This window comes from Lepisma saccharinum, chromosome 18, assembly GCF_977018435.1.
Source record: "Lepisma saccharinum chromosome 18, izLepSacc3.1, whole genome shotgun sequence".
NCBI lineage: Eukaryota > Metazoa > Arthropoda > Insecta > Zygentoma > Lepismatidae > Lepisma > Lepisma saccharinum.
In genome coordinates, this window is record NC_139246.1 from 6,979,795 (window position 1) to 7,051,883 (window position 72,089).

Consider the following 72,089-nt stretch of genomic DNA (forward strand, 5'->3'; position numbering starts at 1 on the left):
CCGCTTCGAATCCTCCCGCCTGGTAGTATGCTGCGTCCGTTTTGGATAATTTCAATGTTCCCACTGCCGTCGACGTGATGCCTGGATAGTCTATTCTGTCGATGACGGTGTTGTGTTTTCTCACCTCCACCTGCGAGAACAGGTGAGGCACGAAGTTGTCCACGAGTTTCAAATTTGCATTGGGTGGAAACGCGTCTCCGCTTTCCTTCTTCACCACGTCGAATTGAAGGTAGAGGTCTGCTCTGTGAGGATGAACAAACCCGTCCCCTATGTCCACGTCGTATTCGATCTCCCTGTTCGCTTCGTTGAGATTGGCAAACGTGCGACGGTTCGGAGGGAAAGATTGCAATTCGTAACTTTCGATTTGTTCCATTTTCACTATGCGTGTTATTTATTATATGTTGATCTCCACGATGGCCGTTGTAGTGGCACCTGCGAAATCCACCACCTCTCCTTTCTCGTTCGTCACCACCAACTCTATGTCGTCTATGCGGTTGCGACATACTGGAAAATAGATCGGCGAAGAGGGCGTGTAGATGATCGGTTCCATGAATTCGGAACTTGGTTTGAACGTGGCGATGATTCCCGTCTGCTTGTGACTTCCCAGCAACTCCCTGTCCGAAGATTTAGTGATCATTCCTTCCGCCACGTTACAGTGAACGTTCAGAGTCTCTATGGCCAGAAATTTAGGAATGTTTGCTGCCGTGTGCTTGATGCCAGCTTCGAGTTTTGTGTTGTTCTCGAAACCTAAAAGTTCACCCATGGTACCCAGGTCCACGGTCTCCGTCGCCGACACGATTTCCACTCTGTGCGTGACCGAATTTTGAGAAAAGTACGTGCCTTTGGGTAACTGAGCTTGCAAAGTGGAAAGATTGTATTGGCCTGGCGTGACGACGATGTGTTCGCTTCCGACGCTAATTTTGTTGTTGTGCTGCGTGACGTTAGGTATGAGGTACATGCTGTAGAATGCACGCAGAGCTACGGATTTAGGATAGACGATGTCGTCGTGCAGCGTGAGTTTCAAGATTGAAGATTCGCTCGTGAGATGGAACACACCCATCGTATTTAAGATTCCACAATGCTTTCTGAAAATGTTCCACCGACGGGTTATTTATTTTAGACATGTATGCGAGAACGGAAAGGCATAGGTGGCCGCAGTTAACATCGGTGAAACCCTGGATGCGTTTGTCATTGTAGTAGAGGTTGGCAACACTGAGATACTTCACCAACCTGGCAGGTGGTATACCACCGAACGAATCGAAAACAAATGCATTGTTATCGTCAATTTTGAGGTAGCATATCCAATGTGTACCAGGATTTTTGTAACTGTCCAGGTTGACCACGCCATACTCTTTTTTCTTCACAGCAGGGGGTAGAGAATCGGACATGAAAACACCCCTGAAGTTTCTTATTCCCAACAGTTCGATTAGAGATTCAATATCGAAGTTGGACAGGGCTTCTTCTTTTTTTATATTTCTTCAAAGCATCGAGGTTGCTTTTTTGTTTTTTGGTCATACCTTTCCCCTTCTTCTCCATAGCCAGGTTGTGACGTTTCTGTTCTTCCAATTCTGCCTTGTTCTTCTTCGAGTCGATGACGGTTTTCGCGATGGCGGCGCTTCCGCCAGCTAAACTTCCAACGGCCCCCAATGCCGCAAGGATGGCCGGGATGCTGAATATGAAACCTCCGATTTTTTGCTGTTTCCGCGAACGCTGCAAGCGTCTCAATTGAGGTGTGCTGAGAAGTAATTTCATTCCGTGTCCTTTGGACAAGCAAGAACGTTTCTTCTCGCGTTGTTTCTTGGTGAGTAACCCATCGAGGGCACCTAGATTTTTTAGATTGGAGTATGGTATCTGGTACACGACACCTTTGGGCTTCATGTTGATGCTCTATATGTTATCTTCACGGTATGTTATTTATATATATGTTCTGAGATTTTTTTTTGTTTTGTGTAATTTTTTTTCGGTATGTTATTTATATATAAATGTTCTGAGATTTTTTTGTTCCGTGTAATTTTTTTTCAAGGATATACTCCGCGCAGAGCCGTTACACAAATTCTATTACGTGCTTTGTTTTCTTACCAAGAAGTTCCTTTGTACCCTTGTACACGATTCGAGTTTTGTTCTCGATTAAAATAGCTAGCTTCTCGTCGGATAACATGTTAGCGTATCGATCTGGTAAAAATAGACTGTATTGTGCGTTGAGCAACATACGCGCCTTGGGACCATACTGGGTAGAAACAATTGAACCGGAAGTTATCGTGTAAGGTTTGTCCACTTCCAATTCCTGAATTTTTACATATTCGACTGATGAATTTAGCATTTGTTTTAATGCTTGGGCGTCTAGTGATTGTTTACTCATTTTTTATAAGATGACAAACACAACTGGAGTTTTTTTTTTACGTAGTGTTATTTATATACCGAAGAAATTTTTTTCACGGTTCGAGAAATTTTTTTATTTCTACACACCCCATCCAAATTTTTGTTTCGTGTTCATGGCGATGGTGGTGCCCAGTGCTGCAACTCTTTCTCCCAGCGAAGCGTCTCTGCTAACGAATCTTTCGAAAGCTGCGTGCTCTAACTTTCTGTCTGCTTCGTGACGTGCATCCAGATCGGTGCGAGTGGTGTTGTAGGCGATGTCGTGATCTTTGCATGCGGCGTCCAACGGATTCACACCCTTGTCTCCTCTCTCCAATCTTTTCTCGAGTTTGGTACCCGGTCCGCAGTACTGGTAGCCGGGTAAATGCATCTCGAAAGGTAACTTGTTGATGATGTCGTTCACGAGTCCTTTTCCTTCGGCCACGTTCCAGAATCTCGGAGGCAGCGTGTTGATAATTTTAATGAGGTAACCTATGCCCTTGTCGTCGTTCACGATGAAGTTGGAAAGTTTTGTGCTGATCATGTCCACAATTCCTACCTTCTCGTTGTAGAAATTACGATTGCCTGCATTCTCCTCTCCTGCAATAACCAACAATCGGTCTATGAGCTTGCGCACGTCGTCCACCCACACAAACTCTTTGGGCAGGGTGTTGTAGAGTTTGACGCCGCTGCCTGTTTTCACCTGGTTCCAAATCGGTTTGATGAGATTTCTGTACTTCTCGCCGCTGCTCGATTTGACCCTATTCTGCGAGGCGTCGTTGTTCTGGTATAAGGCATCCGTCATGATCAAAATTTCCTTGTAACTCTGGTAATCTTCGTCGGTGTAATCTTTCGGCTGCTTTTTGGCAACGAGTTCCCACAGTCCCACCGTACCCAAATACCTATTCCAACTATCCTTCTCGCCTAAATTAACTTTAATGTCGTTGCCTTCGAAGCTCACCTTCGATTTTCCAATCTTCCAAACCACACCGCCGCCTTCGTTGCTCTCCATGCTCGGATACAATCCGAACACTTCATCCTTGTCGAATTTCCCCGTGCTCAGGTAGTCTCGTGCCAAAGGTCCCAACTCGATCTTATCCAAAGACGACGGCGTGCTACCTATGGCTCGACGTCGTGCCGGTACGTCCTTCAGTTCGAACGGCGTCGAAGGAATGCTCGAAATGGGCGTGGGTACGGTGTAACTTTTAGCTGCAAGTGGTACGAGTTCATTGATCAAATTTTTATTTTGTTCCGTGACGCCTTTAATTTCTTTACCTAGATCGCTGATGGCGTCGATCACAGGTTGATCTTGACGTTTCTTCTCTTCGTAGAATCCGCGATTCTCGGATTTCCAACCTTTGAAACGTTTCGCGAGGTAATCGCGAAGCTTGAGATTTTCGTCTTCGATTTTTCGTTTCGTCATAGCGTTATTTATACACGTCGTTTCTCACAACGTTGCAACGTTTAGAAAGTCGTTGATTTTGTTTCTGTATTTTCCGTCGTTGGGTTTCCTCGTCATGTCGATCGTCGCGAATCCGAAATCGTCACTGTTCCAACAGTGGGAGCAGCAGCGTTCCGAAAATTGATTGTAGTTCATGTCTCCGCCTACGTAGTCATCGTACGCGTGCTTGAGGTTGGTGTAATCTTGACGAAACAAACATATGAAATTAGCGTTGTCGCGTACTAACTGTTTTGGAATTTTGGAAAACGTTTGAGCTAGGAAGAAGCAATCTATTCCTTTGTGACGACCTTGCGTGAAAAAATTGCGAATTTCATTTTGATTTTCCAGGATGACATCGTCGAACACAACGACTGAATTTTCACGACAATCGTCGAGTGGTTTTATTTCCGAAGAGAACGTTGCAATGTCCAGACCATCGTACAGTTTCATTAGTTGCTGGTATTTGGATTGCTCCAAACTTTTCGAGAACACGTACAGGTGCCTGTTTTTCCAATCTAACCAATTCGGTGCGAGGAGAAAATTGTCCACGAGCAGTGTTGTTTTCCCACACTCTGAAGGACCTACGATCAGACAGCGGATGCTGTCGGGAAGCAACTCGCCGTTCCTTTTCGTCTTTCGATTTTCCGAATCAGGTAGACGTTTCACGACATTCCATGCACTCATAGAATCACTTCGTTTGAATCGATCCAACTCGTGTCCGGAAGTCCCAGCCATTTCACCAAAAGTTTGTCGCCTCTCTTACGCAAAACTTTTTCGATAAGGTACGTGTCGGGGTATTTAGTTTTAGAGAGTTCCTCCTCGTAGAAGCGCCCCAATAAAATTTCACCGCCACTGTCCTTTATTATATACGTGTGACGGTTTCCGGGTAGAACTCGAACCACGGTAAAAAGTTCCGTGCTCCAGTTTCGTGTAAAACCCCTGTCGAACGTTCGCTTCAATTTACTGACCCTCACCTGGTCTCCAATTTTGTATTTTGATTTCTTGGTAGTCGTGGGAGTGTACTTTGGACAGTAAACTGTAGAAATTAAACGCCGCTCGTCGGACTTGGTAACGTCAGCTGGCTTCATGCCTATCGTTCTGTGTACCGTATTATTATAGGTATCGACAAGTTCCGGCAGAATGTCGACCCATTTGTAATTTCCCCGAAGCGTGAATCGTTTCCACATGTGTGTTTTCAAGGTTCGATTAAATCTTTCCACAATGCTGGCTTTGATGTGACTGAAAGTCGAATAATGTCGAATGTCATGTTTTTGAATAAACTTTTGGAATACGGCGTTGTAAAATTCTTTACCGTTGTCTGTTTGCAAAAACCGTGGTTGTCTGCCGCCGCTTTCACGAAAAATTGTCTTGAATGTTTCCGTGACGCATGTTCCCGTTTTGGCTTTCAAAGGTAGAGCCCATGCGAATTTCGAAAACGTGTCTATGACGGTGAGGAGGTACTTGTTGCCCTTGTTCAATTTATGTACGTTTTTTAGATTGCCACTACTCATCTCCACGAGGTCACTTTGCCAGAGGTCATCGATGCCCTTGGTCACCACCGCCAAACGTTCGTAGTTGCGGCGTGCAGGTTTATGCAATTCTTGGACGATGGCTTGCCTAGACATTTTTTTAGAGATTACGTTTGAAGAGAAGCACGAGCGTGATGGGATTCAAAGAGGGTGGCACCTCACCTGTGTTTTGAATGATCAGCTTATCGCCGGCACTCACGTCGAAAACGGTAAGATCTTCGTCTTCGTGTATTTCATATACGTTGCGCGTTTCGTTCCAACGTGCCAGAGGAATGTTTCCTGCTTTCTGGACACCACGATTCGATATCAAGGTCATGGTAGGAACGCTAGCTTTTCTGCCGTGAGACCAGTACGAAAATTCGTTTATCTGAATCGTACCATCGAGGAGAAACTTGTAGTACGGATGATAAGGATGTAACATGTACAGTTTGTTACCTTCGACGAACGTGGAGATTCTCTGTTGATTGGGTACGCTGTTGATTTCGATGGCTTGCAGAGAATGCAGTTTGGCGAATTTAGTATCGATGCTAACGAGGTTGCTGTGAAGCTGTCCCAGTGTATTTTGTACGGGCAACAAATGTTCGACTATGGTATCCGTTACTGTAGAAAATGACGGTTTGATTTTCACTTCCACGTTCAACTGCTTGTAGTTTTCGTTGAGTTCTTGCAACTTTGCACCGAAAGAGGCCAGCGTCGATTCCTGCGTGGATTCCAGCACTCCAACTTGATCCCTGATGTTGACGACAATACTCTGAAGGTTCTCGACTTGATTTAATTTCGAGCTCTTTTCGGTGAGATCGTTCACGATGCTTCGCATCTCTGTAAACTGCGTGTGAAGATCGGCGACGCTCTGCGAAGTGGGCAGCGTCGACACCAGCGAAGCAAGTTCGTCTCGAATCTGTTCCACGTTTGCTGTTTCCGTTTCCAGTCGTTTCAGCATACGTGATATGTTCCTTTTCAAAGCGTGCAATTCTTTGGGGGTGGGGAGATTGGCCACCCTACTCTCGGGATCGCTCAACGAACTTTTGATGTCGCTCGAATCGGATAGTGCCGTTACCGCCGTTTTCAATTTTTCCAAATCTTCGCTCGAAGGCACGCTCGTCCGTAACGATTCCAAGTCACCCTGTATGTTGTCCAGCACGTGATGAAAATGAGCAAGATTGGATTCGACGTTCAAATTTTCTAAATATTCGATCTTCTGCTGAACCGTGCTTAACGTGTCTTGAATGCTCGTCAACGCGTTCGCTTCAGCGTGAATATTTTTAATTTCTTCGTTGATCAACTCCAGAGACGCCTGAAGCGTAGCGATAGTGGTTTGAATGTGTTCGAAATCTTGATAAGCCTCCAATTGAATTTTTATGTTCGCGACGCTTTTACCGATGACCTGCAGTTCGTCCGACGATGGTAGGTTCGTCATTGTATCTTCCAAAGTCTGTAACTTGGATTTAATTTCTTCCAACGTGCCGGTGAATTCTTCTTGTAATTTGGAAACGACGACATGCAAGCGTTCTACATCAATATCCTTCACGACGGTTTGAAGTTCAGAGAAATTCTTTTCGATTGCAGAAGTTCGTTCTTCGATTTCAAGTTTCAATTTTTCCAAATCTTCATTTTTCGATTGAAATTGCTGTAATTTGGCCAAATCATTTTGAAGCGAATCCACGCTCAACTGTATATTTTGAACGCTGTCGTAAGAAGGTACGTCGACATAATTTTTTATGAGCGTTTTCAGTTCGGAATCGATTTTCAGAATGGGGTCGAGACATTGCGTTTGGAGCGTAGCGATCTCGGACTCTAAACTTTTGTTTAAGGTCTCCTGCAAAGCGATCAAATCGCTCCTCAACTTTTTAATTCGGACGTCGAGCATGAGAATCTCTTCTGCGTGGTCTACACGCTTGGTGTTGCCGAAAATGTCGTTAGGCATTTTTGGTTAACGGTTATTTATAATAGGATAGACGATTCGTAATTCTACGAAGAGAGGAACGAGTTTGTCGTAATCTCCCAGGAGTTGAACGTAAAGATAATCTCCTGCGGAAACATCGTACGTAATGTTAGAAAGCATCTTGTCGTGCTTGATTCGAAAAATATTCTTGCCGGTAGATATTTTGATTTCGCCTACGTTTTCCGGATTCGTGGTGATTTGAAGTTTCCCACCGATCGGAATTTCGTAAAAATATAAATTGTTGTTGAAGACGTAAAAAGTTTTGCCGACGTCTTCATCCAATTTCGTCCAAATGCTGTTGAGGTGAATGATCAACAGACCGTTGAGTTTAGGTAACACGGAAGGTAAGACTTCATGATCTGGTATGGACGGTGCAGTTTCCATGATGGTCTGCTTTCTGTATCCGAACAAGTTCATAGGCATGGTTATTTTTTTATTTTTGTACGTGCAAGATTTTTTGTCATTTTCAAATTTTTGGTTTGATGTTAGGTTCACTTTTTTTTTCAAATTTTTGGTTTGATGTTTGGTTTACTTTCTTTTGTCATTTTCAATGTTTTTTTTTGTTTGATATTAGGTTCACTTTTTTTATGGACATTTGTTACATTTTTTTTCATCTCTCAAGCGATAGTGCCCCCACGGCAGTGTGTGGATTCCGCATTGGAGAACGCACCTCTTGTCGTCGTTGGGATCTAGGGCAATCTTCCTCACTTTGTTGGTGGTCAACACATGGTCGACGCTCTGGATGCGCTGTTCTGCTCTTAGAACCGACGACCTGGTCTTGAGGCAATCCACGAAGTCCTCGAATGTGAGATGCTCCCGAACCACCTGTCTGCCGACATCCTTGGTCTTCTTGGTAACGCTACCCTTGGCTTTGATGGTATAGGCCTTGGCGCGAAGACCTGCAAACTCAAGAATCACGTCTCCGTCCTTCTCATCTTTGAGTTTGCCAGGCACCTTCTTGTTGCGGGCCAGGATACCGTACTGGTTCGGCTGGGGATAGCCCGAGGTGTCGAAGAGGTTAACCAAAGATGGAATTGTGGCTATATCCCCGTATGCGTTGGCTGAGCGAACGTGGTACACCAAGCTGTCCGTGTCCGTGTAGAGAAGCGAGATGTTGTGGCCGTAGTGTGGACGTAATATGTCGTAGTACGTCTCGAACATGTGGAGCTTGCTCAGATCCAGAACCGTGGCTCCAACATAGATGGGCTTGGTGAGTTTCACCACACCTTGCTTCATGTGAATCAGAGCCAGCTGCTCGTTGTAGATTGTTCGAGACTTGAACAATGGACTCGCGACAAGCTGACGACATCGCTCTTTCCTCGTCACCAATTTTATGTCCACGCGATTCCGTACATTCTCCATGGTCTTGCCAAACACCGCATTATTCATGAGCTTGAAGAAATCCTTATCAAGCTCGGACGTGGCTGCGGTGCGGTATTCAGTGTTGATTTCAATATATGGACGCAACCATGGAGAATGCTCGAACTTGAGGATGTGGTGAACTGTGTGGACCGTGACCCCTTGTTTTATTAACCACCGGAGATTCTGGTAGTGTTGGATGTAATTTTTCTTGGGTTCGAAATCCATGACGAGCTTCTTCTGGTTGGAATCGGGTGGACACTTGAACTCGGGTGCAGGGGGAAGATCGCAGAACAAATCCTGCAGCTTCTCGGAGAACTCAAGGTCCACCTCGGCGAAGAACCCATGTTCCGAATCGTCGAAACCTTCAACGTCGAAGTTGGAAGGGTCAGCCCACTCGAACCCTCTAAAAGGGAGTGGCTGCATCATGGAGTGCCCGTACAAGTTATTCACGTCCGTGTGCATGATGTAGCTCGACGGTTGGGTGGAGTCGTAGCCAGTAGCCATGTGATGGTTGTTGGCGCGCGCGTGCCGTTGCGACACCTGGACCATTCCACCCCGCACGGCACGTTCTACAAACAGCATCATGTCCACGTCCGAAAGAAGCTCCAGCTCGATTTTCGTCACCAGAAACATGGCTGACCACGCCAGTCCGGGGAGACTATAGAAGTAGGCAGGATCCAGGTGGTAGATGTTCATTGCAGTCGCACGGAACGTCTGGAACACGTCGGCAAGAAGCATCACATCAAGTTTGAGGTAGGCGTCGTGGTAGTCTCCGAGAGTTCGACAACCCAGCTCGCACCACATGGACTGGGCGTGATGATATTCTTCGTCGGTGATGTTCGAGCCTCGTAGCTGACTGTAGAACTTCGCCTGGGGAGGTAGCGACGTCTCCGCAAACTTGGTAGGGTCTGTGATGTATTCGTAGGGGTAGACCCCCTTACGCCTGAAGAGACCGGCGTCCAAGTTTGGAAAATTCGCAGAGGTGATGCGCATTTGTTCGTTGCTCAGCTTCCCTGCGAGAGTATCGAGGCTGGCCGGGAGGAACCTCAGGGAGTCGAGGAAGCGAAGCTCGATGCTCCTGCTTTTTGAGTTGGGGATCGGCACCCACTTGCTGACGCTAATATAACGCTCCTCGTTTTGTGCCAGGACATTGATTCTTGCATTGTCGTACCCAAGATGCTTGATCAGGTGGTGAAAGTCGTATCCCGAGCCATTGTGAAAAAACACAGGGATGAAGCGCGGGTCCCAGGCCATACGGTTGCAATCGTTGCACCAAGGACCAACGTACCTACCATTAAATTGATCGTGGTGTCGGACTTTACAGTTTTTGGCGGTGTACTCCTCGGCGCAGACAGGGCAAGCGATGGCCTCGTCGTGTCTATGTTGATCGTCAGAAGACAGTGGGAGCATAGACTTGGGGGTCAACAGTACCTTCCCTATCTCGATGGCCTCGACAACCATCCTCTCGAGGAAGTGTTTGGCTGCGTCGGGACCACGGTACACATAGGGCTCGGGGGCGATGTGTTGGTCTCGTCGCACCACAACGTATGCAAAACTGGATGCCTCGTGGAGTTGGTAAGGGGTGGTGGAAGAAACTTCAGGATCGGGATCGCAAGTGGACAGGGGTTTGAGGAAGGCCTCGAAATCCGCGATGATGATAGCGGGGTGTTTTACCATGGCACCGTGCATGTGGAAACGCTCCACGGTGCCAGGTTCGGGCAAGTCTGCCACCCCAGGCTCGTTGGCATTGCAGTAGAGCTTGTGGTTAGCGAGCTTCTCGGCAGCGATGTTGGAACCTCTGATGCGCTGGTAATCCTGCTGTTCTCGATTACGAAATGTAGACAAGCACCTGCGACAAACTTCTATGTGGTGACTATCACTGCTCCGTTGGCTCGAAACAAGCCGAGAGAGCGAGCGAATGAGGGTGTAGTGATGGCGAGTTTCATCCTTGATGAGCAGAAGGTGAATTTCCTGCGCACCGTCGTCGTCTACGTCGCTCACCCGGATGGGGTACACCACATTTTCGTCAGTGAGGCCATAAACGTTGATGGCCAACCGAGGGTTGCGTGTACGGGCCTCGAACTTGCGAATATCCGGGACCTCCACCGGGTAGTCGATCCCACCAATAGCATCTTCCAGCTCTGGCTCGTAGGGTAGGTAGTGGTTAACTCGGTGTGGATGGTTTTTTGGCTCAACAGGGTGCAACGCTGCAAGCACCGACCAAACAAAGCACTTGGCGTCACTGTTCTGAATGTTCAGGACGGCCTTCTTTGCCGCAATAGCAGGTTGTAAGGGGACGTAGCTGGAGGCGGAGAGAGGCACAAACTTGCAAAGTTTGACGCGCAGTTCGTGAGGCTCACCACACAGCGAACCCCCCGAGCCCTTGGCTTGATGTTCTTCTTGCTTTGCCAGCAGCTCCTCGGCAAACTTGTTGTAGATGTCCTTGAGGTTGTCGACATCCGCCAGATGCAGCGTCTTCGCCTTGGTGTTGTGGCAGAAGCTGTAAATTTCACCAGACGGCTTCTTGTACCAGCAACAAAGCGATGCGTAGAATTTGGTGGAGTGCGTTGCAAGCGCATCGCCGAGGATGGAAATAATTTGGGCTCGTACGTTCTTCAAAAAGCTACGCACGTCGCATGAGCCCTCCGAAGGAAGGGGAAAGTCCTCTAACAAACGCTGGAAAGCAGACTGACTCGCTTTCGCCACATGCTTGACACGTTTGGCAGATGGTGGCGAGTCAGCTCCCGCTTTCCTTTTGGTCGAGCTGGTCGACGGTTGTGGAACAGGTGCTCCGACGACGACTTTGCATGATGTTATATGCCTTTTTAAATTATTAATGGTAATATGTTTGTCGCACCTGGGACATGGTTTTTTAGCGGTCACACGCTTACCAGGTGTGCAGGTACGACAGTGCCTTTGGAAATATTTAGTTGAAACACCAGTTTCACACGTAGGGCAAATTTGTACCGATTGCATCTTGTTGAAAAAAATAATATTTGTGGGGTATGTTATTTTATATATATAGTAGAGTGCCACAAAATAAATGCTGTGTAATAAAAAAACCTTGGGAGGCTAATTTGCGATGGTGCTGGGTTTGGTGTGTGCTATTTATGTATATGCTACTTCTTGCTTCTTAATGAATCCTGTAAATAATTGGAAAAAAAATAATTAAGCTTGTGTATAGAAAACACAAAAATATTATGTGTACATAATTCTACCAAACAATTTTTTTTTCTAATTCTCAGCCCTCTTGGCGTATGAAGTATAAATCATAATTTCAGAAAACAGAGTTATTTTAAGGTCGCCATTTTTTTAAAATTAAACCATAAGTTTTGTTTATGTTTATAGTATTCGACGAGCAATAGCAGAGAGAGCAAGAATCGTTTTCCTACAACCCATAGTTTATGAATTGCAAAACATCTTAGAAATTACATCTTGAAATTTTAATCCAAGATAACTCGAAAACAGCAGGCACTAGTCATCTTCCCTCCAATAGGTTGTAAAGTACTTCTAATTTTGTATCGAATGCTATTAAAATTTTCGAATTAGAGTAAAAACTAAGCCGGCAAATCAAGTTTCTCAAAAAATAAAAAATTGTCTGTATTTCCGAAACTTGAGGGGGTGGAATCGATTTTATTTGCTAGTCGAATAGTTCTTGTCGAATCCTATCCAACAAACCTAAAATCATCATCCTAGCTCAATTAGGAGCCGAGAAAATCAATATCTTGGAAAACATCTTAAGATTTTTGTCTTAAGAAAATTTTCTTGACAGACCGGAAGTAACATCTTGAGATACCGGAAGTCGACTTTCTTAAAGATTAAGATATTTGTCTTAAGACGTTTTCCAAGACGTTGATTTTCTCGGCTCCTATGGGGCCTAGAACCATGTAACTTTGATCTATGTATATACCAGTACTTGCCCAACCCTGTGGCCGAGTGGTTAGCACATCGCGCTGCGACGCCAAGAGTCCCGGGTTCGAATCCCAGTCGAGCATGGTTGTTTGTGAATATCTATTCATCCATTTCATCACTCATCCCCCAATCTTCGCAAATTAGCCAAAAGGTACAAAACGCGAAGTAAAATAAACTAAATCAATGAATCAATTAATATACCAGTACTTTTCCTACATGTTCACTCACCTTACAACCCACCCCGATCAAAAAATAAAATTTACCCCCTGCGCGCATGCGCACATGTATAAATTTAAATATAAGCTCGATATTGAAACAAAATATTATTTTTTCTTCTCCTCCTCTCTCTCTGGCCAAGATTGCAAATAATTGCAGGAATAATAATACCATGATATTTTAGACTGTAGGTCTAGGTCACCCGAACCGGACAACATTTGAGTTAGTGTTTTTTAAGTCCACTTTATGTGCAGTAAGACTAATCGGAGTTAGACCTAAAGAGTTTTAAAGTGTTATCCGAACCACTTGTGCCTCCAGCGAGTATCGAACCCTTGAATACAAAGCCACCTACCACTGAGCCATAGAGGAGGCCCCAGACGACATATTTGCACTACAACAAGTAAAAATAAATTCATATCTGTGCATATGGGAAGTCCAATACATAGTTGGTAATGTGTGATGTGATCAGCACCAAACATTTAATTTTTATGTATGTCCGTGTTTGCCCGACCCTGTGGCCGAGTGGTTAGCACATCGTGCTGCGACGCCAAGAGTCCCAGGTTCGAATCCCGGTCGGGCTTGGTTGTTTGCGAATATCTATTCATCCATTTCATCACTCATCTTCGCAAATTAGCCAAGAGGTACAAAACACGAAGTAAAATAAACTAAATCAATCAATCAATCAATCATTAAGTTCCGTGTGTTGCAATCATGAAATTAAATTTTAATTAACTTTTTTTTTCCTATCCATCTCTCTCTCAAATCTATATAGCCTGTTCATATTTGGCATGTCAGCCATTTTGTTTACGTAGCAAAAAAAAAATCTCAAGCCACTTTTTTTTTGCGAATGCTCGTTCTGTAGCCATAAGTATAATTGGATATAGTTGTCAGATTTTATTTAATTTGAGGTTTAATATCAATAAGCATGCATAAAAACTAAATATTTTAAATAAATAAGATTCGAATAACTATGTACTTCCACCAGCCTTTGCGATGGCACAGCAGTAGCATCGTTGCTTTGTAATCAAGGGTTCGATACCCGCACAAGTGGTTCTTGAAACTGTAGGTCCAGTCCCGATTAGCCTTACTATACATAAAATAAACTTAAAACATCAAATCAATCAGTATTTCCACTAGTTTTTGCGATGGTACAGCAATAGTCTTGTAATCAAAAATTCGATACCCGCACAAGTGGTTCTTGAAACTGTAGGTCCAGTCCCGATTAGCCTTACTGTGCATAAAGTGGACTTAAAACATCTAATCAGTCAGTACTTCCATCAGCTTCTGCGATGGCGCAGCGGTAGTATTGTAATCAAGAGTTCGATACCCGGTGGAGGTACAAATGGTTCTTAAAACTGTAGGTCCAGTCTCGATTAGCCTTACTGTGCATTAAGTGTACTTAAAACATCAAATCAATCAGTACTTCCACTAGATAACAAAAACACGCAACTCTCCTCCATTTTTTCTTGCCTTCCTCTAACAATTTAACACATTTATTTTTTGAAATATGCCCCGCACACATATTTCCTACCTACCAACAACGGCACACAGAAAAAAAAAATATTCCAGCTACCAAGATGCATGCTTCAAATATACTTATAAATCAAAACCAACTCATGCAAGCTAAGAAACAAAGTTACTTACTTTTGGAAAATACTGCGAAAATACTCTTCACTAACATTCAAAATGAAACAGAACTTTCTCCTATAGCGTTTTAAGTTTTATATGGTTTTCTAATGAGGTCAAAAATAAAAATGTTAGCCAACGCAACGTGGACCAATAGAAATCCGACTGGTATCTATGCTGCTAACTGACGTCACTATATATACTTCCGTCATCCCAAGGCCTACATATTGTTGAATTTGTGTTATTGCGTCAATGTTAATAGTACGGGAAATCCCTTTCGCATTACAGGTATTTTTATGTAATAAAAAAGCTTTAGAATTTCATTAGAGATAAGAGGACTTGCATCACTGGTATCTATGCTGCTAACTGACATCACTATATATACTTCCGTCATCCCAAGGCCTACGTATTGTTGAATTTGTGTTATTGCGTCAATGTTGATAGCACAAAAAATCCCTTTCGCTACAGGTATTTCAATATAATAAAAAGGTTTTAGAATTTCATTAGAGATAAGAGGACGGTATTTCGAAACCAACACAATGCAATTTCCTGCTCATTCTCGTAACCTACTCCATATTCGAGTGAACACACTCTTGTTCAACGTCCGTCTGTCACAGATGTGCCTGTCACAGAATACAATGTAGGAAAATAAAAAAAAATTATTTGTTTGTTTGCTTGAGTCACAATACGAAAATAATAAAAAACGCGCGCGTATGTGTGTGTGGCACATCGTTCCCGAGAGAGGTTTACAAAGGTCACGATATAAAAACATTGGTGTCCCCGGGACTTGGAAGATTACGATAAGGTGCATTCATCCTTCAAGGATGAGAAAGTGCATTATTTACTCATCACTGTTTTTCTGCGCTGTGAAACATCGTCAGCGTAATAAATAAGACGCGGAACGTGGAGAAAAAGTGAGTTTTTGAAGTTTTGGTGCGATTTTCTTAGAGGTTAGCTTCGCCTGTAAAATATCATATGGTGAAATATTCTTGAGGTGAGTTGGCAACACTAAACCGCAATTGATGTTGGTCAACCGGGCCACCTCCACTAGTCAGTGTTGCCAACTCCCATTCGTAGGTTAGCTTCGCCTGTAAAATATCATATGGTGAAATATTCTTGAGGTGAGTTGGCAACACTGAACCGCAATTGATGTCCTTGAACCCGTGCACCTCCACTAATCAGTGTTGCCAACTCCCATTCGTAGGTTAGCTTCGCCTGTAAAATATCATATGGTGGAATATTCTTGGGGTGAGTTGGCAACACTGAACCGCAAATGATGGCGCAGAACCGGGCCACCTCCTCTACTTTGGAGGGATGAAAAGGATTATTTCAGCCTTTACATTTCTTCTGAGGGGTTAGAGAGGTGAAAAGTTCTAAAACATGAACATTTGTAGCAAGGAGGTAGATTGGTAATGATTTTTACGCACTTTTCTAGAGATTCCATTGCTGAAGTCGAGATCCAAGAAGTTGAGATTTACTCTTAGGTAACTCCAAATCCCTGACGAGATCATTCAATTCCGACTGAGTAACGAGGTGAGGTTGTCGATGAGCTGAATAAGCAGAACACTCTTCATCATCGGTGGACGTATCATTTGATGGTCCAGGCTGTGGCTCAAAGTCTTTCAAATCCATTTCTGGCTCTAGAGTATAGGTTTTTGGGGGCACTGAGATTGGCAAAGATTCATTGTGAGGAACTGGTCTTAAAGCTGAAGGGATATTAGGATACTGAATTGTATGCTTACTTTTGCTAGATAACCCGACGATGGAAGTCATACAAAAGTAACAATCTGTGAGATAACAGCTAGGTTCCAACCAAACCATGGGCACAGCAAATGGCATTGATTTACAGGTACCTTTGAGCCGTCCTTCCCCGTCCCTCCGTCTCCCTTCATTCGGGGTCCTACTCCTGAGCGTTCATCTATACTGAGGGAAGATAAGGATTACAGTGCAGGACTATAATGACAAGAGCAATGCAAGTTTAAACTTGTCAAAGCATGAAAATTCCTATGCAAACCTGTTCTCGCGAGGTATTGAGAGCGCCAGCATGGTACAGTGAATCTTCCGAACTGTTGCTATATATATTTATTTTTGTTGCTATATATTGTTGCTATATATTTTTATTAGTAGTAGTGGGATTGATGCTATTATAAACTCAACTTATAAGTGTAGAAAAGAAGAGGTTATTTGATTGAACAACCCGATTTGCCTACACTTAAAACAATGCCAAGAGGGGCTTATACCCCAATTCTTCAAGTGTGATATGCTCTGAATTTTTAAGAATTTTGAATTCTAGTGTAGAAAAGATGAACCCCCCTCAGACAGATTTGCCTACACTTAAAACTATGCCAAGTTCCCATATCATCTTATTGTTTATAGTGTGTTTTTCTGTCAAAATCCCAGGAATCTTGAATTCTAGTGTAGAAAAGATGAGCCCCCCCCTCAGATTGATTCTGCCATGTGTACATTGATATAAAGCTCATAGCTCCTGGGTTCTGAGACCCAGTAGAGTGTGGTGCATAGCCCCATGGTTTTTATTGCCTTGCAATCAAGAGGCTTCTGGGTTTGAGTTCTGATAAAATGTGAAGCCTCCCCTGATTGCAAAATGTTAATATTGTTGCCTTGTAAACAAGTGGCTCGGGTTTGAGTTTTGATAAAATATGAGATTGAAATACATGTGGCAAAATAATATCTCCACACGTGAGATTTTGAGAATAATTACTGCTAGTTGATATATAACTGATAGCTCCCAGATCTGAAACCTGGTAAAGTGTGTTGTACAACAGCATAATAGAGCAAAATTATTTTATATTGGGGATCACCAGTGCCTAGTTATTGCTGTTGTCTGGGTATAAAAGCACCAGCTCAGCCACTAACTGCTGTTATAATTGTTTTGGCATAGTTCTGTTTTTTTGGATCAAGAAATTTTATATAAATAGACAATAAAAATGCCAAAACAAAAATATTGCAATCAGTGTAATAAAAATATATCTAGTTCTAATTGGTCTAGGCACCGGCATATTTGTGACTCTAAGAAATGCAGAAAGGCCACAAAAATGTGTCCAAGATGCTATAAAATATTAAGCAAGGCATATTACAAATGGCACAAGTGTACTTGTTATGTACAGTCATCAATATTGCCCTCACAACCATCTACATCTGGTCTGAAAAGGAAGCATGAAACACCTGTTAATGCTAGACCGGCAAAGCAGCCACGCTATGAACCACCTATCCATAGCAGTTTTAATGGCCAACTTAGGGATTACCGGTTTGAATCAGAGCAAAAATGTGGTATTAAGAATTTTTTGAACAGTAAAAATCCTGATGTGCAGGCAATTCTAAATGCACAAAATGGCTCTTATAAGCTGTCCCTCAAATTGTTTACACAATATAAGAAACCAAATGGCACAAAATTTACACAGCCCCACATAACAGAAACTGTACCTGTATATTCAAATGCAAATTTAGACAAAATAATAAGCAGTTTGATAGATCAATTGATTATTAAACACTCTGAATTTGCAGCAAAAGAGTCAGGATGGAGCCTATGCGGATCTCCACACAAGTTATATATTAATATTTCTGAATTCAGCCCATTACAAGGATCTACATATCTGCCATTACCTGCCAATATTAAAAACAAAAGAGCCGTGGTTAATATAGAAAATAATGATGAGAAATGTTTTTTGTGGTGTATTTTAGCTGCTTTGTTTCCAGTTTTAAGGAACCCTGAGATAATAACTTATTATAAACAATATGAACACAATTTCGATGAAGCAATGAAGGGCTTAGAATATCCAATGTCTGTTCAGAATATTGATATATTTGAAAAAAAAGGCCAGGGATATTAATGGTAAACAATTATCTATTAATGTATTTATTTGTTCCACTGGCCGTGGCAATTGCTTGATAGCACCTCTCAGAATCAGTACACTTGATGATGATTCTGCTGTTCCGATTGATCTGCTCTTAATTGAAGGGGATGGCACATATCATTAGACTCTGATACACAGTCTTGAAGCTTTAGTCAGAAAACAACAAGGCAAATCCAATAGAATATTCAAGTTGTGCCGAAGATGTTTAACTGTATTTGATGGTCAAAAAATGGTGAATGGGGTTCGTGAAAAAAATGCAGAAATTGCTAAAAACAAGTTAATTGAGCATCTGAAATACTGTGGCAACTATAAACCTGTTCATATGGTGATGCCAATGCCAAGTGAAAATGCAAAATTCAAAAAGTTTGAAGCCTTGTTGGAACACCCAGCATATATAGTCTGTGATTTTGAATCAAATCTCAAACCTCTTGCATTCTGCAGCCCAGATCCTGACGAACCTTCAATTACACCATACCAGTTACATGAACCTTCTAGTTTTTGTTATATAATTATAAGGGATGGTGTAGCTAGTGAACCACACTTATACAAGGGACCAGATGCACATTTGCATCTGCACATAGAATAGAAAATGAGTGCCATGACATAGCATCTAATATCTTATTAAAATCAAAACCCATGTTGCCTTTAACAGAGAAACAGATTGAAGATTTCAACAATGCAGAAAAATGCCTGGTATGTGATTCTGAATTTTCAGATACAAATATCAAGGTACATCACCATTCTCATACAGATGGTAAATTCTTAATGGCCCTGTGTAATAGCTGTAATATTAAAATCCAGAGACCAAAATTTGTCCCTATATTTTGCCATGGTGCATCCAATTATGATTTCCATCATTTGATCAGGTACGAGGGGTTTGACAAGCAGAATTTAAATATTTTAGCTGAAAATGATGAGAAATATATTGCTATTAGCAAAATAATTAAAGTTAATGGTGTTCCTATTCACTTAAGATTTCTTGATTCATACAGAATTTTATCGGCTAGCCTGGCTACACTGGCCACTCAATTATCTGATGATCAATTCAAAATCACATGTACCATGTTTCCAAATCAGGACCTGAAATTAATTAGGCGAAAGGGTGTATATCCATATGATTATGTTACAGATTTTTCTAAATTTGATGAGTGTTCTCTGCCACCACAACATGAGTTTTACAGCAAAATCAGAGCATCTGGAATCACTGATGAAGATTATCACCATGCCCAGTTGATGTGGAACAATTTAAAATGCCAGACATTTGGTGATTATCACATGGCATATTTAAAACTTGATGTCACTCTCTTAGCTGATATACTTCAGGCATTCAGAAAATCTTCCATGCAAAATTATAAACTGGATCCAATGTATTTCTACAGTGCCCCAGGCCTAGCATGGGCTGCAATGTTTTTAAACACTAAAATGCAATTGGATCTGATCCAGGATCAGAACATGTATCTGTTTATGGAGCAATGTATAAGAGGGGGCATGGTGCAATGCTCTCAGAGATATGCCAGAGCAAATAACAAATATATTCCTGATTATGATCCAGCACTGCCATCAAATTATATATTGTATGTAGATGCCAACAGCCTCTATGGTTATGCTATGATGGATAAACTGCCATATGCAGGGCTTGAGTGGGTTGAAGATTTCAATATTGAAGATCTTAAGGATTTTGATGACAGTGACTATGGCCTATTCTTAGAGGTTGATCTGACAATTCCAGATGATTTACACAACAAATTTTCTGATCTGTCCCCAATTCCTGAGGTTGAGTGTTCACCTGGCTCTAAACAGAAGAAATTGATGATGACAGTGGAGCCAAAACAGGGTTATGTCATATATTACAAAAACCTCCAGTTCCTGATGCATCATGGTGTTCAAGTGACCAAAATTGGCAAAGTTTTGAGGTTCAGGCACTCAAGATGGTTGAAGCCATATACTGATACAAACACAGAGCTTCGAACATCTGCAATGAGCCAATTTGATAAGGCCTTGTTTAAATTGATGGTCAATTCTGTGTATGGCAAAACTATTGAAAATGTCAGAAAACATACTGATGTTAAAATAATTACTGACCCCAGCCTGAGCAAAAAATTGATTGCAAAGCCTAATTTCAACTACAGAAGAATTTATGATGAAAATATGGCACTTTTCAACATGAAAAAAACAAAGATTAAGTTTGATAAACCTATTTATGTAGGGGCTGTGATATTGGAATTGGCCAAATTACACATGTTAAAATTGTATTATGATGTGTTGAAGCCTTTTTATAAGGATCGTGTAAAATTGATGTACATGGACACAGATAGTTTTGTTCTTGATATTCAGACAGAAGATGTTTATCAAGATATGTCACAGCCTGAATTGCTTGAATATTTTGATAGCAGTGAACATACAAGGATTCAACCCCACAACAAAAAGTTGCCTGGCAAGTTAAAAGATGAGACACTTGGTGATGTTATTGTGGCATTTGCTGGGTTAAGAGCCAAGATGTACAGTTTTGAAACATGTAGTGGTGCTGTTGCCAAAAAGGCCAAGGGCATTGGCTGAGTAACTGTAGACAAAGAGCTTGAATTTGAAGATTATATGCCTCAAATCATGTAGCACAATCAGAACATCAGAATCCAGAATTCAAAGTGTGGATCACTTGTTGACTAGCAATATTGTAAGAAAAGTGGCTCTGGACCCACATGATGATAAGAGATGTATTTTGTCATGTGGCATACATACTCTACCATGGGGTCATTGTGATTTGAAAAGTGGGAATCAATGCCCAATCACAGAGCATGATTTGAAATAAATAAACATGCCTATGAACTTATTTGGGTTCAAAAAACAGGCTATTATGGACCTGCCAACACCACAACCCTCTTCTGATATAATATCTAAACTAAGTGCTTTGTTAATTATTCATCTGAACAGCATACTTACAGATGTTGATGATGAAACAGGTAAAACATTGTACATATTTAACAATAATTTAAATCATTACCAATTACCTGTAGGTGGACAATTACAATTTATTACAACCCCTGAGGGTAATGTCAAAATTTCAGTAGGGAGAAATATTTATAGAATTAAGCACTCAAACATGATTTCTGGCACTGTTTATACTGTTTCTGCTGGTGACTGCTTATATATTGAGGTCCCGGGATCCTATGACAAGCTTATACCCTTTTTTATAGAATTAAGAATTAGATATTCAATAATAAATAACCGCTAAAACAAAAATGCCTAATGATATATTTGGCCATATAAGACATGAAGATCACAGTGATGAGATTCTGATGCTTGATGTCAGAGTCAAGAAATTAAGAAGTGATTTACAAGCTTTACAAACCACACTCAATGCCAGTCTTCAATTAGAAATTACAATGCATGGACCCTCTTCTTAAAATTGATTCTGAACTCAAATTATTGCTTCAGAAATATACTGATTTGGCCACATTGGATAATTTTCAAAGTTTAGAAGAAGCTGTAGCAGCTCTTCAAGTCAAATTTAAGACCCAGGCCACCAACTCTGAGCAATTGAAACATCAATTGGAAGAGCAAATAAATAATGTCCAGGCACAGCTCCAAACAATTATCAAAAGCATAAAATCACAAGAAGATTTTGATCTAGTGATTTCCACTCTAAAAGAACAGATTCAGTCACTCCAGATACCTAATCTGGACCCCTTGAACAATGCCATAGCCGAGGTTAAAGAAAAAATTGAGACACTTGAAAATTTTATGAACAATTTGCCATCTTCTGATGCTTTGAGTGCAATAACTCGGAGTGTTGCCAATATTAAGCTGCAACTTGAAACATATGAAGATTATGGAAAAATTCAAAGTACCATAACCCATCTTGAGGGTACAATAGCAGCAGTGCAAAGTGATTTGACAAATGTACAAGAATCCCGCCTGCCCGGTATTGTAGATACCCTTGTTAGTGTCCAGCAACAGATCACAAAGCTTGAAAACCTCAACACTGAATCTGAGCTATCTCATTTTCATCACTTGATTGATGATATCCAAACAAAGCTTGAAATTTTACAACAATCAACACCCACTCAGGCAGATATAGCCCTGCTCCAAGATGCTATGCGTGGTGTGGTTGATGCTTCTGAATTAAATGATGTGAAATTGGCACTTGAATCTTTGCAAAATACTGTATCAAATCTGCCTACATCACAGGAACTTAAAAATATTAAGAGAGCTGTGAATCGCATATTGAAATCAGAAGATATCAAGAATATCCAGACAGAGATCAAACAACTCACTCAGACAGTGGCCACTCTACCAACTAATCAACATATTAATGAACTGCATGCCCTGTTTGAGGATATCAGAAGACAAGTCCATGATCTTACTGCTCAAAATTCAAAATTGGCAGTTGTTGAAAATTTACAGCAAATTGTAGCTAATATCAAGCAACAACTAGAGACCATGGAATCCAATCAAGCAAATGCTCTGTCTGTTTTTGCCACCCAGCTACAAGAAATTGTGCAACAATACAAGAAACTTGTTGTGGACATAAAAATCAAGCCAGGCCATGATGATGTTGTTAGGACCATCAATGAGCACCTTGAATCTGTAACAAGCAGATTGCTTACAGCAGAAAAAGAAATAACCGGCATAATCGAGAATCCTAAACATACAGTAATTCTTGAATTGTACAGCATCCCCAACAAAGAATATGATTCACCATTTACACCAGGAGGCAAAATATATATGCTGTCCCCTGCACAATTTTATTACCAGTTTTTTGTTGGGGGCACACTTAGACCAATCAAAATCAAATATTGGCTTCAACCACAGGCACACCACTACCCTACCTTATCAATAACAAATGCTGATAACAAAACAAAAATCACCAGTGTAGAGTTAGAGGATTTTACAGACCCCAATACATTAGAAACATCTTATGCTGAAGATGATGGCTCTCTGGAATTTAATATACAAATAGGAGACAAATTATATTTAGAAAATCCTGTATTATCAGCTGCTGAACACCCTATAGTTGCAATATTCTTGTTTACATATTATGTCTAGACAAATTATTGTTGATGAATTACACAGACAAGCCAGACATAATTTTAAGAGACTGCCAGTAGTCACAAAAGGCATAGATGATTTATGGCAGTGCGACTTGATTGAGATGGCAAGTGGACAGCTGAAAAACTTAGACAAAATCAACAAGGGCTACAAGTATCTACTCACTGTAATAGACACATTTTCAAAATTTGCCTGGGCTGTGCCACTCAAATCCAAGACTGGAAAATGTGTTACAGAAGCCATCAGAACAATCATCAATCAGAGTGGAAGATCACCGCGCTATTTGCAAACAGATAATGGCAAAGAATTCTATAATTCTGTGTTCCAACAATTTATTAAAAGCCAGTCAATAAAACATTACTCGAGTTACAGTGATCTCAAGGCCTCAATTGTAGAGAGATTCAACAAAACCCTAAAAAATCATATGTATAAACAATTCACACTTCAAGGTAATTATAAATGGATTAATATTCTTCCAGAACTTCTACAAAAATATAACAACTCGGTCCATTCCACAATCAACATGAAACCCTCTGAGGTAACTTCATCTGATGAGCAAAAATTGATCAGCACTGTTTATTATCCTAGATACCAGCCAACAACAAGAAAAGCCAAATACAATGTGGGTGATCAAGTAAGAATCAGCAAATATAAGCATTTATTCAAAAGAGGCTTTACAAGAAACTGGAGCACTGAATTATTTACAGTGGTTCAAGTTAAACCTGGGACCCTTAACACATATATAATAAAAGATCACAGAGGAGAAATTCTCAAAGGCCGGTTCTATGAAGAAGAACTCAACAAAACTAAACAGCCCGACACATATCTCATAGAAAAAATCATCCGCAGAAAAGGCAACAAGTTATTTGTCAAATGGCTAGGACTTCCAGAACACAGCTGGATCGATGCAGACAAAGTGATAATATGAGCACCTGGGATGTTATAAAGAGGCTGCCAGAACCTGAACAGCAGATTAAGAGAAATGGCAAGTTGCTGCCTGATAATATTAGGTGTCTTATTGTTGGGCCATCTGCTTGTGGTAAAACTACACTAATGGTTGATAATTTTTTATTGGCACCCAACTGGTTAGACTGGAAAAACAGGCACTTGTATGTCTTCTCTAAGAGCTTGGAACAATTAAAATATCAGCAGCTGATGAAGCTATATGATGGACTGGATATAGCCACTTTTGAACCAGATGTTAAGCCACTCCATGAATGTCTCGATAATTCTGTTGTTGTGTTTGATGACATTATACTGGATAATCAAAACAAGGTTAGAAATTTCTTTACACAGGGCCGGCACAAAAACATTGATTGCTTCTACCTGGCACAGACTTTTTCTAAAATTCCGAAGCAGCTGATCCGAGACAACAGCAATTTTATATGTGTGTTTCATCAAGACCATACCAACCTCAAACACATACATGATGAATATGTAGGTGGGGACTTGAGCTACAATGATTTTTCTAAGTTTTGCAGTGGGTGCTGGAACCAGAACAGTTATGGGTTTGTCACAATTGATATGACAAGAAAACCCAATAGTGGCAAATACAGAAATAAAATCAACAATTTTCTACACATTGAAACATATATAAATAACCATGAAAAGGCCAATCATTGATGATCTTAAATTAAGAGATTATCTTGTAAAAAGATTTAAGGGATGGAAATCAGAGAACCGAGGTTTTTATGAGCAACACAAGCGCACAGAACAGCCTATTATTGATGCTATTAGTGAATTAGGTAAAAATATCAAAACTGTTACAGAGCAAAATCAAAATTTGATCACAGAGCTTGTACCTGTAGCTGCAAGGAACATATTAGATTATCCATTCACCCCACTTTCCAGTATTCATACACCTAGTCCTGTTGGTCCTCGAAGAATTGAAGCTAGTCTGGATCCTATTGAATTGGGTCTTCTTGCTCAAAAATATTTAAGCACACCTAAAGACAACAAAGATGAGGTTTTTGGCTTATATGCTGACACAGAGCGTGATGGTAGCATCATACATAGAATTGGCAATTTCAGAGTAACATTTATGGGAGATGACCTGATTGTATATTCAGAATCTCGTCTTGGAGAAAAAGGTGCTTTTGTTAAGTATTCCGGAACACCTGGATTGTGGGAACTGATGACTAGGAAAAGGCCTGGCAGCTATAGAGATCAAGATTATGAGCATTACAAAGAAATATTAATAAAATCAGATGCTCTATACCAGAACAATGATCCCACACAAAAAAGAGTCAAGTCTAGCAGTGGAGCAAAATACAATAATTTAATCAAGCCCATATGGTCACAGATCAAGACTGGCAGTGGAATCAAACAATACAACACCCTGCCTAAAGAATTTGTCTGGGTTGATGATGTCAGGAAACTTGTAGATAGGTTGCTGGTAATAGCTGGGGAGGAAAATGCTGGCAACCACAATTTTTACAATGAAAAGGTTGGAATTATGGACATGATAAGCACAAAATTGTCTAATTTTATAGTGAATGACACTAAGGGGATTGGATATCTTATAAAAATTATTAATACTCTACCACCTAAATTTTGGAATATTTCTGAGGGTCGGGGGCTGGTTAATGACATCATAAACAAGCTGCCATTTGAACTACACCTTCCAGGCTATCAGTATTGTGGTCCAGGCACAAAATTGGACCATAGATTAAACAGAGGTGATCCTGGTGTTAATCCCCTAGATGCTGCTTGTAGAGACCATGACATAGCATACAACACACATTCTGATCTTGACAAGAGACATGTTGCAGACAAGAAATTAGAAGAGGCTGCATTTGGTAGATTTGTAAGCAAAGATGCTTCTTTAAGTGAAAAAATAGCAGCATTGGGGACCACCATAGCTATGAACACCAAACAGAAACTGGGGTGGGGTTTGTGAATATGTATATAATAAACCTACAATGAAGGCCAAGGTTGTTATGTATCAAATACCTTATGCAGGTCTTAAATCTCTTAAAACTATTGATAGTCTTTTAACCAAAAAGCAGCGCAAGAAAAAAAGCTCTTGTCTTGCAAAGGGCCATGGTATGAAATTGTTACTTAGTACCATTCAATTAAAAAAATTACAGCAATCCAGGAAAAAATCACATGTGGGTGGATTTATATTTACTATCCCGGCCATCTTAGCTGCTCTCGGGGCTGTTGGGAGCTTGGCTGGGGGATCAGCTGCCATAGCAAAAACAGTAATAGATGCCAAGAAGAATAGGGCAGAATTAGATGAATTGAAGCTCCATAACCTGGCCATTGAGAAACAAGGCAAAGGTGTTAAGAGAGCCATGAATAAGTTTAAAAAAAACAAGAGCCGCTTACAAACCAAGATATTGAAGCTTTAATCAAGCCACTGGGCATCAAACATTTTAGAGGTGTGTACATGTCTGATTCTTTACCAGAACAACCACTCAACAAAGAGTGTGGCATTGTTAATTTGGATAAGTACAAAAATCAGGGCACTCACTGGATCTGTTATCTTAAATATTTAAAAGATGAGGCATTTGTGTTTGATTCATTTGGAGGTGTTCCACCTGAAAATTTAATAAAATATCTAAATTCAGCTAATCTTTATTACAATAATGCAAGTGTTCAAAATTTCAAAGATGTTAATTGCGGACATTTGTGTTTATCTGTTCTTAGATATATGTCTCAAATAAATAAACCATCAATTGAAAATTTTCAAAAAGCCCTGTGGTATCTGAAACATCATGGGGGTATTCCATCTCACCAGCCAAAATTCAATATTGAAACTTAGATTACATGATGACATAGTGTATCCCAAAACAATAGCTCTAAGAGCATTTTATGGCATGTACTTAATCCCTAATATTACACACCACAACAACACAATTGCAGTAGGGTATCAAAACATTGTCATCACTGCAGGGCAGTATAATCTGTCCACTCTAAATGCTCAATTACCCAGAGGTGTAGTGTTAAGTCAAAATTCTGTCACTCACAGAGTAGAGATTGCATCTGCTACAGAAACAGTGGATCTGGGTACTATAGGAGAGCTGTTAGGCTTTGAGAACAACACAAAACTTGAACCAGCCATCAAACACACTGCTATTAATATACCCAAATTCTTAGCCATAGAGACTCTGAATATTCACTGTAATGTGGCCGAGGGTATGATCACCAAATCAAATGGCATAGGCACTCACAAACAAACTGGCATCATTGCAACATTCAAACCTAACTCTGAATTTATGGAGCCAATCATCTACAATCCATCACCAACATTATATTTTCCTGTGTGTCATAACAGAATAGATTACATTGAGTTGATGGTCACTAATGAAAAAGAAGAATTAGTTGATTTTGCTGGAGCCACAACAACTGCAATCATAGAGATTAATATTTAAATAAAAATACATACAAGAAAAAAATGGAAAATATTGAGAGTTATGAGCTACAATCATTCCCTCCAAACAGGAGGACCTTTGCAAATTTAAATCAACCCAACACAGAGATTGAGGTTGATCTTGATGTAGGGGATGGCTTTATACACCCTCACAGAGCAGATCTATACATCAAATTTGATGTTGTAAAGCTCGATGGTACAGATTATCCGGCAAATTCAAATATAAGATTGGTGGACAATTTTGTGCCACATCTGTTCTCTGAAATTGAGATCAGAAAACATGGTGTTGTTATAAACAGAGTAGATTATCTCGGCATTACCTCCCCAGCTTTGGCCACATTAAAATTATCCAAAACCGAGGCTTCTTACTACAAAATAGGTGGATTTGAGGCTGGTGATAAAATAATATCTAAAAGCCACACAGTGCTGTTCCCCATGCGCCTGTTGCCAGGATTCTTCTCAGATTACAAAGATATTATGTGGAAGGGTGGTTTAAGAATTACATTTAGAAGAGCTGCCAATGATAATAATGTTTTGATGAGGTACAGTACATTAAACTCTACAGGGGAAGCTCTGCCTAATACCCTACCTGATGAAGGCAAATGCATTATTCAGACTATGGAGCTAAGAATGCCAGTTGTTGAATATGAAGCCAGTTATGCTCTTAAATACAAAGCTGATATCCTAAAAAATCCACAGATTCCTCTACAATTTTATACATATCAATGTGTACAGAAGCCTGCATCTGGTACCTATTATGAGTTTGATGCAACAAATTCATTCTCCAGTATACAATATGACATGCCAGATTTTGTGGTGGTACTGTTTCAGACTGGAAGACACAATAATCAAGAAAAAAATTCAAGTAAATTTGATAACTGCAACATCAAGAACATATATCTTAAAAATGGCAGAAATGAGGTATTCCCTAGAGAAAATTATAATTTAGACATGTCCAAGGATGATTTCCTCAAATTATATGAGGCATTTACATCATACAAAAGGGTCACTACTGGCAATACTGACATGTATTACACACCAGATGAATTCAAAGCACAGAGACCCATGTTTGTCATCAACACTTCAAAAAGAAAACAAGTTGTGGTTAATGACAGGACAAACATTAAAATTATCTGTGAATTCCACGATACACTCCCCGATGACACCATATGTAGTGTTATTCTCATAGGTGAAAAATCATATGTTTATGATGTAAGAAATGAGAGAGTCACAGAGCAATTCTAGAGGGCCGACTCAAACACAGAAGCCTCTTAATTACAAGGCAATAATACCAACATTTTGCTGTCAGGGAGGCCTATACACTCTACCAGGTTTGAAACCTGGGGGCCTTTTGATTATAGAACATATAGGCCATGGAATTATGTCTACAGCACTTTTGCCTATTGCAGGGAAGCTCAAATAACACAGCACTTCTGCCTATTGCAGGGAAGCTCAAACACAGAAATGTGCAATAAATATTCTGTAAGTTACACACTCTACCAGGTTTGAAACCTGGGGGCCTTTTGATTATAGAACATATAGGCCATGGAATTATGTCTACAGCACTTCTGCCTATTGCAGGGAAGCTCAAATAACACAGCACTTCTGCCTATTGCAGGGAAGCTCAAATAACACAGCACTTCTGCCTATTGCAGGGAAGCTCAAATACAATTCAAAGTGGGACTTTGAAATGTGCAATAAATATTCTTGTAAGTCTCTCTCGGTATATATTATCAGAAGAAGGCAAAACTTGAATTGGCTCGGGCATGCAAGAGTGAAGTTCTGTGCTCTTCCAGTAAATTGGAGATTATATCTGCTGGCATGGCAATTTTCTCTGAAAGATGAAAGAGCACAGTGTAGATTATATGTCTTGCATGCCAGCAGATATAATCTCCCAGGCGTGCATGATTTATTGCTATCCGAGACATGGGACTGATCAAAAGATTAGAAAGAACATGCAAGCAATTAATTATGCATGCCCGCTCTTGTCCTATTGTATTGATCGGGAAGTTTTGCTTGCATGAAAATATAAATATTTTTCGCTTAATTTCAAGTATAGCCAATACAATGTCAAGGGGGCATATTTTTGACAAGCTTATAGACAACAAACTGAGAGATTCAGCCTTTGTACACATGGCGGAATCAATCTGAGGGGGGGCTCATCTTTTCTACACTAGAATTCAAGATTCCTGGGATTTTGACAGAAAAACACACTATAAACAATAAGATGATATAGGAACTTGGCATAGTTTTAAGTGTAGGCAAATCTGTCTGAGGGGGTTCATCATTTCTACACTAGAATTCAAAATTCTTAAAAATTCAGAGCATATCACACTTGAAGAATTGGGGTATAAGCCCCTCTTGGCATTGTTTTATTGTAGGCAAATCGGATTGTTCAATCAAATAACCTCTTATTTTCTACACTTATAAGTTGAGTTTATAATAGCATCAATCCCACTACTATTATTTGGGGGTGTTTGAGGGAGGATGAGATGGGCTGGAAGCTAGAATATGTATAAAATAAGTGAAAAAACTGGAAAAATCCATCATTTTTTTAATGATTTTTTTTTACAATTTAAGGGGGCAAATCCACCCCCAAATCTACCTCCTTGCTACAAATGTTCATGTTTTAGAACTTTTCACCTCTCTAACCCTTCAGAAGAAATGTAAAGGCTAAAATAATCCTATTCATCCCTCCAAATTATCGAAAAGTGATAAAAATAGGTGGGGGGGGCTCCCCCCGAAATCGGTGGGTGATGGGGGAAAACGGGGGTCATATTCGGATTCAGGAGGTCATTTTACATATGAATCAGCAGGAATGGTGTCGATTTTTTTTTTCAGACCAGTGTTATTAGTGCAGATGGCGAATAATGGAAAGAGCAGACAGTTGCTGGAAATTTGAGATTTTAAATATAATGTGCTTGAATTTTCAACGTAGCATGCACCGTTGAGGCTGTACGCTGGTACGAGCCTCAATGAGAACTCGCATTGCCTTGTTGCCACATCGTTCGTCCTTGAAGGGGGCATTTACGTCATCGGAACACCGTACTGTACTAGGTAAATTGAGATGTTCTCAGCTGGAAGTGAAATATTCTTCCATTTTTTCTTGCCTGACAACGGCACTTCATGGATAATTAACGAATATTTATTTATTTCAACATTATCCATTGTTGAGAAATTTATAATAGGACTAAATAATGTAATTTGAGCGTAAACAAAGATTGAAATAATCCTAGCCATCTTGAATTTGATAAATAAACCAAAACGTTGCATATATTATTTTGGGTCATTATTAGCCCATATAACCTGAATCAGATATGAAAAAAATACGCAAATTACAGAAGAAAAAGACATATATGTTATGAATAATAATGAAATATAAATATTATTATGTAAGACATTGACTCGACAATAGACAAATAGACATAATCCAATAAAATAGTGAAAATTGGCTCAAATGGAGGTCGTTACATTGACTTCAGATCGTTTGACTAAATGCGCATCTCAGGTAATGGTCGTCCGGTCAACGGCCGATATGTGCATAAACTGAAAAAATCTTTGCTTGCTCTCAATGAAAAAAACGTCCAAGGAACTCTCACGACTCACATGAAGAAACTTTGTAATTGTGTTAGGTTGGTATTAGGTAAATAGTGTTGCCCACGAGACGAGACGAGACGAGACTTTGGTCTGTCCCGTCCCGTCTCGAGAAAATGCTGTCTCGTCTCGTGTCTCGTCTAGAAAATATTCGTTTGTTCGAAGGGTTCTGTCTCGTCTCGTCTCGTCCCGTCTCGTTTTGTCCCGTCTCGTCTCGTTAAAGTGATCCGAGATATCATGCCAACAAAAGTCAAAAGTAGCAGAAACACGAAATATTTTTCCGGAAAGTGGGATAAAGCTCCAAATATTTTACCCATTGCGTGGTGAGAATAAATAAGGTTCGTTAATCATGAGGACATTAATATTAAAAATGCAGTTTGTTGGTTACTGATTGCTAGGTATCTTATGAAATCTACCTTGTGGTTTTTCTCGCTTTTTCATTACTGCTATACCTTTTGGAAGTCTTGAATTTTTTTCCAATAGACCTTCTTTCTTTCTGAATGTCGAACTTCCGTGCACTATGAAAATGTACATTTTTCTTTAAATTCTAAGCTTGGGGCTGGGGAGCAACAAAAAAGTTTTTAAATGTGTAGTACGAACACAAAAGACTATTTAAAATTTCAATATTTAGTATATTACAAATAGAAAGCATTTATTGTTCTTAATATTGTTAAACATCTTCTATGACATAAGTTTCAACAAGTGTTTCTTTGTGATATTGTGCTGTTTCTTATGCTCAGCTTATGACGCACATACTTCTTTGTTTTCCCTTTAGCCTCTAAGTCCGGTACCACCACCGCTTGATCTAATTTATCCTTCGGCAGGCACGCATCTAGAAATATATGTCGGGGTAGGGTGTCTGAGCCAAGTGTTTCAGAAAGAATGATAATAACAACATTAACGACAACAATTAAGCAAATGTTTAAATTAATGCATTAATATAATTCATAGGTCTATTCACTTGAATATGTAAATTAATCAATTCTATTATTGTTATTGCATGAAATGTTACAAAGATGGTAGAAGAATAGTAATATAACAGCACGAATATTAGCTAATATCTAGCTTACGTGTAGTTAAGATAGTCAAAATCTGCATAAAACAGCTGTCCTGGCAAGAAAATTAATGTCAAAAAAGGTGATGAATTGAATATTTGCTGAATAACAAAGAAAGATGTTACATCCAGTTGACGAAAAATAAAGTTCCTGATTAATATTTTATGCTCATTATTATAAGTAGTAGAGTACATAAAACTTCATTGATACTGTCATTCAAAGCAGTATGATCCCAATAGAATCCTTGTTTTCTAGTAAGTTCGGCAGGAATATGTAACCCTCGATTATGCTAAACAAATATATTTTTTGTTTAGCTAGAGCAAGGCCCCAGGAGGATGCAAGAAGCCTTTCCTGCAAAAGTGTTTGTTTTACGAAGCGAAGAAACGTGACAAAACCACCACGTATGGAAGGCAAACCTGCATTAATTTTATATCGCACGTTTACAGACCCGTGCCTCCTGAAGTTATAAAAATCCCAACTTCAATGATTCTTTTAGACATGCTATAGTTGAAAAAAATATGTTTAGATGCACCAAAGTGCATCATTATCAGATTATGCATATAACGTGTTATTGGAATCAACATATTTGTTTAAATTGGGTGCCTCCCCGATGGCGTAGTAATAACGTCGAGGTCTTGTAATGAAGGGTCCTCGCGTCGATACTCAATGAAGGCACAAAGTGGATCGGATCGCACTTTAAACTGTAGGTCGGTTCGCGATTTAGCCTATTTGCGAATCAAGTGGACTTAAAAAAAACAACAACAATATCAACCTTAAGAATATTAGAATAAACTAATTCACCCGCAGGTAAGTCAAATTTCACATATCCGTCTTCATCTTCGTTCATAGACTTCCTGCAATGCTCTTGTGTTGCATCCCACCAGGTGCGAAAAATGTGAAGTTATTATTTCCCCGTACTGCGTTATTTCTTTTCATAACAGTAAGGCTAAATTCTCGTTTTATCTGAAATTTTAAAACATGTGCAAAATACGTCTCTATCTTTAAACAACCACCCTTTCCCATGTATGTGTAAAATAATCCCACTCTGTCTCAGAAAACCTCTTCCTAAGATCAAATGAAGGAAAGAACTCTCAAGTCTCAACAATTATAATTTTTTGCTTAAATTTCCTATCATTTATACAAACAGTAGCACATATCACGTCCTTTGGTGCAACACTGTCAACAGCTAATGTTACTTTACTCGTCCTAATAAATTTACTTCCAACCAGTGACGGCGCCAAGTGAAATGTGACTGGGGGGGGGGGAAGGCTGGCAACAAAATATTGTAAGGGGGCAGTCACATTAAAACGCCCGAAAACACTACACACATATATACTTATATAATAATAATTATAATAATAATAATAATTATTATTATTATTATTATTATTATATTCATGTATGGTGTTTTGTGTGTGTCTTTTATTTAGAGTGGACGTTTACTGCCTAAATTTACTTCTTGATTACGAGTTTATCTCCACATGACTCGTTTTAATAAAGACATTAATTCTTTTTTATTGGTAAGTTGCGTTGTCTCTAGTGGCCTATTTCAGTATTGAAAGACATTCATAATTTTCTAATTCATCGTCTTTCTTGAGATGAAACTACTGATATAAATATTTAAGTTATAAGATAATAATATAAATGATGAAAATAATGCTTCTAAGAGTTTAATTTTCTTGCAAAATAAACGTGACGTTGGAAGAAATGAATCTTCTTAAGTATTAGAAACAATGTGAGGCACTTAGTGAAGTGCAATTCTCCTGTAGTAGAAATCTGCTCTATGTGCTTTGGAGAACACATTGCGCACCTTTGGTACGTCCAGGACTTGACATTTCTTCTCAATAGCAAGAACAGCCAAATGAAGCAGTTTGCATCCAGCATCCTGTTTCGAGCAAGCCTTTTCAAAGATTTTAAGGACAACCATTTTCGTAACGCTGAAGAGTTTTGGGCAAAATTTGTGTTACACCTTTCAGGGAAATGTTATCACAGGATAAAAAATCAGACAAAGGTTACAGTTATCTCATAATTCAAGAAATATTCTGACCCTGGCAATACTTACTCTTACTCTACCACTCCAACGTATGTCTGTGCTACACAATTACAGGCACCTATGGAGTTTGTGGGAAGAAGTTCTTCGATTTTGATATGTACGAGAAAGAGCGAACCTGCATCTAATGATTGAAGAGTGGCAAATCCTAATAAGCGTTCTTTTACCTGCCCGCGATATGTTTTGAATCGAATTTTAAGTGTAATTTGCATTTTAAGGTTCACGTTCAATACATTTCCAAATAATATCCCCTCATTAGCTTCAAGAGTATCGAAGAAATCCCCTTTGTTAAGGTTTCCTCAGACTCATCATCTCGAAATTCAAGTCCCTGAATAGTAAGAAGCTGCGATGAATCCACAACAACTGACATGTAGTGACGGGTTTTCTTCGATCACCTTTGGTCCTGGGTTCGATACCCAGTGGAGGAACTTTAAACTATACGTCCAGTCCCGATTAGCCTTACTGTGCATAAAGTGGACTTCAAACGCCAAATCAACCAACCAACCAATTCTTGAATCAACTTTGAATATCTTTTAATAATTAGTGTTGTCACTAACGACCATGATTAGAATAATTTGCCCGTACTACAGATGATGTCTTGTGGTCCTAAAAATATTCGTGATGTTTTAAAATCATCCACATTCAACACTATTTCCCAGTTCTTAAGACTGGTTAAAACTTAGGTTAATCTCGGCTATTACAGGACATAAATGAATGAGAAATCACCTATGCCCAGGTCGGCGCTCGAATCTTGGACGAAGCAAATTAATATTTGTTAATCAAGTTGGTATTATAAGCAGGAAAGTGATATCATGCAGAATACACCACTTTGAAAAGGTGAAAATCGCCATACTCTTATAAATGAACTCTCTTATTATTCGATATTTAATTAACTTCAGTTATTCGCAACCCGTGCAAATAATCATGTGGTAAAATCTTGTCGTGGTTCCCTGTAAACACTAAAATCACCAAATTACTTCTTTCCATATTTCCCGTATTTTCTCCTCCTCTTTAGCTCTCAGCTGTTCGGAGTGGGATAATGCAAGATTATTTGTTCCTAATTATCTCCTTCTCTTATTCTTGCTAATATCTTGGACTCCTTAATAACTTTCCCAACAACTCTTTATCAATTTGTACTGCCATGTTTCCTACAATGCTTTTCCTACTTCCTAATAACAATCACTTCTGTACACCCTTTGATGTAAAAATTAAATAATAAAAATAAACCATATCCGTCGGTCCGTTTATCTTTCCAACCTATAGAGCTGAGACTATTTTTACAAGATAAACCTCGGACGCAGACATTCCACGATCTTTTGGCCCCTCCTTCCACCTTCTCTACCTGCCCTTTTACTTGATGTTATTCAGAATTGTATTAGTATCTGGAGTACTATCGTAACATAAAGTTATTAACCTGGAATATTTTTTTTAAAAAAATGGGGAGTAACGCTGTGTTTCGAAAGAGTATAGGAAATAAGTTTAGGTATTCATTCATGCCTCTCTCTAGAATAGTCTTCTTATTTTGACTTAATACACGCTTATCAACGTTTCTAATTGAAATGCTTTACTCCAAGCAAGCAAGTATTTGCAACTGATTAAAAATTTTGCTTTTATTTTTTCGAGACATTCGAGACGAGACGAGACTTTTCAAAAGCCGTCCCGTCCCGTCTAGTGTCTCGTCTCGAAAACGAGACGAGACGGGACATGTCCCGTCCCGTGAGCAACACTATAGGTAAACATCTGTGTTCCTTATTGTATGCTGCCACCTATAGCACTTTCTGAGTTGGTTAATCCTAATGTCGGTTTTCATAGTTTGATAGATGACTAGAACACACAAATACATTAAAGGATAGAGAATGTGGAAAATACGCATCAAGTTCATAATTCAAGAGTTCTCTCAGCTCGCGAAATTTCATATTTATAATGATCTCGAAAAAAGATTTCAGAGCCATTGTGCCGATTCGTGACTTTTAATTGTTTGCCCCATAGACAAAGGGACGGGCCAATTTAAATATTATATGTCGCATTAATCTAGTAGTTTCTTGGTCTTCGACTGTGGAAAATTGTAGATCTTCACATTTTTTAAGTTTGGAGATTGTGATAGATTACTCTGCATAGATTGTTTTCTATCAAAACCGGTCCACAATAAAATTGAACTATAATTCCCGGTTTTCTAGGCTAACTTTCCAAGCAGATGTTTTCTCCATTTCAACCTTACGTATTATCGCCTCTCACCACCCACAGACAAATACATTAACAATACAGGGTTAGTCAAAAAGAATGGCACAACTTTACACAGTTATTATGACGTAACTATTTGCGATAGGAAATCGAACAAGTCCTCAATATAAAGAAAAACTCTGAAAGTGTCGCAAAATGGCTAATTTCCAGTATAAGGTGTATTGTGTGTTGGAGCTATCGAGAATTCATTCAATCACAATGATGGAAAGACATTTCAGCATGCTTTTCGGTAGTATTGCATATGTTTCACCCTTCCGAAAGATTTGCCAAAGTTACAACTGCGAATTGTTAGTGCCTTCGAAACCGTTGACAACGACTTGCTGTCTCGTGCATAGCAAGTACTTGTTTATCGCTAGGACCTTTTACACGTTACACGTGGTTTCCATGTTGAATCTTTATAACGTGAGTAAAACTTCCAGAGCTCTTCTTTATATTGATACATTGTCTGATTTTTAATCATAAATAGTAACGTCACAATAGCTGTGTAAAGTTGTACCATTCATTTTGAATTACCCTGTATATAATGGAGCTACGTGAGTCCAATGTATCCAAGAAATATCATTCAATTCAATTAAACGGTATTCGAGGGAGAGTCAAATTTAAAAAAAATACATGAGGTATCGACTATCGAGGTATCGACTGTTATGTACAAAACCACCCAAGGCTGCAACAATGATCAAGTGAGCTTCACAACACCATGTCATTTTAAAGATGACGCCTCCTGCTTATACAAGCACCTAAAACTTACAGACATTCTACGGCAAATGAAAATTCATTGTCTCTATGCATGATTACCACAAGTTTGCAAATAGAGGAGAAAGTTCGACAATGGCTTCAGTCTGCAAGTAGATGGGTGTGAAGAACTTCGCGGAGGCTAGTAAGTCACTGCACATAGATTCCATATTCTTGTTCTTGAAGAACACAGGCACTAGCTCAGACTTGAAAATATAATATGTGGATCAGCAATGGGTCTATGGTAAATGCAGCCAACTTGTGAAACTTTACATGCAGAAATCTATTAGATAATAAACAAACACAATTAAGATTTCCATTTGACTGTCATTTAAGATGGGGAGATTACATTTGCCATTTCACATACTCAGACTCGAAATACATCTTCAAACGTTCAAACACAAGTCACAAATATTACGGATTTTAGTAATCTACTAAAATTTGTAAGAATTTTAAACTAAAATTTAACTTATCAACTTAAATATATCTTAAGCTGGCCTACGTGACGGAGAGGTTGGCACATCGAGCTACGATGTCCCGGATTAGAATCCCTGCCTGGGCATGGATGTTTGTGAGTGTAAATTCATCAGTTTCATCATATCATCATATCATAAACTCATCCCCATCTTCGAAAATTAGTCAAAAGTGGCACAAAAGGCGAAATAAAATAAAGCAAATCAATCAAGAACTTTATCTTATCTTGCAATAAACTTTCGCCTGAGACACAGACTGTTCCGCAAAGGACATTAGCAAAGAAAAAGAACAGAGAGAATTCTGTTCAATTTGCACGCAGTTCTCTTTGCCTCCTCGATAAATATAAAAGATAAAGTTTGAGAAACTTGCTTTAGGGCATTAATAAATATTCAAATCAATGGGATTTGTATTAATTAAAGTTTAATCTTTTCTACGCCTAGTGTGAAAATTCACGTATAATCTCCGTAACTCAAGTAATTCACGATGAGTAGCCACACGGTGGACAGATGAGCTTGTCTATTCCGTTTATGTTGCATTGAGCTATTCCTTGGCAGGTATATCAGACCACTAAACTTTGTCTTTATAGTTCAGGTAGTTTCAGAGATATCAATAATAGAGACGAACTGTTAGACAGGCGGACAAAACCTTCGCATAAATGCACTTGCACTTTTATAGTCTTCCTGATTAGTGTTATTAAACAACGTCAGAAATGATAGCCAGTGAGTTTGTGGAATTCCTTATGGTCATATGACCATCATCCTTATGCACTGTCTGATATGGAACCTATTTATATTTCTCCTTTAGAGATAATTTGAACGACATATGTAGTTTTTATATTAGAATGTGCACTGCGCCAAATAAAAAATATATTTTTATTATTTCCTTTGCCTTTCATTATCCCGTGAAGCCTATCGGCACGGTTGTAAAAATAGGGTAATCTAAAAAGGTACTTCTCTCTTGGCTTTTTTAGCTGGGTATATATAACATTTCATAGCACTGCTGAACATATAAACTGAAGAGGTAAGTAGAGTCTTACTTACTCTGAAACAAAAGCCTTATGTTTAGAAAAAAACAGAGTTGCAAAGCTAATCTTTCTGTACAATGCTTGTTGGCTATTTTTCTGGTTGCTTTGTGTTGTTACTAAGTAACTAATGAGAAGAATTCGCACAATATCTTCCCAGAATTCAGTAACCAGAAAGATATATTCGTAGGCGTGAGTATGCTAATTCATTTGCAGATGAAGGGGTGTCCTAACCGCCTTCTTGCAGCCCCCTCTTTACCATTCATTTATGAACTGGCACAGCATCCATTCTCTCAGCACTAAAGCTCTCGCCACGAAAACAGCCCAGTTAAGGTCACGCCACCCACGTACAGTGTTGCCAATGAGCAACAGTTTCAACCGACGAGCTCAACCGCATACGAATATCGCGCGAAGTGTTGGCTGAGCAGCTTAGATGAAGTGTGGGAATCCTAGAGGGCCAGGGGTGTGGAGGAGGCAAGGGAAAGCTAGAACCTTCACTGGACTGTTTTGGTGGCGAGAGCTATAGTGGAATCTGACCCTCGACAAGCCGTAGCGGACATGACAGTGGCATTGGCTGTACGTACATTATTCTCCAGTTTAACGAAAATTGCAAGAACATGAATTAGTGGGTTCTCTATGGGCTTACTGAACAACACATGAGGTGTCGCAAACAATGAATGCTGAGCAGTGGCGGCGATTGGGCTCAAAAACTAGGGATGGGGGTAAGGGTCGAAACTGGGAAGGGGGGAAATGACCGTTCACTTTCCCTTGGTAGATAAGGTTTAGGACAGTGCGTTGGCAAGAGTGGCAAAAAGTGGGGGGCAACTGGCCATACCCCCTCACCTACCCTAATCGCCGCCACTGATGCTGAGAAGTAATGCATCCAGCTGGATGAAATGCATAAAAATTACGAGTTACCTATGCAGCCTAGATTGGTCAACAGAAATGAAGTCTTAGTGCTTCACGACAATGCGAGGCCCCATGTAGTAAGAACAACAGTGGGAAAACTACACAACGAGACTTCCGAATCCACCATACTCACCAGATCTCTCGACGACGAACTAGCACTCTCTTTAAAGCATCTGGACCATTATTTGGCGGGGGAATGCTTCACTTATGAAGCAGCTGTCAAAAACATACTTTCAGTCCAGAAAGTCGAACCTCTACAAAAGTGGCATTAATTCACTAGTAGCTCGTTGGGACAAGTCTGAACTATTTGGATTAATAAAAGTTCCTTTCCTCCGATTTTTTTTAAGTTTCACTACCAAAAACGACATTGTGTGCAACTACGTAATATTTCTCACTACTTTCCATTTCAAATATACGGCATATGATGTAACAGACTTAGGATAATTGTTATACGAAGATGAGATAGAGCGTCAGAATTTGGTGCCAGGTGTATCGGATGAGAAAATTGGAAAAAAAAAATATATTTCTCATGTATTCAGTTCTTCTCCCACAATATGCATTTTTTAAGGTCCCGATTTCTGCAAAAAAATAATAACGTATATCTGGCGAAATTTAATAAAGTAACAGAGTATTTGTCCTAGTCATTTATTCATTAAACTATATGTATTGTTCATACATAGGTTGGATTTCGATTACTTGTACCACTCATTACATACGTAGAATACTTCGGTGCGAGTACTCGTACTGGAAGCATCCGAAGCAGGGTGCGAAATCCTGGGGGGGATTTCCCGCCACCAACAATCTTGGTCTCAAAAATTCCCCCCACCAAAAGTTTCCGGGGGGGAGAGTATTAGTTATAACAAACGAAAGATAAGCAATTACTTTTAATTTCAAATATACTTTACTAAAAAAATAATATCGGTCCTCCTCCGTAGCCGAGCGGGTTAAGGCGTTCACTCGTCTTGAGATCGTTCGCTGCGGGACGGCGTAGGTTCGAATCCGGCTCTGGTCGGAATTTATTCGGCCTACGTATAGGGCCGGTGGCAACCCACCATCGTGAGGAAATTGGGGAGCTCCGAACGAGTGAACGTAATCCGGTCGAGAAGACCTACTATAACGGCTGGGGATACGTCGGGCTGACCACCCGACTATTCCAATACTGGTTGAAGATCTCCACGCTTAGAGGTGACGAAGGAAAGTGTGGGAGGTGGGAGGGAGACCGGCAGGCGGTAGGTATGCCTAGGCCCTTCATGGGCTGTTGCGCAACGGATTATTATTAAAAATAATATCGAAAACACACACAAATTTGTGTAGTTGTGAGTATTGAATGCTTTCTCTCAAGAGATCATTAACAAATCTACATCAATATGCACAATAAAAGTAAAACAAGAATGCAAGAAAATAATAACTATGAAATTTAATTGATATATATTAGCATAAAGCACAAACTAAACAAAAACTGTCACGTGCCCGCATGGTGACGAAAATGAGTGGACGTTTGATATAATGGCCGATAGATGGCAGCACGCGACGAATATATTAGGAACGTTGATTAAAGAAACAATGAGTATGAGAATGGAATGAAAGTGCTTGTAAATATTGGAATGAATTATGTTTATCTTAATTTATGAACTGAGAATAACAATGTAATAGGATTAAAGCTAGAAAAACAAATGATCACCATGTATAGCCTATATAATAATATGTAGAACTTAAAGAAGTCGGAAAATGATTACGATTTTCTGCCTTTCTCTATTGTTCGAGCAGGAATGAGATTTCTTGAAGAACTTTTTGGTTGTTTCCCCGGCGTGGCGCCAAGTCATAGGCAGCCCCCAAGCACTTCCGTGTAGGCGCATCTATTGCAGACCCAGATCAAGGTGAGCGCGGGACAGGCGGCGCCCCTTGATTACCACATTTTTCTGCTAGTATTAGGCGGTGGCACTGCAAGCTAGGTAGCGACCCTATGGAAGGCATATATCTAATTGAGGTAGTAACGCATGCAAACAAATGGTTGTAACCCAAGAAGAATACATGTACGCAGATAGATGGTTGTAACCTAAGAAGAATTAATGTATGCAGATAAAGGGTTGTAATCCCAGAAGAATTAATGTATGCAGATAAAGGGTTGTAATCCCAGAAGAATTAATGTATGTGGATAAAGGGTTGTAATCCCAGAAGAATAAATGTATGCAGATAAAAGGATGTAATCCCAGAAGAATAAATGTATGCAGATAAAGGGTTGTAATCCCAGAAGTATATGCAGACAAAGGGTTGTAATCTGAGAAGAAGACACGCATGCAGATGTTAGCAGGAAATCTTAAGAAGAAGGAGCCGAGAAGTCCGTAGAAGAAGAAGTCTAGTAGTCTATAGAAGTAGAAGCTTGGGGAACTCCGTATGAATGAAGAAGCCGAGAAGTCCATAGAAGAAGCAGCCTGGGGAATTTCATATAAGAAGATGAAACCTATTAGGTATTGCATAGAAGAAGACCACCAGTCCACTCCATAGAAGGAGAACATAGAAGAAGTCCGTAAAGAAGAAGAAGCTGATTAATCCATAGAAGTAGAAGCTTGGAGAATTCTGTATAGAAGAAGATTATTCCATAGAAGTAGAAGCCTGTGGAATTTCGCATAGAAGAAGAAGCCCATCAGTCCATTTCCATAGAAGGAGGAGCATGTGGACATATATGTGTCCATATATATATATATATATATATATATATATATATATATATATAAAATACGTTAACCTAAAGAAGAATTCCATAGAAGAAGAAAGTGGAAGATTTAAAGGGCAAATATTGTAATCTGAAATTGTATAAAGAAAATTAATCCAGTATCTGAAATGTGTCAACGCTTTTCAGAATATATATCGGTTCGTACCTTCTGTAGTGGGTTAAATGAGTTGTTTCCATTAATTCCTTGTTATCATTCAGTTTTAGTTGCCCTGAGTATCTCATGCTTTACCTTGGCCTAAGCCGGAATGGTGATATCCTCTCCGGGACGTGGCAAAACTTACATAATAAAACCACTTCAACTATTTCATAATTTATTAACATCATTAACCAGTCAGTAAAGGAACTATCTGCTATACAATATCTGATATGTATAAAAGTAACAAAATAATTTCCTTTGTGTAATTAATAATAATAATATATTTTTAATTGAGTAATTTATTTTTACTTTTAATAGCATTACAAATATGTATATCGTATAATTTACACATATGTTTGTGGAGGAGTGGTTTGTAGATTAAGAACTTCCTCCCCCACCAGTTTTCAATAAATTCGCACCCTGGTTCGAAGTTTTCATTAAGTCTTAATTCACCCTTATCGTTACGATTAATCAAGTAAGTAGAAAAGTCACGTTATTGGTTATCAAACTAAACACAATACTGGATGTAATATTAGACCTGCTGGGAGAGAGGTTAAGAGTACAATATCTTAAAGCGTTTTTCAGAATTGGTACATTTTGAATAAAAGGTTACAGTAATCCTAACTGTATCTAAACAAAAAAAAAAAAAAATCTTTTGAACAAAGTTTCTTTTCAGATTTCACCCGAAAGAAGAGAAACCAGAAAACAACAATGAACTACTGGAGACCAATCGCCTTGCTGCTTCTTTTTGCCGCCGTTGTTATACTAGGGGTGAGATCAATATTTTTTCACCTACTGAAATCAACACTGACTATGTACCATGGCGAATTTAGCGGGGGGACACAGGGACACACATACCCCTTCCAAAAAATATTGACTAAGTTTTATAAAATTTTAGATAGCATTATATTACAAGGAACAGAAAAGAAGAAAAAAATATTCAAGCAATCCCTTTCCAGATAATAAAAGAATAAACGAAGTTTAGGATAAATACATTAATCAGGATTAGATTTACTAGACAATTAAAAAGTTAACATCGGAGACAGAATATGGGAGATGTTAAATACTGGGCAGTAAGTAACGTTACCTAGTTAATTGAAGCCACAAAGAGAAGTTCTAGTTCAACTATTTTCAAAGTTTGTGACAGATTCTCCTGAGGAATTAAAACTTCAAGCTTACTTCTTCTGTAATTTTGTTAACATAAATAAACGTAGAACTAATTCCATTTCACAAAAATCAACTAATGCTGTCATCTTATGATCAAATGGTCCTGGGTTCGTTCCCTCGTGAAGTCACATTGCTCAGCAGTCCGGATTCGAATTTGAAGTTCGAGGCCCAATTAGTGGATCTGACCACAAACTGGACTTAAGCTTGTCTTCATGTGAATGTTTTATACCTAGATCGTATTTACATGTGTTTTTTTTTAAATCTAGATAAATCTGGACATTTATTTCCAAAGTTACGTCTTATATGCTAAATAGCATATTCTGTGCCCCTTACAGGTGAAAAATATAGATCCGCCTATGTTAGGTTCAATACACTTTATCAGTAAAACACGATCTGGGTACGGTTTAGGGACATTCCTTATATTTTGCTTGAAGATGTTACACAAGACATTTCCTAAATTTCTGTAGTTTTTAACCCAAGTCCTCTTTATCCTGTATTAACAATATAGGGAAGCTGCGAAATACTGAAAATTCATTTAGAAAATTATGTTTTTTTTCAAAACCAAATTGTGTTTCATTAAGAGAGAAAGAGGGAGAGAGACAGACAGACAGGCTTCATAGCATTAATGATTTCACAACTACACACACACACACACCGTCACGTGTAACAATTAAGAAATTACGCGACAAGTTTGAGAGGGAAGGAACTGTGTGTGATCTGGGATGGTGTGGCAGGAAGAAATCAGTGTCAGACGAATGAGGGATGGAAGCAGTGGTACAAACTTTCACAAGATCCCCCAAGAAGTCCATACGTAAAATTCTGCCCACCATCGTCTCTGCACTTCTTTCATGTTCTCACATTCACAAAAACATTTTGAAATCCACTTCCGTTGCTCAACGGAAAGGTTCCCAGCCATCTTGTTAATTACTTGTCACTACTGGCAACTGAACTGAAATTAAAGAAAAACAAATGAAGGGCAACAAGCACTAATCATGACAGATCCAGATACAACAAGTTCCATCAGGTTATCTGTAATACTTTTTCTGTTATTAACGTTCAAATAATGTAAATCCCTTTGTGGGACACACTGTATCGGTTGAACTTTATATACCGATAACGGCCGATAGTTTTCCATCGGCTTGATGCACGCGACACTTTCCGGAGTCCACTTATACTGAAAGTTAATACAAAATTATAGTTTCCATTCATTTTGTACGAATATCATGTGAAAAAAATCTGATTACATAATGAATATTTTTGATATTCCGATGTAATTTTTGAATATTTTTAGAGCAAAACTGTGGAAAAGTGATGCTTATAATAAGAGTGGAATATTCACACACTAATATTTGTCAATATTTTGAACAACCTTTTAAGAATTTTGAAACATTAAGATTGGTTTGGGTGGAAATCTGTAAGAGGATATGTATCGGTTCAAAGTGGTATCGACTCAGCCCTAATAGTGTGTGTGTTTGTGTACTTACACACACACACGAGAGCACATTCAAAATTAATTGACTGATTGTGAATTCAAAACTATTCACATACTAACAGGGTAAACGCACGTGAAAAAGCTGCTATAGAAGCTTACGATTCTTTCTCTGAGTAACGTCAATGAGATATGGACTCAGGTGTGCCCACAGGGGGGATTCATGGCACGCCTGCATGATGTGAATTTTTTGGGGGGACAAAATTTTATAGTTTAGCTACCAATTCCATATATCATCACACAAAAATGGGGGAGGGGATTCGTTTGATTGACTTATTGATTTTTCATTATGGTTATTATGTAGTTTATCTACCTGCCTGTGGTGATCGCGGGGATGAACGAAACACCACCACTTTATGCCGTTAGAATCGGTTTAGAAAGGGGGAAGGACGTACTGTTCGCATTAATACAAGGTTAATAAAGCAGACAAACTTTTACGAATAAGGTTCAGCACATTAACAATTTTAAAAGTGGTTCAAAATTTGGAAATTATCAATAAGTTTGCTGCAACAACTTTGCAACGTCAGAAGTTATTATTATTTATGTAAAATGTTACTTCAATGAATGTAAAAATCAAAGTAATATATAATATACATTGCTTAAATATATGTATATTATATTGTTCCGCAAATTTTGGCTAACCAAAAAAAATGAGTAAATAATTCGGCATAAGGGGAGGAGGAATTTTCTGCCTTTTTGGGGGAGTGCGTCATAGGCCTTGGGAGGGGGATGGGCACCCCTGTATGGACTAAACGAATAGGTGATTTTGATATCCATGTTTTTAACAATGTATTTCGGTACATCAATTTCAATAATAAAGGGAAGTCTTTGGCGAGAATTAATATTGGAGGGGCCTTCACACTTTGAGGTATTTTAGAGGCAGAATATGCCTCCCCCTCGGATGGTTGTTTACGAATTGGTAAACGAGAATCTGATGAACGTTTACAATTCGAAACAGTCATATACCATTCAACACGAGACCGAGACGCTCCCAATTCTCGTCTCCATACCCTACCTACTCTGCATCACACGATTCGAACTGTGTTATCAGACACTGGCATAGTCAGGGCTTAAAGTGAGCCGGAACGAACCGGAAATCAGTTTGGTGCCAGAATTCAATTACTGTTGCGACACTGGACATACATTTTTATTTTTTTGATACATTACATAAAAATCCATCCCTTGTTACATTAATTCTTGCATCATACTAAATTTGCCTCCTGTCGGCGGACGGTTCAGAAATTTAGAAGAAATTATATATTTCCGTCAGTTCTATTTGCTGAACATGTAAACGACATCCTAATTTCCTGAAATGACAGACGTTATAGATGTTGTGTTTATATTTCTACTTTGGATGGACTAATAATAATATATAATCAGTGCTTTTTTTGAGTTGAGTTTCGGCAGAAGAGTGTGTGTGTTTATATGGATTCATGATCATTTATGAACATACCAAGATATTTAGTATATTTTTCATGATGAAACAATAACTAGTGATAACAAATCAACTTAAACAGTACCGAAACCTTTCTTTATAAAAGCACTGATGAAAATAATGATAAAATTACTTTATTATTTTAATGTAACATTTATAGTTATTGTTATCATCTTCATTATTATTACTAGTAGTAATAGTAGCAGTAGCAGCTGTATTTGTGTATCATTCTGTTTAAATCTTATGGATCTCTTTTAAATTTTGTAGAGAACTGTTCGAGAAAGAAGAGATAATTGTTATGATTCGTGCAGCGACACTCGACCGGATGAATATGTGAAATGCCTAAAGTTTAATGACTGTCACTAGAGGGGATAACGTTTGATCATAAACGAATGGATGAACTGGAAAAATGGATCGCGTATTCCAAATTTAGTTTTCGTTCTAACACTGCAAAAACAGTTACTTCGACGTTGTCTATGACATTGTTAATTGTTAGAAATTTTCTTTATTTACAGAAAAATGTTTCGTGAGTCAGTTCTTGATCTTTGGTCATCAAAATGATGTACAGGAATCATTGTTAACACGCTTACAAAATTAGAGATGGACATATTTTCAAAATGATATTTCCATATTATACGTGTATACTGTTCATATAATTTTAAAATAACTTCTGATTCTACCTTGCACAAAACTGAAGTTAACTTTTCAGTAGAGACTTGTACACTGTTTATGGAAACTAAATACATTTTTGTGTATTTTAAGGATATAAAATTATCCTGTATTTTATTATAATATAGCACTATAATATATTGAAGATGTAATAAATATTGTATTATTTCGTAATTACAATAGGTATTATAAAGCACGAAATAATATGGTATAAACAACAATTAAGATTTATTTTTGGGAGCAATATTTGAAAGCAAAAGATTCCAACCAACGCCCATGCACTCTCAATGAAATTTATGATCGGATCCGGGAAGAGATGGCTCAAATTCCTAACCAAAGATTGATAGAGGGGAACGAATTAAAGGTCATCGTAGTAATGTTATTTTCAAATAAAATAAAATGTAAGGATTGTATTTGTATTATCTATTGGTGTTTCTTCTTCAATAGAAAATGTGGTTCACATTGTCTTAATTATGTGTGTTTTGTTTGTATTATTTTGTCTTAAGTGTGGAGCATTTAAAATCGCCTGATTCATTGCCGCACCCTGCATTTCGTAACGTTCTACCCTGTAGAACTGGGGATCGAACCAATAGGGTTGTAGCCCATCCTTAAATTGCAACACTCGCTGGCTGCGATGGATGTGAGATAACTAAACTAATAAGCAAGTAAACGACATGACAGATGTTTAAGTCCCAACCCTTCTGACTGGGGGTTATATTACAGGAAACGGGATAACTTACCTTGTTCGCTACGAGCAGACTCTCCCCTAGCAGTGTTACTCCTCTCAGCGATGACAATCAAAAGGCCCCGCTTCCTACATTCCCCGGTGTTGTTCATGTTGTTCCGACCTTCATTCACCCTCCACCAGGTGAGCCACTGCAACTTCCTGTGTAAAAAAAAAAACTCTTTCTCAATAAAATCTAGAAGCAGGTTTTGACAAGTCTGGACGAAATTCTACTCTTACCCCTTACGATTTTGGCGTTGTGTACAAGTTCAGTCTCGGTCTACTATTTAGATAGAAAGTGAGATCGCCTTGCTTCTTTTCCATTAACATCTACGTATCTAGTTGACGAACAGTTCTAAGTATTTTTTCACAATGCACAGTACCTCTAATCCATGTTTTTACATGCCGAAGGGTACTGTAAAGAAAGGTAATAATTAAAAATGACGGCGTGTGAATTATCAAGGTCAGTTCTCGACTTTATTTATTTATTATATTGAACTCAACAGGTTTACACCAATTTACAGAGTTCACATTGTAATAGAATAGTACAATTTCTTATACAATACATAGAATAACAATATTGTAGAGTTTCATAACATATTTTCATCTATTTTTCTAGCCAATGTATCCATAACTGTTTTCTTGAATTGGGAATATGATATTGTGAATAAATCGACGCTTTTATTCTCTTTCTCCATAGCATTGTAGACCGCACTCATTCTCCAAATAGGTGACCTTTTCATGATATTTGTTCGCGCTTTGCTCACATAGAAGGTTCCATGCTTGGGTCGCGTTTTTATGTTCGGAATGCGTATTTCGAATTGCGAAAGCCACAGAGGAGATCGAAGTTTGCCGTTAAAAATTTTCCAAAGTAGCATAAGGTCTCGGGCTGTCCTTCTGTGGTCAAGTCTGTCCATATGGAATTGCTCTATTAAGTTGTTATACGATTCGAACCTGGGGTATTCGCCTTCCAGTTTCAATTTCATGTATCGCAATAATTTTGACTGTACACGTTCTAAATTTGCTGTATGTTTTTGAACTTCTGTGTTCCATATGACAGAGCCAAATTCGAGTTTTGTACGCACTAGAGAATAATATAGTATTTTTAGTGTTTGTGTACTTCTGAAGCCCCTCCCCTTGCGAATAATAAATCCAACAAGCTTGTACGCTTCGCTTATTACTTTGTCCAGATGATAGGCGAACGTTAATTTAGAATCGAAAAGTATTCCTAGATCTCTTGCCTTTTCCGCTTTCTTAAGGTTAACATTATTTATTTTATACTGATAATCTATAGGCGTCTTTTGCTTGGTGTATGTAACAGAGAAGCATTTTTTAACATTTAGGGAAAGTTTGTTATAAGAACACCACACACTTAACCTATTAATGTCGCGTTGTAAGGAGGCACAATCGTCTGCACTTGTTATTCTTTTGTAGAACTTTAAATCGTCAGCAAACAAGAGTTTGCGAGAATCAATCAGATGTTCGGGCAAATCATTAATTAACAACAAAAATAGAAGAGGCCCTATATTGGATCCCTGAGGGACGCCCGAGCTCACCAAAAATTCATCGGATGAGGAGCCTTTGTAGGTGACATACTGTCGCCTGTTCATTAGGTACGACGCCATGAGTTTTCGTAGGGAGTGTGACAAATTAAAGCTACCTAGTTTACTCAGTAGTACGTCATGGTCTACTGTGTCGAAAGCTTTTGAGAAATCAGTATATATCGCATCTACTTGCCCCCCTTCGTCTAATACTGTACTTGTATAATGCAATTTCTCTCCAAGATTTGTTTCAATCGAGCTGTTAGGTAGTAATCCATGGTGAAATTCGGATATGGAATTTTTCCCATGGTTAAAAATATGCATGTATAGTATTTGTTCTAGTATTTTCGCAGGAGTGGATAAAATAGAAATAGGACGGTAGTTTTGTATCGTATTGTTTTCACCCGACTTTTGGATTGGACATATAGCGGTCACTTTCCATCTATCAGGAAACTGCATAGATGATAGGACAGAGTTGAAGATGATAGACAGAGGAACCTTTAAAACATCAGCGCAACCTTTGAAAATGTACGGTGGGATTTTATCAGGTCCAGCGGATGTCTTAGGTTTTAACTTTTTGATAGGATTTTCGATTTCATTTCTACTGATTTCTTGAATATTCATAATTTCATTATACGTGGACCCATTGCCTGTGTACACAGACTGAAAGTGTTTCGCAAATTCCTCTGCAACCACTTCGTAATCCCGAACAGCCGACAAATTCCAAAGGATCTTATTCAAAACAGGTTAATTCTTGACATTTTATGCACTAGATGTGTTTGGAATTTCTTGAAATTAACAGGTTTTCTTTCCACAAGTGCAAAACCAAACACCTGAAGGTGAAATAGTGTAATTCGAGATTTTCAGCTCATTGGGAAATTTTCCTAATCTGGTCGGGATATGGAGAACATTTTCCAGTACCAGACGTCAGGATTATGAATATTTCCTTCCCATTTCCGTTACGATGTAAACTTTTCCGTCCCGCACACACCTATAGTTGCGGCAGTTAAAATGATTCCAATGCCTTCTGTGATAACGTTCTCTCGTCATTTTGTTGGACATGACAGTAATTGCTGTAACTGGCAGCCTGCAATTCGCAGGAAAGAATATTATTTGTAATAAAATATCGCTACGATTTCACCAGTCGAATTACATGAACTTTTCCCAGATATCTCAAAAGGAAAACCCCCCTTCCCCCTACTGCAGTGTAACGATCAAAAGCATTTCAACTGCAAACAGCACAGTGAGCCAACTAACGTCAATATGCCATAAACGCCATTACAAATTGTAATCAGTTGGATGTTGCGTACTTTGATCTGTCCAAAGCCTTTTGATTCAGTGGATCACCATTATTTACTGCATAAATTAGCTAACAGATTTAACATCACTGGAAACACATTAAAAATAGTGAAAGACTATCTAAGAAATAGAAAACAACATGTTATACTTCTTGGAACTCATTCTAACTGGCTTCCTGTTATATCTGGTGTGACGCAAGGAAGTGTTCTTGGCCCTCTGTTATTTGTATTATATCTGGATGATCTCACAGGCCTCTTTAATTCCCCCATCTCAAGCACAATTCTAATGTTCGCCGATGATTGCAAGATTATTAGAGAAATAAAGCAGCCAGCAGACATGCAACTTCTCCAAAATGACGTAAACAGATTCTCTGAATGGTGTAAGTGATAGAAACTGTCCACAAATCCTTCAAAATGATCTTGCATAACAATTTCATTGGAACAAAACATTCTTGAAGGTAATTATGAACTCACCGACCTCCTTCTAGCAAAAGAAGCACAACACCGAGATCTAGGTATCCTCATTTATTCAAAACTAACTTTCGAAAATAACATATCAACCATCACAAAAAAGCAATGCATATGCTAGGCTTTCCTTACAGATTCACAGAAATCAATAACCCGAAAGCACTTTCCATTTACTTCAAAACATTTGTGTGTCCATTATAGAATACTGTTCACCCATCTGGAATATGGCTGCTCATACCTCCGAGATCGACAGTGTTCTCAGCGTTTTCCTCTCCATCGTTCGATATAGAGTGCCTGCCCTGAGACACCTGCCTAAGAGAGGTCTGCACATTTATACTCCAGGAACTCGTAGATACGTTGCAGATATGAAATTGCTATACAAGATCATTAATGGAAACTTAAGATGCAGCATCCCACTCCACGAACTCTTCCTCAGAGTGCCCAGACATAAAACACGGAGCAAGGAAACTTTCCACACTGCAACTCGCAGACTCTCACTCATACAACGTTCATTATTCCATAGGCTACCAAACCAATTCAACATCAACTCAAACCAAGTAGATATATTCAGTTCATATTCGCTTTTTATCACCAACTTAGAAAAAATGTACATAAGTAATGCATTGTAAAAATAACCTGTTTACCTTGGTACTGTTTTGGCTTATTTTTATTTATCATTTTATTCTATTTTATATTATTTTGTGCGTTTTTTAAATTTTTTAACAGTAAAAGGTAAAGTGTTCCCCTGTGCTTAGCACCACGCCATGAAGGCGTATATGGGGTGTGGGGGTAACGCCCCACACTTTCTTGATCCGGTCGTGAGTGGGGGTGATGTGATCAGCATCAGCCCCTGATCGCCTTTACCCCCCAGGGTTTCCTCCAGGTACCCATGTTATTCGACGCTGGGTGGGCCGCTTCCATCGTTAGAAAAGTTCCCGGATTTGAACCGGCCGGGGATCGAACCCGGGACCTTTAGCATGGTAGTCAGACGCGTTACCGACTGAGCCACCGCGGCCACTAATTTTTTAACAGTAGTCTACTGTTTTACTGTTGTTTTCTTCCGTTTTAAAATGTATTCTGCTGTACTGGAAATTTCAATAAATAAATAAAAATATTCATTGTATCCTTGTATCTTTTGACACTCTCACCTGGACTCCCGTTGGCAACACACTAGGTGAGTTCTGGAATAGATTCCGAGCTTTGCACACCTATCATCACTTCCATCTTCATGCAGTTTTCCAATGGGTTAATTCTGGAAAAAAATTCCAAGTGTAAAAGTTTTTTGAAGTTAAATCTCAGACATTTTCAAAACAGAAGGAACAATGGCAGATTAAAATAATGCGCAGTTATTTTATGAAATCCCCCTACGTTTTGTACACACCCACGTTGCAATTCAATCCAAATTTTTGACAAAATATCAAGTTGTGGACGAATGCCACTATAAACAACTGTAGCAGCGTATAATATGTGACCGTGATTTGATTCCTGGTTACTAACTAGACAATCGGCATATCCCATTATAGATATGATTACGAACTGCTAGTGAAATAATTTATATCATCATTAATAATCATTTGATTTCAATTATAAAGGGTGTACCAATAAGGGCGACGGATTTAATATGCTGAATATAAAACTTTTTAATAAAGAAGAATGACAAATATTTTTCCATCATTACAACGGGTAAATGCTCCGATTTAAGGATGCCAAGTTTGATTTACGCAACATGTTCTAACAATACTTTTATCAGTGATTGTTGCAGCTTAGTTGACATGGAGGGTTACACAAAGGAACATCGAGTTTTGATAGTGAAAATTCATTACAAGGATGGCGAGTGTTATGCAGAGACTGTCAAGAAGCTTTGTGCAATCCTTGGACGTGAATGTGCACCTAGTGAGAGTAAGTTCGCAAGTTGATCAAGAAATTTGAAGAAACAGGTTCGACAGCAGACACTAAGTCACCGCGCTCTCAATCTAGCCGGTCTTTCATTCATAAATCGGAACATTTAGCCTTTGTAATGATGTAAAAATATTTGCTATTTTGTAAAGATACAGTATTTTCTTAAGCATATTAAATCCGTCGCTCTTATTGGGACACCCTCTACAACAAGAAATAGTATCTTCATGTTTTTTTCTTATTTTACAATTATCATCTTACAAATAAATTAACAGCAAAGTACAGTTCGAATTTTATTCTTTTCGGAATAAGTTTCTACAATGTCGTTGTCAATTTTTACTGAATCGACTTGATTTGACTGATCGGTCGAAATTTTAAAATTTTAAAATTATGAAATAATCATTTGCCATTGCACTCAAAATAATTAAATAAATGTTATTAAATTATAGAGCGTGCCCTTTGCGGGTCGGATACTACAATTATTACCGAACCTAAAACGCCTCAGAACTCAAGTTTTTTAGCTCTCAGCTGTTCGGAGTGGGATAATGCAAGATTATTTGTTCCTAATTATCTCCTTCTCTTATTCTTGCTAATATCTTGGACTCCTTAATAACTTTCCCAACAACTCTTTATCAATTTGTACTGCCATGTTTCCTACAATGCTTTTCCTACTTCCTAATAACAATCACTTCTGTACACCCTTTGATGTAAAAATTAAATAATAAAAATAAACCATATCCGTCGGTCCGTTTATCTTTCCAACCTATAGAGCTGAGACTATTTTTACAAGATAAACCTCGGACGCAGACATTCCACGATCTTTTGGCCCCTCCTTCCACCTTCTCTACCTGCCCTTTTACTTGATGTTATTCAGAATTGTATTAGTATCTGGAGTACTATCGTAACATAAAGTTATTAACCTGGAATATTTTTTTTAAAAAAATGGGGAGTAACGCTGTGTTTCGAAAGAGTATAGGAAATAAGTTTAGGTATTCATTCATGCCTCTCTCTAGAATAGTCTTCTTATTTTGACTTAATACACGCTTATCAACGTTTCTAATTGAAATGCTTTACTCCAAGCAAGCAAGTATTTGCAACTGATTAAAAATTTTGCTTTTATTTTTTCGAGACATTCGAGACGAGACGAGACTTTTCAAAAGCCGTCCCGTCCCGTCTAGTGTCTCGTCTCGAAAACGAGACGAGAAAGGCATTCCGTCTCGTCCCGTCTCGTGTCTCGTCTCGTTTTCGGGACGAGACACGAGACGAGACGGGACATGTCCCGTCCCGTGAGCAACACTATAGGTAAACATCTGTGTTCCTTATTGTATGCTGCCACCTATAGCACTTTCTGAGTTGGTTAATCCTAATGTCGGTTTTCATAGTTTGATAGATGACTAGAACACACAAATACATTAAAGGATAGAGAATGTGGAAAATACGCATCAAGTTCATAATTCAAGAGTTCTCTCAGCTCGCGAAATTTCATATTTATAATGATCTCGAAAAAAGATTTCAGAGCCATTGTGCCGATTCGTGACTTTTAATTGTTTGCCCCATAGACAAAGGGACGGGCCAATTTAAATATTATATGTCGCATTAATCTAGTAGTTTCTTGGTCTTCGACTGTGGAAAATTGTAGATCTTCACATTTTTTAAGTTTGGAGATTGTGATAGATTACTCTGCATAGATTGTTTTCTATCAAAACCGGTCCACAATAAAATTGAACTATAATTCCCGGTTTTCTAGGCTAACTTTCCAAGCAGATGTTTTCTCCATTTCAACCTTACGTATTATCGCCTCTCACCACCCACAGACAAATACATTAACAATACAGGGTTAGTCAAAAAGAATGGCACAACTTTACACAGTTATTATGACGTAACTATTTGCGATAGGAAATCGAACAAGTCCTCAATATAAAGAAAAACTCTGAAAGTGTCGCAAAATGGCTAATTTCCAGTATAAGGTGTATTGTGTGTTGGAGCTATCGAGAATTCATTCAATCACAATGATGGAAAGACATTTCAGCATGCTTTTCGGTAGTAATGCATATGTTTCACCCTTCCGAAAGATTTGCCAAAGTTACAACTGCGAATTGTTAGTGCCTTCGAAACCGTTGACAACGACTTGCTGTCTCGTGCATAGCAAGTACTTGTTTATCGCTAGGACCTTTTACACGTTACACGTGGTTTCCATGTTGAATCTTTATAACGTGAGTAAAACTTCCAGAGCTCTTCTTTATATTGATACATTGTCTGATTTTTAATCATAAATAGTAACGTCACAATAGCTGTGTAAAGTTGTACCATTCATTTTGAATTACCCTGTATATAATGGAGCTACGTGAGTCCAATGTATCCAAGAAATATCATTCAATTCAATTAAACGGTATTCGAGGGAGAGTCAAATTTAAAAAAAATACATGAGGTATCGACTATCGAGGTATCGACTGTTATGTACAAAACCACCCAAGGCTGCAACAATGATCAAGTGAGCTTCACAACACCATGTCATTTTAAAGATGACGCCTCCTGCTTATACAAGCACCTAAAACTTACAGACATTCTACGGCAAATGAAAATTCATTGTCTCTATGCATGATTACCACAAGTTTGCAAATAGAGGAGAAAGTTCGACAATGGCTTCAGTCTGCAAGTAGATGGGTGTGAAGAACTTCGCGGAGGCTAGTAAGTCACTGCACATAGATTCCATATTCTTGTTCTTGAAGAACACAGGCACTAGCTCAGACTTGAAAATATAATATGTGGATCAGCAATGGGTCTATGGTAAATGCAGCCAACTTGTGAAACTTTACATGCAGAAATCTATTAGATAATAAACAAACACAATTAAGATTTCCATTTGACTGTCATTTAAGATGGGGAGATTACATTTGCCATTTCACATACTCAGACTCGAAATACATCTTCAAACGTTCAAACACAAGTCACAAATATTACGGATTTTAGTAATCTACTAAAATTTGTAAGAATTTTAAACTAAAATTTAACTTATCAACTTAAATATATCTTAAGCTGGCCTACGTGACGGAGAGGTTGGCACATCGAGCTACGATGTCCCGGATTAGAATCCCTGCCTGGGCATGGATGTTTGTGAGTGTAAATTCATCAGTTTCATCATATCATCATATCATAAACTCATCCCCATCTTCGAAAATTAGTCAAAAGTGGCACAAAAGGCGAAATAAAATAAAGCAAATCAATCAAGAACTTTATCTTATCTTGCAATAAACTTTCGCCTGAGACACAGACTGTTCCGCAAAGGACATTAGCAAAGAAAAAGAACAGAGAGAATTCTGTTCAATTTGCACGCAGTTCTCTTTGCCTCCTCGATAAATATAAAAGATAAAGTTTGAGAAACTTGCTTTAGGGCATTAATAAATATTCAAATCAATGGGATTTGTATTAATTAAAGTTTAATCTTTTCTACGCCTAGTGTGAAAATTCACGTATAATCTCCGTAACTCAAGTAATTCACGATGAGTAGCCACACGGTGGACAGATGAGCTTGTCTATTCCGTTTATGTTGCATTGAGCTATTCCTTGGCAGGTATATCAGACCACTAAACTTTGTCTTTATAGTTCAGGTAGTTTCAGAGATATCAATAATAGAGACGAACTGTTAGACAGGCGGACAAAACCTTCGCATAAATGCACTTGCACTTTTATAGTCTTCCTGATTAGTGTTATTAAACAACGTCAGAAATGATAGCCAGTGAGTTTGTGGAATTCCTTATGGTCATATGACCATCATCCTTATGCACTGTCTGATATGGAACCTATTTATATTTCTCCTTTAGAGATAATTTGAACGACATATGTAGTTTTTATATTAGAATGTGCACTGCGCCAAATAAAAAATATATTTTTATTATTTCCTTTGCCTTTCATTATCCCGTGAAGCCTATCGGCACGGTTGTAAAAATAGGGTAATCTAAAAAGGTACTTCTCTCTTGGCTTTTTTAGCTGGGTATATATAACATTTCATAGCACTGCTGAACATATAAACTGAAGAGGTAAGTAGAGTCTTACTTACTCTGAAACAAAAGCCTTATGTTTAGAAAAAAACAGAGTTGCAAAGCTAATCTTTCTGTACAATGCTTGTTGGCTATTTTTCTGGTTGCTTTGTGTTGTTACTAAGTAACTAATGAGAAGAATTCGCACAATATCTTCCCAGAATTCAGTAACCAGAAAGATATATTCGTAGGCGTGAGTATGCTAATTCATTTGCAGATGAAGGGGTGTCCTAACCGCCTTCTTGCAGCCCCCTCTTTACCATTCATTTATGAACTGGCACAGCATCCATTCTCTCAGCACTAAAGCTCTCGCCACGAAAACAGCCCAGTTAAGGTCACGCCACCCACGTACAGTGTTGCCAATGAGCAACAGTTTCAACCGACGAGCTCAACCGCATACGAATATCGCGCGAAGTGTTGGCTGAGCAGCTTAGATGAAGTGTGGGAATCCTAGAGGGCCAGGGGTGTGGAGGAGGCAAGGGAAAGCTAGAACCTTCACTGGACTGTTTTGGTGGCGAGAGCTATAGTGGAATCTGACCCTCGACAAGCCGTAGCGGACATGACAGTGGCATTGGCTGTACGTACATTATTCTCCAGTTTAACGAAAATTGCAAGAACATGAATTAGTGGGTTCTCTATGGGCTTACTGAACAACACATGAGGTGTCGCAAACAATGAATGCTGAGCAGTGGCGGCGATTGGGCTCAAAAACTAGGGATGGGGGTAAGGGTCGAAACTGGGAAGGGGGGAAATGACCGTTCACTTTCCCTTGGTAGATAAGGTTTAGGACAGTGCGTTGGCAAGAGTGGCAAAAAGTGGGGGGCAACTGGCCATACCCCCTCACCTACCCTAATCGCCGCCACTGATGCTGAGAAGTAATGCATCCAGCTGGATGAAATGCATAAAAATTACGAGTTACCTATGCAGCCTAGATTGGTCAACAGAAATGAAGTCTTAGTGCTTCACGACAATGCGAGGCCCCATGTAGTAAGAACAACAGTGGGAAAACTACACAACGAGACTTCCGAATCCACCATACTCACCAGATCTCTCGACGACGAACTAGCACTCTCTTTAAAGCATCTGGACCATTATTTGGCGGGGGAATGCTTCACTTATGAAGCAGCTGTCAAAAACATACTTTCAGTCCAGAAAGTCGAACCTCTACAAAAGTGGCATTAATTCACTAGTAGCTCGTTGGGACAAGTCTGAACTATTTGGATTAATAAAAGTTCCTTTCCTCCGATTTGTTTTAAGTTTCACTACCAAAAACGACATTGTGTGCAACTACGTAATATTTCTCACTACTTTCCATTTCAAATATACGGCATATGATGTAACAGACTTAGGATAATTGTTATACGAAGATGAGATAGAGCGTCAGAATTTGGTGCCAGGTGTATCGGATGAGAAAATTGGAAAAAAAAATATATTTCTCATGTATTCAGTTCTTCTCCCACAATATGCATTTTTTAAGGGCCCGATTTCTGCAAAAAAATAATAACGTATATCTGGCGAAATTTAATAAAGTAACAGAGTATTTGTCCTAGTCATTTATTCATTAAACTATATGTATTGTTCATACATAGGTTGGATTTCGATTACTTGTACCACTCATTACATACGTAGAATACTTCGGTGCGAGTACTCGTACTGGAAGCATCCGAAGCAGGGTGCGAAATCCTGGGGGGGATTTCCCGCCACCAACAATCTTGGTCTCAAAAATTCCCACCACCAAAAGTTTCCGGGGGGGAGAGTATTAGTTATAACAAACGAAAGATAAGCAATTACTTTTAATTTCAAATATACTTTACTAAAAAAATAATATCGGTCCTCCTCCGTAGCCGAGCGGGTTAAGGCGTTCACTCGTCTTGAGATCGTTCGCTGCGGGACGGCGTAGGTTCGAATCCGGCTCTGGTCGGAATTTATTCGGCCTACGTATAGGGCCGGTGGCAACCCACCATCGTGAGGAAATTGGGGAGCTCCGAACGAGTGAACGTAATCCGGTCGAGAAGACCTACTATAACGGCTGGGGATACGTCGGGCTGACCACCCGACTATTCCAATACTGGTTGAAGATCTCCACGCTTAGAGGTGACGAAGGAAAGTGTGGGAGGGAGACCGGCAGGCGGTAGGTATGCCTAGGCCCTTCATGGGCTGTTGCGCAACGGATTATTATTAAAAATAATATCGAAAACACACACAAATTTGTGTAGTTGTGAGTATTGAATGCTTTCTCTCAAGAGATCATTAACAAATCTACATCAATATGCACAATAAAAGTAAAACAAGAATGCAAGAAAATAATAACTATGAAATTTAATTGATATATATTAGCATAAAGCACAAACTAAACAAAAACTGTCACGTGCCCGCATGGTGACGAAAATGAGTGGACGTTTGATATAATGGCCGATAGATGGCAGCACGCGACGAATATATTAGGAACGTTGATTAAAGAAACAATGAGTATGAGAATGGAATGAAAGTGCTTGTAAATATTGGAATGAATTATGTTTATCTTAATTTATGAACTGAGAATAACAATGTAATAGGATTAAAGCTAGAAAAACAAATGATCACCATGTATAGCCTATATAATAATATGTAGAACTTAAAGAAGTCGGAAAATGATTACGATTTTCTGCCTTTCTCTATTGTTCGAGCAGGAATGAGATTTCTTGAAGAACTTTTTGGTTGTTTCCCCGGCGTGGCGCCAAGTCATAGGCAGCCCCCAAGCACTTCCGTGTAGGCGCATCTATTGCAGACCCAGATCAAGGTGAGCGCGGGACAGGCGGCGCCCCTTGATTACCACATTTTTCTGCTAGTATTAGGCGGTGGCACTGCAAGCTAGGTAGCGACCCTATGGAAGGCATATATCTAATTGAGGTAGTAACGCATGCAAACAAATGGTTGTAACCCAAGAAGAATACATGTACGCAGATAGATGGTTGTAACCTAAGAAGAATTAATGTATGCAGATAAAGGGTTGTAATCCCAGAAGAATTAATGTATGCAGATAAAGGGTTGTAATCCCAGAAGAATTAATGTATGTGGATAAAGGGTTGTAATCCCAGAAGAATAAATGTATGCAGATAAAAGGATGTAATCCCAGAAGAATAAATGTATGCAGATAAAGGGTTGTAATCCCAGAAGTATATGCAGACAAAGGGTTGTAATCTGAGAAGAAGACACGCATGCAGATGTTAGCAGGAAATCTTAAGAAGAAGGAGCCGAGAAGTCCGTAGAAGAAGAAGTCTAGTAGTCCATAGAAGTAGAAGCTTGGGGAACTCCGTATGAATGAAGAAGCCGAGAAGTCCATAGAAGAAGCAGCCTGGGGAATTTCATATAAGAAGATGAAACCTATTAGGTATTGCATAGAAGAAGACCACCAGTCCACTCCATAGAAGGAGAACATAGAAGAAGTCCGTAAAGAAGAAGAAGCTGATTAATCCATAGAAGTAGAAGCTTGGAGAATTCTGTATAGAAGAAGATTATTCCATAGAAGTAGAAGCCTGTGGAATTTCGCATAGAAGAAGAAGCCCATCAGTCCATTTCCATAGAAGGAGGAGCATGTGGACATATATGTGTCCATATATATATATATATATATATATATATATATATATATATATATATAAAATACGTTAACCTAAAGAAGAATTCCATAGAAGAAGAAAGTGGAAGATTTAAAGGGCAAATATTGTAATCTGAAATTGTAAAAAGAAAATTAATCCAGTATCTGAAATGTGTCAACGCTTTTCAGAATATATATCGGTTCGTACCTTCTGTAGTGGGTTAAATGAGTTGTTTCCATTAATTCCTTGTTATCATTCAGTTTTAGTTGCCCTGAGTATCTCATGCTTTACCTTGGCCTAAGCCGGAATGGTGATATCCTCTCCGGGACGTGGCAAAACTTACATAATAAAACCACTTCAACTATTTCATAATTTATTAACATCATTAACCAGTCAGTAAAGGAACTATCTGCTATACAATATCTGATATGTATAAAAGTAACAAAATAATTTCCTTTGTGTAATTAATAATAATAATATATTTTTAATTGAGTAATTTATTTTTACTTTTAATAGCATTACAAATATGTATATCGTATAATTTACACATATGTTTGTGGAGGAGTGGTTTGTAGATTAAGAACTTCCTCCCCCACCAGTTTTCAATAAATTCGCACCCTGGTTCGAAGTTTTCATTAAGTCTTAATTCACCCTTATCGTTACGATTAATCAAGTAAGTAGAAAAGTCACGTTATTGGTTATCAAACTAAACACAATACTGGATGTAATATTAGACCTGCTGGGAGAGAGGTTAAGAGTACAATATCTTAAAGCGTTTTTCAGAATTGGTACATTTTGAATAAAAGGTTACAGTAATCCTAACTGTATCTAAACAAAAAAAAAAAAAAAAATCTTTTGAACAAAGTTTCTTTTCAGATTTCACCCGAAAGAAGAGAAACCAGAAAACAACAATGAACTACTGGAGACCAATCGCCTTGCTGCTTCTTTTTGCCGCCGTTGTTATACTAGGGGTGAGATCAATATTTTTTCACCTACTGAAATCAACACTGACTATGTACCATGGCGAATTTAGCGGGGGGACACAGGGACACACATACCCCTTCCAAAAAATATTGACTAAGTTTTATAAAATTTTAGATAGCATTATATTACAAGGAACAGAAAAGAAGAAAAAAATATTCAAGCAATCCCTTTCCAGATAATAAAAGAATAAACGAAGTTTAGGATAAATACATTAATCAGGATTAGATTTACTAGACAATTAAAAAGTTAACATCGGAGACAGAATATGGGAGATGTTAAATACTGGGCAGTAAGTAACGTTACCTAGTTAATTGAAGCCACAAAGAGAAGTTCTAGTTCAACTATTTTCAAAGTTTGTGACAGATTCTCCTGAGGAATTAAAACTTCAAGCTTACTTCTTCTGTAATTTTGTTAACATAAATAAACGTAGAACTAATTCCATTTCACAAAAATCAACTAATGCTGTCATCTTATGATCAAATGGTCCTGGGTTCGTTCCCTCGTGAAGTCACATTGCTCAGCAGTCCGGATTCGAATTTGAAGTTCGAGGCCCAATTAGTGGATCTGACCACAAACTGGACTTAAGCTTGTCTTCATGTGAATGTTTTATACCTAGATCGTATTTACATGTGTTTTTTTTTAAATCTAGATAAATCTGGACATTTATTTCCAAAGTTACGTCTTATATGCTAAATAGCATATTCTGTGCCCCTTACAGGTGAAAAATATAGATCCGCCTATGTTAGGTTCAATACACTTTATCAGTAAAACACGATCTGGGTACGGTTTAGGGACATTCCTTATATTTTGCTTGAAGATGTTACACAAGACATTTCCTAAATTTCTGTAGTTTTTAACCCAAGTCCTCTTTATCCTGTATTAACAATATAGGGAAGCTGCGAAATACTGAAAATTCATTTAGAAAATTATGTTTTTTTTCAAAACCAAATTGTGTTTCATTAAGAGAGAAAGAGGGAGAGAGACAGACAGACAGGCGTCATAGCATTAATGATTTCACAACTACACACACACACACACCGTCACGTGTAACAATTAAGAAATTACGCGACAAGTTTGAGAGGGAAGGAACTGTGTGTGATCTGGGATGGTGTGGCAGGAAGAAATCAGTGTCAGACGAATGAGGGATGGAAGCAGTGGTACAAACTTTCACAAGATCCCCCAAGAAGTCCATACATAAAATTCTGCCCACCATCGTCTCTGCACTTCTTTCATGTTCTCACATTCACAAAAACATTTTGAAATCCACTTCCGTTGCTCAACGGAAAGGTTCCCAGCCATCTTGTTAATTACTTGTCACTACTGGCAACTGAACTGAAATTAAAGAAAAACAAATGAAGGGCAACAAGCACTAATCATGACAGATCCAGATACAACAAGTTCCATCAGGTTATCTGTAATACTTTTTCTGTTATTAACGTTCAAATAATGTAAATCCCTTTGTGGGACACACTGTATCGGTTGAACTTTATATACCGATAACGGCCGATAGTTTTCCATCGGCTTGATGCACGCGACACTTTCCGGAGTCCACTTATACTGAAAGTTAATACAAAATTATAGTTTCCATTCATTTTGTACGAATATCATGTGAAAAAAATCTGATTACATAATGAATATTTTTGATATTCCGATGTAATTTTTGAATATTTTTAGAGCAAAACTGTGGAAAAGTGATGCTTATAATAAGAGTGGAATATTCACACACTAATATTTGTCAATATTTTGAACAACCTTTTAAGAATTTTGAAACATTAAGATTGGTTTGGGTGGAAATCTGTAAGAGGATATGTATCGGTTCAAAGTGGTATCGACTCAGCCCTAATAGTGTGTGTGTTTGTGTACTTACACACACACACGAGAGCACATTCAAAATTAATTGACTGATTGTGAATTCAAAACTATTCACATACTAACAGGGTAAACGCACGTAAAAAAGCTGCTATAGAAGCTTACGATTCTTTCTCTGAGTAACGTCAATGAGATATGGACTCAGGTGTGCCCACAGGGGGGATTCATGGCACGCCTGCATGATGTGAATTTTTTGGGGGGACAAAATTTTATAGTTTAGCTACCAATTCCATATATCATCACACAAAAATGGGGGAGGGGATTCGTTTGATTGACTTATTGATTTTTCATTATGGTTATTATGTAGTTTATCTACCTGCCTGTGGTGATCGCGGGGATGAACGAAACACCACCACTTTATGCCGTTAGAATCGGTTTAGAAAGGGGGAAGGACGTACTGTTCGCATTAATACAAGGTTAATAAAGCAGACAAACTTTTACGAATAAGGTTCAGCACATTAACAATTTTAAAAGTGGTTCAAAATTTGGAAATTATCAATAAGTTTGCTGCAACAACTTTGCAACGTCAGAAGTTATTATTATTTATGTAAAATGTTACTTCAATGAATGTAAAAATCAAAGTAATATATAATATACATTGCTTAAATATATGTATATTATATTGTTCCGCAAATTTTGGCTAACCAAAAAAAATGAGTAAATAATTCGGCATAAGGGGAGGAGGAATTTTCTGCCTTTTTGGGGGAGTGCGTCATAGGCCTTGGGAGGGGGATGGGCACCCCTGTATGGACTAAACGAATAGGTGATTTTGATATCCATGTTTTTAACAATGTATTTCGGTACATCAATTTCAATAATAAAGGGAAGTCTTTGGCGAGAATTAATATTGGAGGGGCCTTCACACTTTGAGGTATTTTAGAGGCAGAATATGCCTCCCCCTCGGATGGTTGTTTACGAATTGGTAAACGAGAATCTGATGAACGTTTACAATTCGAAACAGTCATATACCATTCAACACGAGACCGAGACGCTCCCAATTCTCGTCTCCATACCCTACCTACTCTGCATCACACGATTCGAACTGTGTTATCAGACACTGGCATAGTCAGGGCTTAAAGTGAGCCGGAACGAACCGGAAATCAGTTTGGTGCCAGAATTCAATTACTGTTGCGACACTGGACATACATTTTTATTTTTTTGATACATTACATAAAAATCCATCCCTTGTTACATTAATTCTTGCATCATACTAAATTTGCCTCCTGTCGGCGGACGGTTCAGAAATTTAGAAGAAATTATATATTTCCGTCAGTTCTATTTGCTGAACATGTAAACGACATCCTAATTTCCTGAAATGACAGACGTTATAGATGTTGTGTTTATATTTCTACTTTGGATGGACTAATAATAATATATAATCAGTGCTTTTTTTGAGTTGAGTTTCGGCAGAAGAGTGTGTGTGTTTATATGGATTCATGATCATTTATGAACATACCAAGATATTTAGTATATTTTTCATGATGAAACAATAACTAGTGATAACAAATCAACTTAAACAGTACCGAAACCTTTCTTTATAAAAGCACTGATGAAAATAATGATAAAATTACTTTATTATTTTAATGTAACATTTATAGTTATTGTTATCATCTTCATTATTATTACTAGTAGTAATAGTAGCAGTAGCAGCTGTATTTGTGTATCATTCTGTTTAAATCTTATGGATCTCTTTTAAATTTTGTAGAGAACTGTTCGAGAAAGAAGAGATAATTGTTATGATTCGTGCAGCGACACTCGACCGGATGAATATGTGAAATGCCTAAAGTTTAATGACTGTCACTAGAGGGGATAACGTTTGATCATAAACGAATGGATGAACTGGAAAAATGGATCGCGTATTCCAAATTTAGTTTTCGTTCTAACACTGCAAAAACAGTTACTTCGACGTTGTCTATGACATTGTTAATTGTTAGAAATTTTCTTTATTTACAGAAAAATGTTTCGTGAGTCAGTTCTTGATCTTTGGTCATCAAAATGATGTACAGGAATCATTGTTAACACGCTTACAAAATTAGAGATGGACATATTTTCAAAATGATATTTCCATATTATACGTGTATACTGTTCATATAATTTTAAAATAACTTCTGATTCTACCTTGCACAAAACTGAAGTTAACTTTTCAGTAGAGACTTGTACACTGTTTATGGAAACTAAATACATTTTTGTGTATTTTAAGGATATAAAATTATCCTGTATTTTATTATAATATAGCACTATAATATATTGAAGATGTAATAAATATTGTATTATTTCGTAATTACAATAGGTATTATAAAGCACGAAATAATATGGTATAAACAACAATTAAGATTTATTTTTGGGAGCAATATTTGAAAGCAAAAGATTCCAACCAACGCCCATGCACTCTCAATGAAATTTATGATCGGATCCGGGAAGAGATGGCTCAAATTCCTAACCAAAGATTGATAGAGGGGAACGAATTAAAGGTCATCGTAGTAATGTTATTTTCAAATAAAATAAAATGTAAGGATTGTATTTGTATTATCTATTGGTGTTTCTTCTTCAATAGAAAATGTGGTTCACATTGTCTTAATTATGTGTGTTTTGTTTGTATTATTTTGTCTTAAGTGTGGAGCATTTAAAATCGCCTGATTCATTGCCGCACCCTGCATTTCGTAACGTTCTACCCTGTAGAACTGGGGATCGAACCAATAGGGTTGTAGCCCATCCTTAAATTGCAACACTCGCTGGCTGCGATGGATGTGAGATAACTAAACTAATAAGCAAGTAAACGACATGACAGATGTTTAAGTCCCAACCCTTCTGACTGGGGGTTATATTACAGGAAACGGGATAACTTACCTTGTTCGCTACGAGCAGACTCTCCCCTAGCAGTGTTACTCCTCTCAGCGATGACAATCAAAAGGCCCCGCTTCCTACATTCCCCGGTGTTGTTCATGTTGTTCCGACCTTCATTCACCCTCCACCAGGTGAGCCACTGCAACTTCCTGTGTAAAAAAAAAAACTCTTTCTCAATAAAATCTAGAAGCAGGTTTTGACAAGTCTGGACGAAATTCTACTCTTACCCCTTACGATTTTGGCGTTGTGTACAAGTTCAGTCTCGGTCTACTATTTAGATAGAAAGTGAGATCGCCTTGCTTCTTTTCCATTAACATCTACGTATCTAGTTGACGAACAGTTCTAAGTATTTTTTCACAATGCACAGTACCTCTAATCCATGTTTTTACATGCCGAAGGGTACTGTAAAGAAAGGTAATAATTAAAAATGACGGCGTGTGAATTATCAAGGTCAGTTCTCGACTTTATTTATTTATTATATTGAACTCAACAGGTTTACACCAATTTACAGAGTTCACATTGTAATAGAATAGTACAATTTCTTATACAATACATAGAATAACAATATTGTAGAGTTTCATAACATATTTTCATCTATTTTTCTAGCCAATGTATCCATAACTGTTTTCTTGAATTGGGAATATGATATTGTGAATAAATCGACGCTTTTATTCTCTTTCTCCATAGCATTGTAGACCGCACTCATTCTCCAAATAGGTGACCTTTTCATGATATTTGTTCGCGCTTTGCTCACATAGAAGGTTCCATGCTTGGGTCGCGTTTTTATGTTCGGAATGCGTATTTCGAATTGCGAAAGCCACAGAGGAGATCGAAGTTTGCCGTTAAAAATTTTCCAAAGTAGCATAAGGTCTCGGGCTGTCCTTCTGTGGTCAAGTCTGTCCATATGGAATTGCTCTATTAAGTTGTTATACGATTCGAACCTGGGGTATTCGCCTTCCAGTTTCAATTTCATGTATCGCAATAATTTTGACTGTACACGTTCTAAATTTGCTGTATGTTTTTGAACTTCTGTGTTCCATATGACAGAGCCAAATTCGAGTTTTGTACGCACTAGAGAATAATATAGTATTTTTAGTGTTTGTGTACTTCTGAAGCCCCTCCCCTTGCGAATAATAAATCCAACAAGCTTGTACGCTTCGCTTATTACTTTGTCCAGATGATAGGCGAACGTTAATTTAGAATCGAAAAGTATTCCTAGATCTCTTGCCTTTTCCGCTTTCTTAAGGTTAACATTATTTATTTTATACTGATAATCTATAGGCGTCTTTTGCTTGGTGTATGTAACAGAGAAGCATTTTTTAACATTTAGGGAAAGTTTGTTATAAGAACACCACACACTTAACCTATTAATGTCGCGTTGTAAGGAGGCACAATCGTCTGCACTTGTTATTCTTTTGTAGAACTTTAAATCGTCAGCAAACAAGAGTTTGCGAGAATCAATCAGATGTTCGGGCAAATCATTAATTAACAACAAAAATAGAAGAGGCCCTATATTGGATCCCTGAGGGACGCCCGAGCTCACCAAAAATTCATCGGATGAGGAGCCTTTGTAGGTGACATACTGTCGCCTGTTCATTAGGTACGACGCCATGAGTTTTCGTAGGGAGTGTGACAAATTAAAGCTACCTAGTTTACTCAGTAGTACGTCATGGTCTACTGTGTCGAAAGCTTTTGAGAAATCAGTATATATCGCATCTACTTGCCCCCCTTCGTCTAATACTGTACTTGTATAATGCAATTTCTCTCCAAGATTTGTTTCAATCGAGCTGTTAGGTAGTAATCCATGGTGAAATTCGGATATGGAATTTTTCCCATGGTTAAAAATATGCATGTATAGTATTTGTTCTAGTATTTTCGCAGGAGTGGATAAAATAGAAATAGGACGGTAGTTTTGTATCGTATTGTTTTCACCCGACTTTTGGATTGGACATATAGCGGTCACTTTCCATCTATCAGGAAACTGCATAGATGATAGGACAGAGTTGAAGATGATAGACAGAGGAACCTTTAAAACATCAGCGCAACCTTTGAAAATGTACGGTGGGATTTTATCAGGTCCAGCGGATGTCTTAGGTTTTAACTTTTTGATAGGATTTTCGATTTCATTTCTACTGATTTCTTGAATATTCATAATTTCATTATACGTGGACCCATTGCCTGTGTACACAGACTGAAAGTGTTTCGCAAATTCCTCTGCAACCACTTCGTAATCCCGAACAGCCGACAAATTCCAAAGGATCTTATTCAAAACAGGTTAATTCTTGACATTTTATGCACTAGATGTGTTTGGAATTTCTTGAAATTAACAGGTTTTCTTTCCACAAGTGCAAAACCAAACACCTGAAGGTGAAATAGTGTAATTCGAGATTTTCAGCTCATTGGGAAATTTTCCTAATCTGGTCGGGATATGGAGAACATTTTCCAGTACCAGACGTCAGGATTATGAATATTTCCTTCCCATTTCCGTTACGATGTAAACTTTTCCGTCCCGCACACACCTATAGTTGCGGCAGTTAAAATGATTCCAATGCCTTCTGTGATAACGTTCTCTCGTCATTTTGTTGGACATGACAGTAATTGCTGTAACTGGCAGCCTGCAATTCGCAGGAAAGAATATTATTTGTAATAAAATATCGCTACGATTTCACCAGTCGAATTACATGAACTTTTCCCAGATATCTCAAAAGGAAAACCCCCCTTCCCCCTACTGCAGTGTAACGATCAAAAGCATTTCAACTGCAAACAGCACAGTGAGCCAACTAACGTCAATATGCCATAAACGCCATTACAAATTGTAATCAGTTGGATGTTGCGTACTTTGATCTGTCCAAAGCCTTTTGATTCAGTGGATCACCATTATTTACTGCATAAATTAGCTAACAGATTTAACATCACTGGAAACACATTAAAAATAGTGAAAGACTATCTAAGAAATAGAAAACAACATGTTATACTTCTTGGAACTCATTCTAACTGGCTTCCTGTTATATCTGGTGTGACGCAAGGAAGTGTTCTTGGCCCTCTGTTATTTGTATTATATCTGGATGATCTCACAGGCCTCTTTAATTCCCCCATCTCAAGCACAATTCTAATGTTCGCCGATGATTGCAAGATTATTAGAGAAATAAAGCAGCCAGCAGACATGCAACTTCTCCAAAATGACGTAAACAGATTCTCTGAATGGTGTAAGTGATAGAAACTGTCCACAAATCCTTCAAAATGATCTTGCATAACAATTTCATTGGAACAAAACATTCTTGAAGGTAATTATGAACTCACCGACCTCCTTCTAGCAAAAGAAGCACAACACCGAGATCTAGGTATCCTCATTTATTCAAAACTAACTTTCGAAAATAACATATCAACCATCACAAAAAAGCAATGCATATGCTAGGCTTTCCTTACAGATTCACAGAAATCAATAACCCGAAAGCACTTTCCATTTACTTCAAAACATTTGTGTGTCCATTATAGAATACTGTTCACCCATCTGGAATATGGCTGCTCATACCTCCGAGATCGACAGTGTTCTCAGCGTTTTCCTCTCCATCGTTCGATATAGAGTGCCTGCCCTGAGACACCTGCCTAAGAGAGGTCTGCACATTTATACTCCAGGAACTCGTAGATACGTTGCAGATATGAAATTGCTATACAAGATCATTAATGGAAACTTAAGATGCAGCATCCCACTCCACGAACTCTTCCTCAGAGTGCCCAGACATAAAACACGGAGCAAGGAAACTTTCCACACTGCAACTCGCAGACTCTCACTCATACAACGTTCATTATTCCATAGGCTACCAAACCAATTCAACATCAACTCAAACCAAGTAGATATATTCAGTTCATATTCGCTTTTTATCACCAACTTAGAAAAAATGTACATAAGTAATGCATTGTAAAAATAACCTGTTTACCTTGGTACTGTTTTGGCTTATTTTTATTTATCATTTTATTCTATTTTATATTATTTTGTGCGTTTTTTAAATTTTTTAACAGTAAAAGGTAAAGTGTTCCCCTGTGCTTAGCACCACGCCATGAAGGCGTATATGGGGTGTGGGGGTAACGCCCCACACTTTCTTGATCCGGTCGTGAGTGGGGGTGATGTGATCAGCATCAGCCCCTGATCGCCTTTACCCCCCAGGGTTTCCTCCAGGTACCCATGTTATTCGACGCTGGGTGGGCCGCTTCCATCGTTAGAAAAGTTCCCGGATTTGAACCGGCCGGGGATCGAACCCGGGACCTTTAGCATGGTAGTCAGACGCGTTACCGACTGAGCCACCGCGGCCACTAATTTTTTAACAGTAGTCTACTGTTTTACTGTTGTTTTCTTCCGTTTTAAAATGTATTCTGCTGTACTGGAAATTTCAATAAATAAATAAAAATATTCATTGTATCCTTGTATCTTTTGACACTCTCACCTGGACTCCCGTTGGCAACACACTAGGTGAGTTCTGGAATAGATTCCGAGCTTTGCACACCTATCATCACTTCCATCTTCATGCAGTTTTCCAATGGGTTAATTCTGGAAAAAAATTCCAAGTGTAAAAGTTTTTTGAAGTTAAATCTCAGACATTTTCAAAACAGAAGGAACAATGGCAGATTAAAATAATGCGCAGTTATTTTATGAAATCCCCCTACGTTTTGTACACACCCACGTTGCAATTCAATCCAAATTTTTGACAAAATATCAAGTTGTGGACGAATGCCACTATAAACAACTGTAGCAGCGTATAATATGTGACCGTGATTTGATTCCTGGTTACTAACTAGACAATCGGCATATCCCATTATAGATATGATTACGAACTGCTAGTGAAATAATTTATATCATCATTAATAATCATTTGATTTCAATTATAAAGGGTGTACCAATAAGGGCGACGGATTTAATATGCTGAATATAAAACTTTTTAATAAAGAAGAATGACAAATATTTTTCCATCATTACAACGGGTAAATGCTCCGATTTAAGGATGCCAAGTTTGATTTACGCAACATGTTCTAACAATACTTTTATCAGTGATTGTTGCAGCTTAGTTGACATGGAGGGTTACACAAAGGAACATCGAGTTTTGATAGTGAAAATTCATTACAAGGATGGCGAGTGTTATGCAGAGACTGTCAAGAAGCTTTGTGCAATCCTTGGACGTGAATGTGCACCTAGTGAGAGTAAGTTCGCAAGTTGATCAAGAAATTTGAAGAAACAGGTTCGACAGCAGACACTAAGTCACCGCGCTCTCAATCTAGCCGGTCTTTCATTCATAAATCGGAACATTTAGCCTTTGTAATGATGTAAAAATATTTGCTATTTTGTAAAGATACAGTATTTTCTTAAGCATATTAAATCCGTCGCTCTTATTGGGACACCCTCTACAACAAGAAATAATATCTTCATGTTTTTTTCTTATTTTACAATTATCATCTTACAAATAAATTAACAGCAA